The 72,089-nt window shown below is 44.6% G+C and overlaps 2 protein-coding genes across 10 annotated transcripts in view; both read left to right on the top strand.

The window, feature by feature from the left end:
- The window catches only part of irak1 (interleukin-1 receptor-associated kinase 1), a 32,882-nt gene extending 9,653 nt beyond the window's left edge, over positions 1 to 23,229 (top strand). For 2 of the 4 annotated variants that reach the window (XM_045692841.1, XM_014134273.2), the window contains 8 exons: positions 2,095 to 2,159; positions 11,470 to 11,584; positions 13,004 to 13,116; positions 18,171 to 18,381; positions 20,195 to 20,266; positions 20,708 to 21,013; positions 21,221 to 21,629; positions 22,740 to 23,229. In XM_045692841.1, the coding sequence (XP_045548797.1) occupies positions 2,095 to 2,159; positions 11,470 to 11,584; positions 13,004 to 13,116; positions 18,171 to 18,381; positions 20,195 to 20,266; positions 20,708 to 21,013; positions 21,221 to 21,629; positions 22,740 to 22,858 (1,410 nt within the window). In that variant the 3' untranslated portion in view covers positions 22,859 to 23,229. The remainder of the gene's footprint in view (positions 1 to 2,094; positions 2,160 to 11,469; positions 11,585 to 13,003; positions 13,117 to 18,170; positions 18,382 to 20,194; positions 20,267 to 20,707; positions 21,014 to 21,220; positions 21,630 to 22,739) is intronic. The other 2 variants (XM_045692842.1, XM_014134274.2) reach the window with 1 other exon arrangement.
- Positions 23,230 to 25,467: 2,238 nt separating this feature from the next.
- Positions 25,468 to 70,400, top strand: LOC106566343 (host cell factor 1). 6 transcript variants are annotated; one of them, XM_014134268.2, is made up of 30 exons: positions 25,468 to 25,636; positions 27,222 to 27,412; positions 28,351 to 28,499; positions 28,735 to 28,895; positions 31,161 to 31,357; positions 32,300 to 32,384; positions 33,121 to 33,227; positions 34,212 to 34,391; positions 34,881 to 35,177; positions 35,423 to 35,574; positions 35,815 to 35,991; positions 38,372 to 38,596; positions 38,951 to 39,010; positions 40,003 to 40,113; positions 42,890 to 43,097; positions 44,440 to 44,573; positions 48,532 to 48,670; positions 48,893 to 49,029; positions 50,525 to 51,626; positions 53,385 to 53,536; positions 55,017 to 55,202; positions 55,314 to 55,509; positions 56,236 to 56,429; positions 56,931 to 56,954; positions 58,396 to 58,611; positions 61,347 to 61,484; positions 66,593 to 66,778; positions 67,055 to 67,364; positions 69,110 to 69,173; positions 69,469 to 70,400. In XM_014134268.2, the coding sequence occupies exons 2-30, from the start codon at positions 27,244 to 27,246 to the stop codon at positions 69,506 to 69,508; spliced, it is 5,496 nt and encodes a 1,831-aa protein (XP_013989743.2). In that variant the 5' UTR covers positions 25,468 to 25,636; positions 27,222 to 27,243; the 3' UTR covers positions 69,509 to 70,400. The 6 variants fall into 6 exon arrangements, with proteins under 6 accessions (XP_013989743.2, XP_045548796.1, XP_013989745.2 ...); XM_045692840.1 differs by lacking the exon at positions 25,468 to 25,636 and adding an exon at positions 26,538 to 26,839 and having other exon boundaries at positions 35,459 to 35,574; XM_014134270.2 differs by lacking the exon at positions 25,468 to 25,636 and adding an exon at positions 26,538 to 26,839 and having other exon boundaries at positions 35,423 to 35,475.
- Positions 70,401 to 72,089: the final 1,689 nt, after the last annotated feature.

Here is a 72,089-nt window from a genome sequence, read left to right as displayed (position 1 = left end):
GAGGGCATACAATTTAACACCCACCACCTGACAAATGCGGGTATGTTTTGTCATTGGCTGTTAAGATGTCTATTTCATTAGCCACGTAGGCGGGTAGTCAGGTCTCCACAGTGTGAGCATTTAACTCGCATTTGTGAATATAAAAAAATGGTCAAGTATGATCACATTTATAGTAAAATAAATGCTACCGGTAGTTGTTTTCAAAGTATTTCTGCCATTTTGTTTCGTAGTTGGTCAAATTGATTGCACACAGTCAAAGAACTATCAATCCTATACAGTGCCTTTGGAAAGTGTTCAGAAACCCCTTGATTTTTTTTCCCACACATTTTGTTACAGCCTTGTTCTAAAATTGATTAAATCGTTTTCCCCCCTCAATCTACACACAATACCCCATAATGACATCACAATACCCCATAATGACATCACAATACCCCATCATGACAAGCAAAAACAGGTTGACATTTTTGCATATTGATTCAAAATAACTCATATTTACATAAGTATTCAGACCCTTTACTAAGTACTTTGTTGAAGCACCTTTGGCAGCGATTACAGTCTCGAGTCTTAGGTATGATGCTACAAGCTTGGCACACCTGTATTTGGGGAGTTTCTCCCATTCTTCTCTGCAGATCCTCTCAAGCTCTGTCAGGTTGGATGGGGAGCATCACTGCACAGCTATTTTCAGGTCTCTCCAGAGATGTTCGATCGGATTCAAGTGTGGGCTCTGGCTGGGCCACTCAAGGATGTTCAGACACTTGTCCCAAAGCCACTCCTGCATTGTCTTGGCTGTGTGCTTAAGGTCGTTGTCTTGTTGGAAGGTGAACCTTCATCCCATTTTGGGGTCCTGAGCGCTCTGGAGCAGGTTTTCATCAAGGAACTCTGTACTTGCTCTGTTCATCTTATCCTCGATCCTGACTAGTCTCCCAGTCCCTGCTGCTGAAAAACATCTCCACAGCATGATCCTGCCACCACCATGTTTCACAGTAGGGATGGTGCCAAGTTTCCTCCAGATGTGATGCTTGGCATTCAGGCCAAAGAGTTCAATCTGCCTTTTACTCTGGAGTGGCTTCCGTCTGGCCACTCTACCATAAAGGCCTGATTGGTGGTGTGCTGCAGAGATGGATGTCCTTCTGGAAGGTTCCCCAGATCTGTGCCTCGACACAATCCTGTCCCGGAGCTCTACGGACAATTCCTTAGATATCATGGCTTGGTTTTTGCTCTGACATGCACTGTTAACTGTGGGACCTTTATATAGACAGGCGTGTGCCTTTCCAAATCATGTCCAATCAATTGAATGTACCACAGGTGGACTCCAATCAAGTTGTAGAAACATCTCAAGGATGATCAATGGAAACAGGATGCACCTGAGCTCAATTTCGAGTCTCAAAGCAAAAGGCCTGAATAATTGTGTAAATAAGGTAGTTTTTTTTATTTGTAATAAATTTGCAAAAATGTCTTAACCTGTTTTCGCTTTGTCAGTATGGGGTATTGTGTGTAGATTGAGGAAACCATATATATTTTTAATCCATTTTAAAATAAGGCTTTAATGTAACAAAATGTGGAAAAAGGGAAGGGGTCTGAACTTTCCCAATGCACTGTATATTGTATGTACATGTAGGCAGGGGTAAAAGTGACTGGTCAGTAGGATAAATAATAATAAATATGAACATCACTGAGTGTGCGAGAGTAACATTGTGCTTGTGACTGTGAATAGAGACCTGAGATACCTGTGTAATCGTCAGTGCAGGTAGTCCGTGGATGAGGGTGAGCAGCCATCGGTTAGCTGTTCACCAGTCTTATTGCTCGGAGAGAGAACCTGTCTTGGAGCCTGTTGTTTCCGATAACTGATGCTCCGATACCGCTTGCAAGACCGTAATAGAGAGAATAGTACATGGCTGGTGTGGCTTTAGTCTTGTTGAATATTCCGGGCCTTTCTCAGACAATGTCAACTGATGATGACTTTCTTATTATTTCTGTTTAAACTGGTCAGTAAATGTCATTTGAATGTTATAAATATATATATATATATATAGAAAATAAAGCCAGTAAAATGGTTTTTGTTATATTGGATCTTGTTCTTGTATCCCTTTGTAGAACTCTCCACTAGACTGGAGCGTAGTGAAGGAGAGCTTCAAGACCGAGGTGGAGAAACTATCACAGTAAGCTGACAATCTTAGAAGCTCTCCGACTTTTATCTCTGGCATCTCACTTTAACCTCGTTCAATTCCTCTTGGTTGTCTTTCTTTTCTAAGAAGTTATCTGTGTAGGAAATAGAGCTGTCCCCCCCCCCCCCCCAAAAAAAATCTTTGGCAATCAGAGTCGTGTTCTTTCGACCAATCGACTGGTCAAAATTTTTAAATGTATATTTTTCCATATATAGACAGTGTTTTAATAAAATCAACTATATGTAGGCTACTGAGCTTGTTTGATGCTTTAAGCATACTGTGATGAAATAATTAAGACTCAAGAGGGAGCTAGAGATCAAGAACCTGTTCCCGAACCACCACATCCCATTGCTGCTGGCCTTTGTAGATTCTGCCATTACTTTCACGAAGTTGCCGGTAATAGGATACGCCAGGGGTCGGCCACCATTTTTCCATTTGGAGTGCCAATTTATCTTACCAATTCTACCGATCAGTTATAATTTTCATATGCACATATTCGTGGAACAATTTAATTTATTTTAGAATAAAGTCTTATCTCAATCATTGTCTTGTGGTTAATAAAAATTCTATCTAAATGAAAATTATACAAATCTAAAATTGCCGTTGCCAACTACAGTACCAGTCAAAAGTTTTGACACCTACTCATTCCAACGTTTTTTTCTTTATTTTTACTATTTTTTTATGCCAAGAGTGTGCAAAGCTGTCAAGGCAAAGTGTGGTTACACTTACACTGATTACTACATTATTTCATAGTTTTGATGTCTTCACTATTCTACAATGTAGAAATAAGTAAAAAATTATGTGTGATATATATTAAAAATAAAGAAAACCCCTTGAATGAGTAGGTGTGTCAACTTTTGACTGGTACTGTATATAAAAATAGCCTACATAAAACCAACCAATAAATATTGCAGCCTACAGGTAAAAAATAAATCACATTGGCTACGCATGGCCTGTCTGCAAGGAACTTGAAACCTTCTATCAACTTGGTCCAGCCCAAGCGCTAACAAACTTGAACACTCTATACAATATTCTGGACCTTCAGTTTTCTGCGCCATTAAGCTCCGGACAGACACAGCTGTATTTGCGCAAGGGATAAGAAGTAATCAGGTATGCCTATTTTATGACGTTTCCACCGGACCAGAGCATGACGGACCTTCTCCCCTTTCACGCTAAGTGATTATCGAAAGGGAGGTAGCTGGAAAGATTTTGCAAATAGGCTAAATTGAGGAACTGTCATTTTCAATCGATGTAAAAACAGACTTTAGCTGTGTTCGAATACTTATACTAACAGCTATTTGTTACGTGAATCGAGTATATAGTATGCTTATTAGTCATAGTATGGATATAGTTACTATGCCAAAAGTTCCCGGATGTCGTACTAAATTCGTCAAAATACGAAGTATACATGCAGTGGACACTATATTTTCGTACTTTTAGGGCCCATAATGCAATTCAGAAAATGGCCGTGGTTTCACAATGTTTTCAGAGTTGAATAAAATGGCGGAAAATATGCAGCCGAAGTCCGAGAGCGGATACAAATTCATTGCTTAACCTCTCTAGGGGTTGTGGGACGCTGCCGTCCCACCTGGCCAACATCCAGTGAAATTGCAGAGCGCCAAATTCAAAAACAGAAATACTCATAATAAAAATTCATCAAATATACAAGTGTTATACATCGGCTTAAAGATGAACTTCTTGTTAATCCAACCACGGTGTCAGATTTCAAAAAGGCTTTACGGCGAAAGCAAACCATGCGATTATCTGAGGACAGCGCCCAGCACACAGAACATTACATACAGTTACCAGCCAAGTAGATTAGTCACAAAAGTCAGAAATAGCAATAAAATGAATCACTTATCTTTGATCTTCGTATGGTTGCTCTCACAAGACTCCCAGTTACACAATGAATGTTTGTTTTGTTCGATAAAGTCCCTCTTTATATCCAAAAACCTCAGTTTTGTTGGCGCGTTTTGTTCAGTAATCCAATCATCAAAGGCAGTCACAACAGGCAGACAAATTCCAAATAGTACCGGTAAAGTTCGTAGAAACATGTCAAATGATGTTTATAATCAATCCTCAGGTTGTTTTTAGCCTAAATAATCGATAATATTTCAACCGGACAATAGCGTCGTCATTATAAAAGAAAAACAAGAAAGGTGCGCTCTCTGTCTCGCTCAGAAAAGAGTTCTGGGGACATCCCACTATCCACTCACTCAAAGTGGTCATTCTCCCTCATTTTTCAGAATAAAAGCCTGAAACAATGTCTAAAGACTGTTCACAACTAGTGGAAGCGATAGGGAACAGAATCTGGTGGTGGATAGGCTTTCATTGGAAAAACAGCCATTTCAAAATAATGGTACTTCCTGGATGGATTTTCCTCAGGTTTTTGCCTGCCATATCAGTTCTGTTATACTCACAGACATTATTTTAACAGTTTTGAAAACTTTTGTGTTTTCTATCCAAATCTACCAATTATATGCATATCCTAGCTTCTGGGCCTGAAAATAGTGCCCCCTACACTAGTGAGGTTAAACTAATTGACAAATGTTAAGAAATGTAATAAAGTAAGGACTTTTCAAATAAGTTACATGTTATGTTGGCTGACAATTTGTTAGCTACGCCGTCCTTAGCATTACAGCAGCATGTACCGGTATGCTAGCTAGTTGCTAACATACCGGTACATAACAGTTAGTTGGCTACTAATACATTGAACTTGCCAGGCAGTATATTAACTATCTGCTATCTAACTAACTATCCAATGTTTATTGACTTGATTATTTACATCATACTTAGCTAAGTGGTATAGTTGTTGTGCGTTTCAATAGCGGTAATGGCACTCTGGTCTGAGTGTCCCAGAGCGCCGAATAACTGATGAATTTAACGAACGCTCAACACCCGTTGAATATGGCCGGTGTCAGTAAACGTTGGCAAAAAAAAATGCGTAATTAAATTGTTGCTAGCAGCACAGTTACAGTCACAACGCTCTGGATAACATGAAAACAGCCTAACCAGCTATGCTAGGGTGAGAAAAAGATCAGAGTGAGGTGTTCTCTCATTTGTGTCTGGACTTAACTTAGCTAGACAGCCGTTGAACGCTTGGATCAACCCTACTCGTCGGGCAGAGCGTCCAGTGTGCGCTCTGAACGCTCCACAAAACGCTCTGAATTTACGAACGGATAATCTGACAACGCTCTGGGTTTACGAACACCCAGAGCGCACTCTGACAATCCGGATTGAATTTAATAACACACCAGAAATCGTAAAATGTCTAGCTAGTCATTTGTTATGCTAATTACAAGCTAGCAAGAGGTTGCATAGCAACAGCATCAACTTCCGGTAGACCTGCTAGTACACACAACTGAAAAGATACCGTTCATTTACAGTGTACTAAAATGAACTAATAGTATATAATATGTAGTATATACTCATTAAGAATGTAGTATACAGTATGTTAGTATGGGTATTTCGAACACAGCTTTTGTTTACTTGCTGTTTGAGGTGAAGAAAAATTACTTTGAGAAGCTCCACTGCTCATTAATGGTGGTGCTTTAAGACAAGTCAGAAATACTATCAGATCCCCAAATGGACACATTTATATGCCTACATTTGAGCGCAGGCCAGGTAGCCTATAGGCAGATTTCTATGTGGAATCAGGTGCGCATCCTTACTCCACATTGACAGTAGCGGTCCAAACAAAACACAATGAATAAATTGACAACTCCGTAAATGGAATGAAATAAACCAAAACGTATTTCTCACAAGTGTAGCCTAGGTTGTGCGCTCTGCAAACAGCGTGTCCACTCTGACAATGAGAACTGTAAAAGACTGTAATAATTAGTGATGCACCTTTTTGGCTGACACCGATATCCGATATTTTTCTTGCCAAAAAAAATTATACCGATAACCGATATTTTAAACATTCTAGTACAGTTAAATAGTTAACACACACACAAATGGAAGCAGTGGTCTAAGGCACTGCATCTCAGTGCAAGAGGCGTCACTACAGTCCCTGGATGGAATCCAGGCTGTATCACATCCGGCTGTGATTGGGAGTCCCATAAGGCGGTGCACAATTGGCCTAGTTAAATAAAGGTTGCACACACACGCCACACTGACCAAAAATGTATTTTGTTGGCATTTACGTATGGCCCCATTACCAGTAAAACATAATCAAAACCTATTTCTTTCACTTACTTGCTGTTTCGTTGTTCATTTGTTCAGTCGTTTCATTCTCAACCAGGATTTCTATGGAACGCCGTTTGGGTCTTTGTGTGTCAAAAAAGATACACATCAAATAACAATAATTGACGTATGAAATGACACTATTTGACATGTGAAATAAGCTTGTTGACCAATCAGGACCTGAATATGACTGCACGTCATATAATAATTTAACGCGTTCATAATTTTTTTGCCTTGTTATTACACATTGATTACACACTCATTCGTATTTCATATGTCACAACGATTCATCGACACGTATGCTATGATGCTGGTAAAGTTGTCTCGCGCACCTACAGTGCTGGTCATATAAATTAGGGTTATTTTAGATGATGACACCTAGCTATATAGTTAGTTAGCTAGCTAAATATAGCAACTGAAACAGATGTCGTTTTGCATCCATGAGCTAGCTAGCTTTTTTTTTAAAGATAATTCTTATTTGATTAATGGTGGTCAAACCCATCTATGTGAAGCTAGCCACAATAAGCTTTAGCCACAATAGTGGACTTTGCGGTCTGCCTTCAAGATAAAAGTATGGCATAATTCTACTATCTGTATTCATTTGCATCACTGTCAATGACACTTTTATTTTGAAGGCAAACCGCAAATTCCACTATTGTGCCTAATCCTTATTGTGGCTAGCTTCACAACACATAACCCGGTCCAGTTGAGCCTCACTAGCCAGATGAAGCTAGCTGGCTGCTTATAATGTTAGCTTTGGGCAACAGGGTTAATTAGCTGGCTAGCTATTTATTTTCATGAAATGAAGTTCAGTTTCAAAAGGCAACCTAGCTAATACTTACTCACAAGGATTCCTAAATCATTGCTAAGAATATTGAAAATTACTGCATTTTCTACTGGTCATTGTTTTCAGGCTGGTTGTATTGGTGCTAGCTAGGTACCAAGCTAAAGCTAGCTACCCCAAAAGTTGCGGTTGAACAAATGATGCTTTATTACCAACGCGGTATTGTAAACACATTGTTCGTGGCCGGTGTTAGCTTGTTTGCAGACTTTTTTGTACAGCTTTGACAATGCTACTGTATCTTTTTTGACACGCAAAGACCCAAATCGTGTTCCATAGTATGTATGTCATGAAGCTAATAGCAGTGACGCTATTACTGTGCAACTCCAGTAGGGCAACATCTGAAAAATAGCGCACTTGGTAGTGTGTACCGATGCTCGACCAGTCAGCGAAAGCCAACATCACCCACGACAGAGAGCAGTTGATTGTCAAGGGAAATGAATTCCATTATCTTGGCTTTAATGGATTTTGCCTTTGTTGTCTCGCTGAAATGACTTTCAAATGACTGCTTGACTTGTTGACTGCTTGACTTGTTGACTGCTCGACTTGTTGACTGCTCGATCCACACAGTAGACATTGTGGGCGTCATTACGTCATGTACCTACTTTATAGAGGTATGCACGGTAGATTTGACATTGGTTTTTAACATTGGTGTTAAACTAAACATCGGGACGATACCAATGTTAGCATTTTTAGCTAATATCAGCCGATTCCGATATGTTCACCAATATATTGTGCATCCCTAATAATAATTATATATTAAATGCATTAACAGAAATTACGGTAACCAAATACACATTGTAGATTAGAAATGATGGTAATTAACGGTAAATGTGATACTGGTGTGTCATCCCCGTGGCCTCCACAATGGATTAGTCCACTCAGACAGGCCTCTACAATGGATTAGTCCACTCTGACAGGCCTCTACAATGGATTAGTCCACTGAGACAGGCCTCTACAATGGATTAGTCCACTGAGACAGGCCTCTACAATGGATTAGTCCACTGAGACAGGCCTCTACAATGGATTAGTCCACTCTGACAGGCGTGAATCAATACATTTTGTTGTTGTTGCAACTGCTCGACTAAAACGTTCTTGCTCGACCAAACAATCGACCAGTGGACTAAATGGGGTCAGCCCCAGCCCTAGTCTCCCCTATTCCTCGTACATAAATCAGACTGTATACCGTGTCATCATACAGAAGCCTGACCAAGAAAAGCCCAGGTGGAGCAGGAACAAACAGGCCTAGAGAATCAGAAGTTCCCTTTATACTGTCCTCTTCAGGCTTCTGCTGGTCTACTGTGGTTAGTCTCTCTTCTGCCAAGCAGGTCATCTTTACATTTACATTACATTTACATTTAAGTCATTTAGCAGACGCTCTTATCCAGAGCGACTTACAAAATGGTGCATTCACCTTATGATATCCAGTGGAACAACCACTTTACAATAGTGCATCTAAATCTTTTAAGGGGGGGGTTAGAAGGATTACTTTATCCTATCCTAGGTATTCCTTAAAGAGGTGGGGTTTCAGGTGTCTCCGGAAGGTGGTGATTGACTCCGCTGTCCTGGCGTCGTGAGGGAGCTTGTTCCACCATTGGGGTGCCAGAGCAGCGAACAGTTTTGACTGGGCTGAGCGGGAACTGTGCTTCCTCAGAGGTATGGGGGCCAGCAGGCCAGAGGTGGATGAACGCAGTGCCCTTGTTTGGGTGTAGGGCCTGATCAGAGCCTGAAGGTATGGAGGTGCCGTTCCCTTCACAGCTCCGTAGGCATTCACCATGGTCTTGTAGCGGATGCGAGCTTCAACTGGAAGCCAATGGAGAGAGCGGAGGAGCGGGGTGACGTGAGAGAACTTGGGAAGGTTGAACACCAGACGGGCTGCGGCGTTCTGGATGAGTTGTAGGGGTTTAATGGCACAGGCAGGGAGCCCAGCCAACAGCGAGTTGCAGTAATCCAGACGGGAGATGACAAGTGCCTGGATTAGGACCTGCGCCGCTTCCTGTGTGAGGCAGGGTCGTACTCTGCGAATGTTGTAGAGCATGAACCTACAGGATCGGGTCACTGCCTTGATGTTAGTGGAGAACGACAGGGTGTTGTCCAGGATCACGCCAAGGTTCTTAGCACTCTGGGAGGAGGACACAAGGGAGTTGTCAACCGTGATGGCGAGATCATGGAACGGGCAGTCCTTCCCCGGGAGGAAGAGCAGCTCCGTCTTGCCGAGGTTCAGCTTGAGCTGGTGATCCGTCATCCACACTGATATGTCTGACAGACATGCAGAGATGCGATTCGCCGCCTGGTTATCAGAAGGGGGAAAGGAGAAGATTAATTGTGTGTCGTCTGCATAGCAATGATAGGAGAGACCATGTGAGGATATGACAGAACCAAGTGACTTGGTGTATAGCGAGAATAGGAGAGGGCCTAGAACAGAGCCCTGGGGGACACCAGTGGTGAGAGCGCATGGTGCGGAGACAGATTCTCGCCACGCCACCTGGTAGGAGCGACCTGTCAGGTAGGACGCAATCCAAGCGTGGGCCGCGCCGGAGATGCCCAACTCGGAGAGGGTGGAGAGGAGGATCTGATGGTTCACAGTATCAAAGGCAGCAGATAGGTCTAGAAGGATGAGAGCAGAGGAGAGAGAGTTAGATTTAGCAGTGCGGAGAGCCTCCGTGACACAGAGAAGAGCAGTCTCAGTTGAATGCCCAGTCTTGAAACCTGACTGATTAGGATCAAGAAGGTCATTCTGAGAGAGATAGCAGGAGAGCTGGCCAAGGACGGCACGTTCAAGAGTTTTGGAGAGAAAAGAAAGAAGGGATACTGGTCTGTAGTTGTTGACATCGGAGGGATCGAGTGTAGGTTTTTTCAGAAGGGGTGCAACTCTCGCTCTCTTGAAGACGGAAGGGACGTAGCCAGCGGTCAAGGATGAGTTGATGAGCGAGGTGAGGAAGGGGAGAAGGTCTCCGGAAATGGTCTGGAGAAGAGAGGAGGGGATAGGGTCAAGTGGGCAGGTTGTCGGGCGGCCGGCCGTCACAAGACGCGAGATTTCATCTGGAGAGAGAGGGGAGAAAGAGGTCAAAGCACAGGGTAGGGCAGTGTGAGCAGGACCAGCGGTGTCGTTTGACTTAGCAAACGAGGATCGGATATCGTCAACCTTCTTTTCAAAATGGTTGACGAAGTCATCCGCAGAGAGGGGGGGGAGGGGGAGGAGGATTCAGGAGGGAGGAGAAGGTAGCAAAGAGCTTCCTAGGGTTAGAGGCAGATGCTTGGAATTTAGAGTGGTAGAAAGTGGCTTTAGCAGCAGAGACAGAAGAGGAGAATGTAGAGAGGAGTGAGTGAAAGGATGCCAGGTCCGCAGGGAGGCGAGTTTTCCTCCATTTCCGCTCGGCTGCCCGGAGCCTTGTCGTGTGAGCTCGTAGTGAGTCGTCGAGCCACGGAGCAGGAGGGGAGGACCGAGCCGGCCTGGAGGATAGGGGACAGAGAAAATCAAAGGATGCAGAAAGGGAGGAGAGGAGGGTTGAGGAGGCAGAATCAGGAGATAGGTTGGAGAAGGTTTGAGCAGAGGGAAGAGATGATAGGATGGAAGAGGAGAGAGTAGCGGGAGAGAGAGAGCGAAGGTTGGGACGGCGCAATACCATCCGAGTAGGGGCAGAGTGAGAAGTGTTGGATGAGAGCAAGAGGGAAAAGGATACAAGGTAGTGGTCGGAGATTTGGAGGGGAGTTGCAATGAGATTAGTGGAAGAACAGCATCTAGTAAAGATGAGGTCAAGCGTATTGCCTGCCTTGTGAGTAGGGGGGGAAGGTGAGAGGGTGAGGTCAAAAGAGGAGAGGAGTGGAAAGAAGGAGGCAGAGAGGAATGAGTCAAAGGTAGACGTGGGGAGGTTAAAGTCACCCAGAACTGTGAGAGGTGAGCCATCCTCAGGAAAGGAACTTATCAAGGCGTCAAGCTCATTGATGAACTCTCCAAGGGAACCTGGAGGGCGATAAATGATAAGGATGTTAAGCTTGAAAGGGCTGGTAACTGTGACAGCATGGAATTCAAATGAGGAGATAGACAGATGGGTCAGGGGAGAAAGAGAGAATGTCCACTTGGGAGAGATGAGGATTCCAGTGCCACCACCCCATCTTTACTCTACCTATACGCTGTTTCTTCCTCCTGTTGTTGAATGAAGTGTGACTTCTCCCCTGAAAAAAAGACATCTGAAAAGTATTTTGTAAGATGCAGACAATAGACTCCTATTGTAGGTTTAGCAACAGACAACAAAAACTCTGCCTTTCCCCTCCCAGATACAGACATCCCAATATAGTGGACTTTGTGGGCTACAGTGTTGGACAAGGAACCTACTGTCTGCTCTATGTCTTCATGCCCAACGGTTCTCTGGAAGACCAGCTGCACAACCAGGTCAGTCTTTTAATCTTCATATCTTTAAAACTAAAGAACATTAACTGGGGACTGCTATCGAGACGTACAGGGACTGCTATGGAGACGGACGGGGACTGCTATGGAGACGGACGGGGACCGCTATGGAGACGGTCGGGGACCGCTATCGAGGCGGTCGGGGACTGCTATCGAGGCGGTCGCGGACTGCTATGGAGACGTACGGGGACTGCTATGGAGACGGTTCGGGGACTGCTATGGAGACGGTTCGGGGACTGCTATGGAGACGGTTCGGGGACTGCTATGGAGACGGTTCGGGGACTGCTATGGAGACGGTTCGGGGACTGCTATGGAGACGGTTCGGGGACTGCTATGGAGACGGTTCGGGGACTGCTATGGAGACGGTTCGGGGACTGCTATGGAGACGGTTCGGGGACTGCTATGGAGACGGTTCGGGGACTGCTATGGAGACGGTTCGGGGACTGCTATGGAGACGGTTCGGGGACTGCTATGGAGACGGTTCGGGGACTGCTATGGAGACGGTTCGGGGACTGTTCGGGGACGGCTATCGAGACGGCCGGGGACTGCTATATCGAGACGGCCGGGGACTGCTATGGAGACGGTTCGGGGACTGCTATGGAGACGGTTCGGGGACGGCTATCGAGACGGTTCGGGGACGGCTATCGAGACGGTTCGGGGACGGCTATCGAGACGGTTCGGGGACTGCTATGGAGACGTTCGGGGACTGCTATGGAGACGGTACGGGGACTGCTATGGAGACGGTTCGGGGACTGCTATGGAGACGGTTCGGGGACTGCTATGGAGACGGTTCGGGGACTGCTATGGAGACGGTTCGGGGACTGCTATGGAGACGGTTCGGGGACTGCTATGGAGACGGTTCGGGGACTGCTATGGAGACGGTTCGGGGACGGCTATCGAGACGGCCGGGGACTGCTATGGAGACGGTTCGGGGACTGCTATGGAGACGGTTCGGGGACTGCTATCGAGACGGTTCGGGGACTGCTATCGAGACGGTTCGGGGACTGCTATGGAGACGGTTCGGGGACTGCTATGGAGACGGTACGGGGACTGCTATGGAGACGGTACGGGGACTGCTATGGAGACGGTTCGGGGACTGCTATGGAGACGGTTCGGGGACTGCTATGGAGACGGTTCGGGGACTGCTATGGAGACGGTTCGGGGACTGCTATGGAGACGGTTCGGGGACGGTTCGGGGACGGCTATCGAGACGGTCGGGGACTGCTATATCGAGACGGCCGGGGACTGCTATCGAGACGGACGGGGACTGACGGCTTATCAAGACGGCTTATCAAGACGGCTTATTAAACAATGAGAAAGGAGGACATGACACGAGGAAAGAAACCTGGAATATATGTGTTGGTGTATGTTAACTGTGTGTGTGTGTGTGTGCCTCTCCCTCAGGCCAGTGCTGCCCTCTTCTGGCCACAGCGTGTCAGTGTGTTGCTGGGCACAGCCAGAGCCATTCAGTTCCTCCACTCTTCCTCTCCGCAGCTCATACATGGAGACATCAAGAGGTAGGCTTTTCCTGGCTACCCATCCACATCGCTCCGCAAACTGACCTTTTTCTTTTCCATCGTTCTTCTGGATTTGCCTTCCTCCCCGATGATTTTTAAAATGTGAACACATTCTGACCGTTCTTATTGGTCCCAGACACAGATGGGTTGGGCCAGAGACGGCCTACACGGTGTTATCAACTTTGATATTCTGATTGGTTAGATTTGTAAGAGATGATCCAATCGCTGATGAATTTTGGTACAACGCCCCTCCATTTTGAAGTCACACAAACGACTTCTAGGAGGGAGAGGCTATACAGAAACGCCTGGTGCCCAAATTTATGACATATGTCGAGCAGCTGAGAGTTGAGTGAAGGCGAATGGATTGGGTTCAGTCGTCCTGATGAGCCCTTCCCGGCTAGCCAGTTCAGTCAGCCGTCCTGACGAGCCCTTCCCGGCTAGCTAGTTCAGTCAGCCGTCCTGACGAGCCCTTCCCGGCTAGCTAGTTCAGTCAGCCGTCCTGACGAGCCCTTCCCGGCTAGCTAGTTCAGTCAGCCGTCCTGACGAGCCCTTCCCGGCTAGCTAGTTCAGTCAGCCGTCCTGACGAGCCCTTCCCGGCTAGCTAGTTCAGTCAGCCGTCCTGACGAGCCCTTCCCGGCTAGCTAGTTCAGTCAGCCGTCCTGACGAGCCCTTCCCGGCTAGCTAGTTCAGTCAGCCGTCCTGACGAGCCCTTCCCGGCTAGCTAGTTCAGTCAGCCGTCCTGACGAGCCCTTCCCGGCTAGCTAGTTCAGTCAGCCGTCCTGACGAGCCCTTCCCGGCTAGCTAGTTCAGTCAGCCGTCCTGACGAGCCCTTCCCGGCTAGCTAGTTCAGTCAGCCGTCCTGACGAGCCCTTCCCGGCTAGCTAGTTCAGTCAGCCGTCCTGACGAGCCCTTCCCGGCTAGCTAGTTCAGTCAGCCGTCCTGACGAGCCCTTCCCGGCTAGCTAGTTCAGTCAGCCGTCCTGACGAGCCCTTCCCGGCTAGCTAGTTCAGTCAGCCGTCCTGACGAGCCCTTCCCGGCTAGCTAGTTCAGTCAGCCGTCCTGACGAGCCCTTCCCGGCTAGCTAGTTCAGTCAGCCGTCCTGACGAGCCCTTCCCGGCTAGCTAGTTCAGTCAGCCGTCCTGACGAGCCCTTCCCGGCTAGCTAGTTCAGTCAGCCGTCCTGACGAGCCCTTCCCGGCTAGCTAGTTCAGTCAGCCGTCCTGACGAGCCCTTCCCGGCTAGCTAGTTCAGTCAGCCGCCCTTCCCGGCTAGCTAGTTCAGTCAGCCATCCTGACGAGCCCTTCCCAACTAGCTAGTTCAGTCAGCCGTCCTGACGAGCCCTTCCCAGCTAGCTAGTTCAGTCAGCCGCCCTTCCCAGCTAGCTAGTTCAGTCAGCCGCCCTGACGAGCCCTTCCCAGCTAGCTAGTTTATGCTGGCTAGCTGGCAACAGCAGCATGGTCTAGTTAAAACTTGTAAAATAAAGTGATGTTTATTTTGATGGGTGAGTGAGAAATAACTTGTAGTATTGGTCACCGTATTGATGTCACCGTGACATGTCAATCAGCGAGCGTAATGACAAGCCGGTGTGAATGACCAATGGTGTTGTATCGAGGGTGCTTGCTAGCCTCTCCGCTCCGGGCGACAGGTCTTCCGGAGCGAAGCAGTACGGTCTGGTGAAGAGGCTAGTGCTTACCGACGGGAGTTGCTTCCCACCAGGCAGCTGTATCACGTCGTTGGCGTTAGCTAACGTGGCCAGTTTTATTTTATTTTGAGTAGGATAACTTCCTACACGAGAAATAACTTGTAATATTGGTATTTAGACCTAGTAACTATCTGGATTTTACCGTGATGGTCTACTGCTCAATAGGGAGAGTTTGCACTGCTAGCTGGCCACACAACAACATGGGGCAAAGTGTCCTTCGCTCCCGCTTGCCATAGCAAGGAGAGGGAAGTAGCTAGATAGTGTAGTTAATATCAGGCCAGTGTCGTGTCTTTGGGGTACCATTAAACGGAAGACATGTTTATCAATTAACTCCCTGTAATTATTATCACGCGATTAAACTGATTAATCGTTTAATTGTAATTAACTAGGAGATCGGGGCACCAAGGAGAATATTCAGATTACAAAGTTATAATTTTCCTAACATAACTTTCCTATATTATTATATAGGCCGATTATCTTCTGGTTTAAATGGTGTATTTTACTTCTAGTCCAGTCTCATTCCAAACGTCGTAAATTGTTGTATCTGCACGAACCCAGTCTTTACTAAAATCATCCATACATCAATTGTCTTAAAATCATTTATTTACTACACTAAGTAATTAACAGAAAAACATACAAACAGTAATTATCGTCACAAAGGATTGGTAGAGGAATGTGCCCTTGTGGGCTAAACAGGCAGGTCGGCCTGTTGAACAATGGGTCATAAACGGTCAGCTGAGAAGTTGCACAGAGTTCATTAATATTAACAATTGACAATTGAAGGCTCACTCATTCGGGAACAATTGCAATCAATATATATTTACGCTCAGTGTGTCGTCGTGATCCTTGTTCGAGAGTTCTGTTCTGTTGGGGAGTTTTGTCCGCGTTCTCTCTCTCTCTCTCAGTTAGAATGGATCTTTCAGAGCGACATTCATTAATGTCGTCATAGAATGGTTGTTTCGTTGGTCTTCGCGTTCAATGATATAATTTACTTAGCTGCAGACTAATAATTAATATCAAAGACTTGTTCTTATTCTGTCGGTCTCGATAGTCTAAAAGTTAACCACGTGGTATAGTTCACTTTCAGTAGAGTACTTGGATGGTCAAACCTCTGGCCATAGAGTGTAGGCCTGGTCTGAAGAAATGTAAATCAGGGGGTGTTTTATAGTGCCCATAGAACAGGCTTGTCAAATGACGCCTGGTCCTGTATGGGTCCCTGGGGGCGTGCCTATGACTGAGTTAGAATTGTATTTCTGTAACCAAATCTATCACATTACATCAGTACATAGCATCTCAATGTCTTACAAAAGCTTTATCCTTATTAATACATTCTATACAACCATTATGATGCTATTATATAAACAGTTTTATGGTAATATGGCTATATTGTCTCTTCTGAGTATCACAAAATTGTATCAAGCGGATCAGTTCGTAGCTGGATTCTTCACCAATCTTCCATACCTTCTCCAGAACACAAAATGTTGCTTGGCTCTCCAATTCTATGAGTTGGAAGAATTTCCTGTGTCTCTCTATGGGCCATGTGGCCAGAGACTCTCCTGGAATTTTAGAGTTTTTACGACCCTTTACACACAGGGTGGATTGGGGGGGGGTGCAACAGGGAGGGGGTCAACTGTCCTCCCTGTACCAAAAGAGGCCAACGTCATGACACCAGTAAGGAGAGGGAAGTAGCTAGATAGTGTTGCCAATATCAGGCCAGTAAGGAGAGGGAAGTACTGTAGCTAGATAGTGTAGCCAGTATCAGGTCAGTAAGGAGAGGGAAGTACTGTGGCTAGATAGTGTAGTTAATATCAGGCCAGTAAGGAGAGGGAAGTAGCTAGATAGTGTAGCCAGTATCAGGCCAGTAGGAGAGGGAAGTAGCTAGATAGTGTTGCCAATATCAGGCCAGTAAGGAGAGGGAAGTAGCTAGATAGTGTAGCCAATATCAGGCCAGTAAGGAGAGGGAAGTACTGTAGCTAGATAGTGTAGCCAGTATCGGGCCAGTAAGGAGAGGGAAGTAGCTAGATAGTGTAGCCAGTATCAGGTCAGTAAGGAGAGGGAAGTACTATGGCTAGATAGTGTAGTTAATATCAGGCCAGTAAGGAGAGGGAAGTAGCTAGATAGTGTTGCCAATATCAGGCCAGTAAGGAGAGGGGAGTAGCTAGATAGTGTAGCCAGTATCAGGTCAGTAAGGAGAGGGAAGTACTATGGCTAGATAGTGTAGTTAATATCAGGCCAGTAAGGAGAGGGAAGTAGCTAGATAGTGTAGCCAGTATCAGGCCAGTAAGGAGAGGGAAGTAGCTAGATAGTGTAGCCAATATCAGGCCAGTAAGGAGAGGGAAGTACTGTAGCTAGATAGTGTAGTTAATATCAGGCCAGTAAGGAGAGGGAAGTACTGTAGCTAGATAGTGTAGCCAGTATCGGGCCAGTAAGGAGAGGGAAGTAGCTAGATAGTGTAGCCAATATCAGGTCAGTAAGGAGAGGGAAGTACTGTAGCTAGATAGTGTAGCCAGTATCGGGTCAGCAAGGAGAGGGAAGTAGCTAGATAGTGTAGTTAATATCAGGCCAGTAAGGAGAGGGAAGTAGCTAGATAGTGTAGTTAATATCAGACCAGGGTGATGGCTAAAGCACATTATAGTGATTTTCACAGAAAATGTACAACTACAGCATTAACGTCCTACATTTTAGTAAAATAAAACTTAAAAAAAATAGCAATAACTCAGATCGAAACAAAATGATTCTGAACATGATCCCAAGTCCCAACTTCGGCAGACAAGTTTCTAATTGTCACTGAAGTTTGTAGCCACATCTATAAACTAGCTAGCTGGCTAAGGCTCATCAGGTAGACTGACTGAACGAACCCATTCGTCTCCACTCGACTATCACTCCGCAACAGGCAAGAGGTAGGCTGCTCTGTTAAATTCAGGCTGAGTCACCAGGCAAGAGGTAGACTGAGTCACCGGGCAAGAGGTAGGCTGCTTTGTTATATTCAGGCTGAGTCACCAGGCAAGAGGTAGGCTGCTCTGTTAAATTCAGGCTGAGTCACCGGGCACGAGGTAGACTGCTCTGTTATATTCAGGGTGAGTCACCAGGCAAGAGGTCTGCTGCTCTGTTGACTGAATCATTCCTTTGTCCCCATCATTTCTTACTACCATATTAAGCCTCCATCTCATCTTTGAAATGAGAAATTAGCCTCTAGAAGAATAACCACATGGTAACAGATCTACAGCTGATGCTCTGACCTTTTTGTAGGAAAACTTGGCACAATAAATAACAGGAAGTTTGCATTGATCCTAAATGCTGTTTTTCTTTTTTGATCTATTCCGCTCCGACCATCTGTCTTCTTCTTCTTCCAGCTCTAACATCCTACTAGACGAGCACCTGGAGCCTAAGCTGGGGGACTTTGGCCTGGCCCGGTTCTGCTGTTGCTCCAGCAGTAGGTCAGCTGGTAGAACCACCACGGTAGCCTATACCAAGACTGTGAGGGGAACACAGGCGTACTTACCTGACGAATACCTCAAAACAGGAGCTTTGGGAGTAGCCATTGACATCTTCAGCTTTGGAGTGGTAGGAGGAAAACACACACTGTACTACGGTACTATACTACTGTACTACTCCTGTACTACTGTACTGTACTATACTGTTTTATACTATACTACTGTAGTATACTGTTTTATACTATACTACTGTACTATACTGTTTTATACTGTACTACAGTACTATACTACTGTACTACTACTGTACTATACTGTTTTATACTATACTACTGTACTATACTGTTTTATACTGTACTACTGTACTATACTACTATACTGTACTACTCCTGTACTACTGTACTGTACTATACTGTTTTATACTATATATACTACTGTACTATACTGTTTTATACTGTACTACACTACTGTACTATACTACTGTACTATACTGTACTACGGTACTATACTACTGTACTATACTGTTTTATACTGTACTACAGTGCTATACTAATGTACTATACTGTTTTATACTGTACTACGGTACTATACTGTACTATACTGTACAGTAGCCTAGTGCAGTAGCATAGTAGAGTAGTGTAGTAGTATATAATAGTATACTACTGTACTATACTACTGTACTACTGTACTATTATATACTACTGTACTAGGCTAAATTACTCTATTATACTACTGTACTATACTACTGTATTGTACTATGCTACTGTACTCTATTCATTTATTTTACCTTTATTTAACTAGGCAAGTCAGTTAAGAACAAATTCTTTTTTTCAATGAAGGCCTACCAGGGAACAGTGGGTTAACTGCCTTGTTCAGGGACAGAACGACAGATTTTTACCTTGTCAGCTCGGGGATTCGAGTCCAACGCTCTAACCACAAGGCTACCTGCCGCCCCTTGTACTACTAATGTACTACTGTACTATACTACTCTACTATATTACTGTACTATACTACTCTACTATGCTAATGTACTATACTAAAGTACTACTGTACTATACTACTCTACTATATTACTGTGCTATACTACTATACCAATGTACTACTGTACTATACTACTCTACTATATTACTGTACTATACTACTCTACAATACTAATGTACCACTGTACTATACTACTCTACTATATTACTGTACTATACTGCTCTACTATACCAATGTACTATACTACTCTACTATATTACTGTACTGTACTGCTCTACTATACCAATGTACTATACTACTCTACTATACTACTGTACTGTCATAAGGTGAATGCACCAATTTGTAAGTCGCTCTGGATAAGACGTAAATGTACTACTGTACTATACTACTCTACTATATTACTGTACTATACTAAACTATACTAATGTACTACTGTACTATACTACTCTACTAGATTACTGAACTATAATACTCTACTATACTAATGTACTACTCTACTATATTACTGTACTATACTATACTAATGTGCTACTGTACTATACTACTCTACTATACTAATGTACTACTCTACTATATTACTGTACTATACTAGTCTACTATATTAATGCACTATACTACTCGTGTATACTACTCTACTATACTAATGTACTACTGTACTATACTACTCTACTATACTAATGTACTACTGTACTATATTACTGTACTATACTACTCTACTATACTAATGTACTACTGTACTATACTACTGTACTATACTCATGTACTACTGCACTATACTACTCTACTATACTAATGTACTACTGTACTATACTCATGTACTACTGTACTATACTACTGTACTATACTACTGTACTATACTATACTCAGACCTACAGATACACACAACATAGATGACCACCAAAACTACTGTTTCAATGACCTGGTAGATGTGATGTCACACAATCACCTTGTCTTCTCTTCCTCAGGTGCTGCTGGAGGCGCTGACTGGCCGTAGAGCTTTAGAAGTGGACCACAGCCAATCCAAAGCCGTCTACCTGGTGAGGGCGACTCAGTCGATACTCTCATCTCTGTCCTTGCCAGAGAAATAAAGGCCCATGAACCACTAGTCACATTGACACGCTGATCAGATGTGTATAATGCTGTATAATGATGTAATGTCAGGCAGTTTAAAGCTGTATAATGCTGTAATGTCAGGCAGTTTAAAGCTGTATAATGCTGTAATGTCAGGCAGTTTAAAGCTGTATAATGCTGTAATGTCAGGCAGTTTAAAGCTGTATAATGCTGTAATGTCAGGCAGTTTAAAGCTGTATAATGCTGTAATGTCAGGCAGTTTAAAGCTGTATAATGATGTAATGTCAGGCAGTTTAAAGCTGTATAATGCTGTAATGTCAGGCAGTTTAAAGCTGTATAATGATGTAATGTCAGGCAGTTAAAACAAAACAAAAAACCCTAAGGTCTTGTATAATTCTCCTCTTCAGAAAGACCTGGTGAAGGGGGCCGAAGATGACGGAGGTCATCAGGCCAGAGGGAGGTCAAAGAGGAGTTCAGAGAGAGTAACCCAGGAACAGTCTAGTATTCCTCCAGCCGCAACACATATCTGGCAGAAGCACCTGGACCCTAGACTGATGGTGACAGGGATGGGAGGCTCTCTTTCTAGCCTATCCAGGGTGTGTACGGCAGGGCCAGGCTCCCCTTCTCCGGCCCCACACGGCTCCCTGGATCTGACTACTCTGGCATGTCGCTGTCTGGAGGCCCGGGGGAAGAAAAGGCCCCCCATGACCGAGGTAGTACTTGTCACCGTGTGAATTTAAACAAGTGTGGAACGTATTGTGACCAGGCTCAATTTAAATTTAAATTCCAGTCAATTCAGAAAGTAAAACCCGAATTCCAATTTCCCCTCATTGAAAAGCATTGAAGAGAATTGTAATTTCAGTGTACTTCCTGAGTTGAAATGGACTTGACTCCAACCCTAATTGTGACATGACTCCTAGGTATTCCAGGTGCTTCAAGACATCCATACCAGTTTGAAGGCCTCAGACGTATCCTCATCTTCTCCTTCTCACCAGTCCTTCCCTAAACCTCCTCAATCATCCATAGACTCGTGTATAGACTGCCTAACAGACGTTCTGTCAAAAGTGGGTCCACTGGAAGACACGTACCAATGCCTTCCTCACCCCTCCTCGGTCCTCCCTCCCTCCTCTTCCTCGGTCCTCCCTCCCTTCTCCTCCTCCTTCCTTGGTCCATGTGAATCAGATGAGAGCCAAGGTTATTCCCAGTACTGTGCTCCTCCCTCTCAGCTCCCACATAGTGACACCAGATCAGACCCCAAGACCTCCATGCCGTATGGTTGGTCTTCACCAGCCAGACGGTTACGCTCCGGTTCACCGTGCTCATCGTCAGGTAAGAGGATTAGTTGTCTCAGGAGTCCAGGGGCAGAGCGGTAAAGCTCAACTCCGTGAGGGCTGCGGTCATTGGGGATTTTAGTTTTACTCCGTCAGTGCCTGTTGAAACACACCTTCTGGGTCATGTTCATCAGCAGGGATAGAAAGAGTACTCAAATAGCCTTCTCTAGTAGCAGTGCTGTTATTTCAGTGATAGTTTACTTCAGTAACAGTGCTGTTATTTCAGTGATAGTTTACTTCAGTAACAGTGCTGTTATTTCAGTGATAGTTTACTTCAGTAACAGTACTGTTATTTCAGTGATAGTTTACTTCAGTAACAGTGCTGTTATTTCAGTGATAGTTTACTCCAGTAGCAAAACTGTTACATTAATGACATTTTACTCAAGTAAAATGACTCACTTAGAAAAATACTCAAAGTAGAAGTACTCAGAAAGCTACTCGGTAACAGTAAGGACAGTGTAAATGCATTTCTAATTGGTTATTAGGCACAAAAGGGAAGAAAGTGGAATGAAACAGGGAGAGACTACCTAGACTTATCCATTCATATCTTCTTTTCTTTTGCAAAACTGATGTGCCCTTCTGAAGTAACACATCCCTGGTTTCCCAGGTCTAAATTAGTCACTGATTTTAAATGGCAGCAACTAAAAACAACACTGACTGCATCCCTCGCGGCCTGGAGTTGTGGACCTCTGCCCTTACCCAACACTGTCCATCTTATCTGTTAGGAAACATAGTCTCTCTCTCTGCCAGGCTTGCCCTGCCATGGACTAGTTGTTAATGCATGCAAAGAGCGTTTCCTCCACAAGATGGCGCTCTATGACGAAGGCAGAATACAGACCGAGGAGCTTTTTTCCTCAGATATTTGTAAGCTGCTCTTTCTTTCCATGATCTGAGCTTTCCCTACATTCAACTCCCTAACTGTGTTTGTAATAGTGCAAATAGCTTATTTTTGACTACAAGTCAAAGTATGTATTATTGTCAGTATGCTCAATAGCTGTTGTTTTTCTATCTGGTGTATGTGACAACATCACTTTATAAAAAAATATATTTTTTAATAAATTAATATATATATTTTTTTATAAATAATATATATATATTGATCTTCCAGATGCTGAGATGAACCCACAATGCCGAGGACCAGAAGAGAGTGATGAGCCTGAATACCTTTCCGGGGAGGCCAGTGAGAGTCAAGCCAACACACCCAGACAGACCAACGCTCACAACTAACAACCCAGCCTACCATTACACACTGCAGTACCTAGACAAACAAAGCCATGTGGATACAATCTGTGTATCATACATTGGCCCAACAGTCAATATTGGCTGTTATGCAAGTCAGTTTGGGAAGAGCAAAGCAAATGTTGAGTTACTCCAATCCTGCTTTTTTTGGTTTGTATGTTCCACTTTTATTTCAAAAACTGAAGCATGCGGTTTGGTATCGTGAAATGTAAACAACCCCAAATCCAGTCATTTCTTTCACACATCACTAGTTCTGTTTACAATTTGTACAATGTATCTTTCTGATAATTCAGACAACTGTTATGATTTTTATTTGTACAATGAATGTCAAGGTTTTCATTAAATTAACTTGAACTGGACTGACCACCTGCTCTGATTCTTCGCACCTTAGTACACATGCACTCACCCATACACACATATATACACTAATGCTACGTTCACATCACAACTGTTGCTACCAAACTCTTATTATACTACTCCGTTTATTCACTACCCTCGTCCCGACCTTCCCCAAAACATGTAAATATTGGACTAAATTATGCCTTCCTGTGTTATACTTCTGCTCAAATGTATTATTCTACTGACATTTCCTTTAGGTTCCTATTATTATTATTGTGTTATTGTTGCATTGTCGAGAAGGAACCCGCAACTAAGCGTTTCATTGGACGATATATACCATGCCTATCCCGTACATACAACTAATATGTACTTGAAATATGCCAGTTACAAATAAGATACATTTTTACACAATAGGCCTATCAATCATGATTTAGAAGTCTGCTGAACATGTATTGTCTTCTCTCGTAAAGAAAGTAGAATTATTTGGATATTAATGTTTCAAGTTTTGGTAGTCATATGTACGAGATACACATAGTATACATCATCCAATGAAAGACTTACGTGCAGGTTCCTTCTTGACAATGCAACAACAATGTGAATTATTTAATTGTCTGGTATGTTGAGTTTGTTATCAAGAGATGTAATTGTGACATTGTATTTTAATCCAATGTATACAACATGTCCCACAATGTACTTGGGTCATTCCACCAATTCGGTGCCTTTTTGAAAAGTGTAACTTGGTCCAATTTTGTATTTTATTTCACCTCATTTTAACATTATGTCATAAAGAATACATGTTGAACTTCATAAAAACACGTTTTCACATTTCAAGAGGTTAAATAATAAAAATGACGATAGTAAATAACTATTAAACGAAAACACCACGCAAAAAACTATATTTTTGGTATTTGTTTCATTAGTCCATTGTTGACATAGTCCCAAAATGTTTTGCTTGTTAGCACTCATAGTTTCAAGATATGCAACTTTCAAAATACATAAATCAACCCTGTATGATGCAAAACGCAGCATCATATGATGAAAAATGCATCATATGGGATTAATCTGTGAAGAGCACACTTCTCCAGTGGGCCAGTGGCCATTGAAGGTGAACATTTGCCCACTGAAGTCGGTTACGACACTGAACTGCAGTCAAATCAAGACCCTGGTGAGGATGACGAGCACGTAGATGTGCTTCCCAGAGACTGCTTCTGACAGTTTGTACAGACCCACAGTTTCATCAGCTGTCCGGGTGGCTGGTTTCAGACGATCCCGCAGGTGAAGAAGCAGGATGTGGAGGTCCTGGGCTGGTTACACGTGGTCTGTGGTTGTGAGGCCAGTTGGCCATACTACCAAATTCTCTAAAACGACAGAGGTGGCTTATGGTAGAGAAATGAACATTAAATTCTCTGGCAACAGCTCTGGTGGACATTCCTGCAGTCAGCATGCCAATTGCACACTCCCTCAAAACTTGAGACATCTGTGGCATTGTGTTGTGATGAAACTGCACATTTTAGAGTGGCCTTTTATTGTTCCTAGCACAATGCATCTGTGTAATGATCATTCTGTTTAATCAGCTTCTTGATATGCCACACCTGTCAGATGGATGGATTATCTTGGCAAAGGAGAAATGCTCACTAACAGGGATGTAAACATACTTGTGCACAACATTTGAGAGAAATAAGCTTTTTATGCCATTATATGTACCATTTCTGGGATCTTTTATTTCAGCTCATGAAACATGGGACCAACAGTTTACATTTTTGTTCGGTGTAGATGTTCCTTTAGATGTTTGTTTTTAAAGGAATAGTGTCACCATATTAAAATTACAGTTCAGTTCACGTAACAGGATTGACCTTAAAATGAGGGACAGATGTAAATGAATCACTAATCACACATGAAATAAAAAATTATCTTCAGAAATTACTTTGTCAAAGCAACAAAATAACTAGGACTTTACAATGATGGTGAAACTTGGAGAAATGTTAAAACTGCGTTCATATGGATGATTTCGCCATAGTCTAGGACCCGATAGGAATGTTGACTAAATAATCTGCTTTGTACTACACTGAACAACAAAAAATACATTGAGTTCTATCAGTGAAGTTATTTTTTGAACCATTTACATGCAGCCTGGTCTAGGCCAGTTGATGCCATGTAGTGTCCTGCCAACCTTTGCCCCTGTTGTTAAGAGTGGTGAGACAGCTATACTGATGTCAGCAAGCCACTGTGCCTGCCATCTCCACTATGGGCTTCTGGATAGTGGTGTTTGTTAGAGGCAGATGAGAAAATGGCGGCTTCCTGGGCGGCATGAGAAGTAGCCAAAAGACAGTACTAGCATCTTCTCATTTTAACTAATATAATTATCTGGGTGCAATTTTTTTTAATTGAGTCCCGCTCTCGAGACTTTTGATTAGTTACAATTAACGTGTAAGTATAATGTGGTAATGATAATTCAACTTTTTTGTTGTTGTTGTTGCTTTTGTTGTGACGGTATCTCCGCCATTTTTCTTGAGGGAAGTTGGCTAACTTGCTAGCAAGGCTAATAAGGAAAGTAATTTATAACTTGTTAATGCTTCAATGAAAGATACGTTAATAAAGAAGTTCAACTTAATTTCCCCAAATTATTCTACCATGTTAGGTTTTACTAAGTTTGCTCGTCATAACTAGCTGTACTTGGTCAAGAAGGATATTAACTTTAGCTTCTAAGCTGGAAACTAACGAGAGAGCTAGCTAAGAAGCTAGCTCTCTTGTTAGCTAAATAGCTATATGCTATCTGGGTTGTTCTATTGTAATGCCATGTATAATCTGGCAGTAATGTTTATTTTGAATCTTGATTTGCAGCATTAGCTAGCTAGCGGACTATCAAAGATGCTTCACTAGTGTTAACTAGCTAGCTGTTAGCTAAACCAGCGCCTTTTTGACATCTAGTTTAGCTAGCTTTTTGTGTAGAAATGCCGACACCCAGAAAAAAAAAAAAGCATGACTTTTTTGTTGTTGTTGTCAGGTACCATCACAGTGCAACAAAACAACACCAATGAACATTGCCTGCCTGCAACTTTAGCAACAATTACTAGAGATGACAATTGGGAGTGATACTGAAGGAAACAAGTTCACTATTAAAATCTACATATCTACTGAATAACATTAAATATGCATTTCTGCTCACGATAAAGCATGAAAAATAAACAGCTGTGTGGCTATCTTCCCGGGGACAATAATGTCCAAAACATTTAAAAAAAAAATTGTAGATCGCAAGTTATATATACGTGACACAAATTACGCAAAAAAAAAATATATATATATCTGTAACGAGCTAGCTAGTAAAACATTCAGTCGTAAGTAGCAAGTTGGGTTCAGCGCCTGATTTGTTCTCGGCCATTTTTTTCCTAGTCAGGCTGGTTGGTTTGTTTAGTTTGTTAGCGCCAAGATGGCGGCACCCATTGAATCGTACCGTCTTGCTTATGTGAAACTATAACTGCAACTCAGGAAAATTATTGAGTCAATTTTGAAGAGATGTACAAAGTTGTCTACGAGTTACACCATTTTGATGGCGGTTTATTTATAGTGTTACGGATCTATGTTGTTTTGACCTGCCGGCTTTTTCAAATTTTCTGCAAAGCGTCTAGCTAGGTAAAATGGCGGCTCCCATAGATTTTTATTTTAGCTTCTTCTTGGCTAAATACGCTTGCTTGCTACTGTTAGTTAGTAAGGTAGAACCACAACCGCCTGGACATAATTCTCAATACAGCTATCTCTACAATTGGACTTGAACTGGGATCAAAACAAACACATCTTGATTTTATATTTTATTTTTATGTGCAGTATTTTAGCAGGTTATTAATCCTGTTAGCTTAGCGTTAGCCAGCTAGCTGGCTATTCCTGACAGGAGCTAACTAGCAAGCTAGTTAACTTAGCATTGTTATACGTTTAGCTATTTAGCTCAATTTTCAAGTAATATTGAAAAGCGTTTCAATTTTGATTTTTTTGTTTTTTCTTCTTCTCCCCCTCAAAGAGGAACTTCATCTCCCGGCACAATGGCATCTGGCTCAGTTCTGCAGCCACGGTGGAAGCGGGTTTTGGGTTGGTCCGGTCCTGTCCCTCGGCCCCGACATGGGCACCGTGCGGTTGCAATCAAAGAATTGATGGTCGTTTTCGGGGGGGGCAATGAAGGAATTGTGGATGAGTTGCACGTTTATAACACAGGTAAGGTTTAACGTCCAGTGGTTCATGCATACATTTAGTACATATTGTTAAATCTTAGCTAGCTAACGTTAACATTTTTTAGCAATTGGATTCTAGTTACCGCTTCCGCTAAATTAAATCAGTTATTGGACCGTAGTAGCGCTAACGCATTAGTCAACTAGAAATGTTGGACACTTAGAATTATAATGTATGATTGGCTAACTACCTATACATATTATTTTTTTAACCAAGTACTTAATCCGCTTATGCATTGTCGTTCAAACATAGTGAATTAGTAATGCACCTCTGTGTTTGACAGTGGATAGATGGTTAAAATGTGACTTCTGTATTAGCTCCTATTTTGCAAGGTAAGCAAGCGCCAGTGTTTTGACGTGCCGTGAAATGTAATGGGATCAGTAGTTAGCTGGCTGGCTATGTGGGTAATGGCCTCGCCTTGGGTGCTGATTGGAGAGAAAATCCAGAGAAAAATGGCGGGTTAATAGAAAACAGCAACATCATAATATCAACAAAGATCAATTATTATTAAACGCCCTCGAGTCTGTCTTTAAAAAAAAAAGAAATTGAAGACTAATCCATGATGAATCTATTATGTTGTGCTATTTTATAAGCATACCTGAGCACTATCAAAATGGCATATCAAATAGTGGGCCGCCAACAAAAATGCAAAACCCCCCCCCAAAAAAACTATGCGATGATAAACACAACACATCCCATTTACATGCAATAGCGCTGTATTTCCATGGTCTGTCAGTGGTGCAGCATCAGGAATGACTTTCCATATTGGCATATCTGGTACGCTATATTATTAATTGAAATCACTGGAATTCTCAGACTGTGGCTTTTGACATTTTGTAGTTAAGCAGGTTATTACTACAGTAACGTTGGTAGATAGATAGCATGGGGGGTTGTCATTCATCTAAGAGTTAATTGTGTTTCAGCGACCAACCAGTGGTTCATTCCTGCTGTCCGTGGTGATATCCCACCTGGCTGTGCTGCGTATGGGTTTGTGTGTGACGGCACCAGGCTGCTGGTGTTCGGAGGGATGGTGGAGTATGGCAAATACAGTAACGACCTGTACGAACTGCAGGTACGCGCTCAGCCCACAGAATACAGCTCTGATAGGTATTTAGTGAGATATTGGGTCGTAAACACTAAACTGTTTTGAACAAACATCTGTATATTATATTCTTGTCAATTTAAAACAAATGTTCTATGTTTTGCATCAGATGTCTTCCTAGGCTAGTTAAGAGATCGTAGGGCCACACCCAAGCTTGTTAGTGAGTTATTATCTGCATGATGTTATTTTCTCCGGCTGTCCCCAGGCCAGCCGCTGGGAGTGGAAGCGTCTGAAGGCCAAGTCTCCTAAGAACGGCCCCCCTCCATGTCCCCGTTTGGGCCACAGCTTCTCCCTGGTAGGGAACAAATGTTACCTGTTCGGAGGACTGGCTAACGACAGCGAGGACCCCAAGAACAACATCCCCAGGTACACTACATCCAATATATACTGAACAAAATAAATTACGGTTCATATAAGGAAATCAGTCAATTTAAATGTTCATTAGGCCCTAGTCTATGGATTTCACATGACTGGGAATACAGATATGCATCTGTTGGTCACAGATACCTTTAATAAAAATAAAAAAATTGGGTCGTGGATCACAAAACCAGTCAGTATCTGGTGTAACCACCATTTGCCTCATGCAGTGCGACACATCTTCTTCACATAGAGTTGATCAGGCTGTTGATTGTGGCCTGTAGAATGTTATCCCACTCCTGTTCAATGGCTCTGCGATGTTGCTGTATATTGGTGGGGACTGGAACACCCTGTCGAACACATCGATCCAGAGCATCCCAAACATGAACAATGGGTGACATGTCTGGTGACTATGCATATCATGTTGAAACATGAGGTGATGGCGGCGGATGAATGGAAGAGCACACTTCTCCAGCGTGCCAGTGGCCGTCGAAGGTGAGCATTTTCCCACTGAAGTTGGTTACAACGCCGAACTGCAGTCAGGTCAAGACCCTGGTGAGGACGACGAGCACGCAGATGAGCTTCCCTGAGACGGTTTCTGACAGTTTGTGCAGAAAATCTTCAGTTGGGCAAACCCACAGTTTCATCAGCTGTCTGTGTCTGGTCTCAGGCTATCCCGCATTTGAAGAAGCCAGATGTGGAGGTCCTGGGCTGGCGTGGTTGCTCGTGGTCTACGGTTGTGAGGCCAGTTGGACGTACTGCCAAATTCTTTAAAACCATATTTGTAACTGTTTTGCAACACAAGGGGTGGGGGGAGCATGTTCCCAGTGACGTACTGGGCTGTCTTCACCACCCGCTGGGAGGGGCCTTGCGATTCTTCATGCAATTGCGGGAAAACAATTGAAAGCAGTTTGGGCCTTTTGTTAAAAAAATAAAAAAGAGAGAGAAAAAAAGAAGAGGAATCCCAGTTTTCCATTGCTACCACATTTATTTCTCTACTCCTTAAATTGTGTGAGTGGCATTGTTTTACACATGCAGTTACAACTGGAGTATCAAGCATGTAGGTGCAGCAATAGAACTCTTAAAGGGCCAGTGGTGTCTTAAAATGTTAATGACATAAGTCTACTTTGTAATAGAAACCACAAAATATTTTGAGTGAATAATTATTTTATTTACAGTGCATTTGGAAAGTATTCAGACCCCTTGACTTTTTACACATTTTGTTACGTTACAGCCTTATTCTGAAATGTATTAAATACATTTATTTCCTCATCAACCTACACACAATACCCCATAATGACGTCATGAAAGTGAACAGGCTTTTATTTACATAAGTATTCACACCCTTTGCTTTGAGCTCAGGTGTATCCTGTTTCCATTTAAATTCAATTGATTGGACATGATTTGGAAAGGCACACACCTGCCTATATAAAGGTCTCACAGTTGACAGTGCATGTCAGAGCAAAAACCAAGCCATGAGGTTGAAGGAATTTTCCGTAGAGCTCTGAGACAGGATTGTGACGAGATTTCTTAAGTCATGCCATAGCCCAGGGGGATTTCTTAAGTCATGTAGCAGCACAGGGGGATTTCTTAAGTCATGTCATAGCACAGGGGAGTTTCTTAAGTCATGACGTAGCCCAGGGGGATTTCTTAAGTCGTGTCGTAGCACAGGGGGATTTCTTAAGTCAGCTTTCTTCTTTTGTTCTCTAATGCTCCTCTGTTCCTCAAGAAGGGGGAGGCCGTTGACATCACGACTTCCCATCAAACCAACTCCTTGAATGCCCTTCTTGAAGTTTGCAGTTGTGTGTACAAAAAAAAAACTATTTTGCTCAAAACATATATTTTTGTACCCTTTAGTGTGTACTTTACTGTGTTTTATACCTGGGATATCGCTTTTCAACAGGAAATCGTTAAACTCACTGGAGAACGTTGTCTACGTTTCAGTTAGTGGATTGGTTGATACTTTAACCCCTGTCCAATAGATTACTGACTCAAAAGTACACAGTGATCCCTGTTGGGATTGAACCCATAACCTTGCCAAACACTATAGATATAACCAGATGGAGGGAGGCTGTAATCGTCATGAGACAGAGGAACATCAGGACCTGCAGCTAACTCTGAGGATCGGCCATCCAGTGTGGTGTTTGGATGGTGTTAATGTAGGCCTTGTCAAAACATAGCAACATATAACACAATCTTGTCTTTTTTTTTCCTTTTACAGCAGAACGATAGAACAGAATAATAATGTAGCTGTGTTTCCTTCCCTTCACCCAGATACCTTAATGATCTGTATACGTTGGAGCTGCGTGCTGGCTCCAGTGTGGTGGGCTGGGACATCCCCATCACCTACGGGGTGTTGCCACCGCCCAGAGAGAGCCACACTGCCGTCGTCTACACAGAGAAGTCCCGTCTGGTCATCTATGGAGGCATGAGTGGTTGTCGTCTGGGAGATCTGTGGATCTTAGACATAGGTGAGTGACGGCTCGAGTTTTTTGCCCGACCTAGGAAATCCAATCAAGTTTATTTGTTCTAGACAGGATACACATGGTGTTTACAGTACAGTGACACGCTGACTGGCAAGTTGCGTTGCATCAACCAATGGCTGCGTGCTACGTCATCGACTGTGCAGTTGGGCATCCGGTTGTTATATCATGTTATGTGGTTAGATGATATGTTAAACACCTATCCAGGCGTTGTACACTCTGACATGAGTATTCAGTCTAGGTCGGGCAGAATTTCTGACCGAATCGCGGACCATTAGGCTGTGTTTACACAGGTTATCCAATTATGGTCAAAAGAGCTCATCTGATTTGGTCAACAGACCAAATAGTGTAAAAATAATCCAAATAGAGCTGCCTGTGTAAACTTAGCCTATGTTGCATGATCTAGGTTTATTCTTCTTCTTATTATTATATTAGTAGTATTATTATTATTTAGTAGTATTATTATATTAGTAGTATTATTATTATATTAGTAATAGTATTACTGTTATTATAATTAGTATTATGATTAGTATAATTAGTATTATTATGATTAGTATAATTAGTATTATTATAAATATTATTATTTGTAATATTATTATAATAATTTGTATTATAATAATAATAATTATTATAAATAGTATTATTATTATAATTTTTAAGACACCCAAAGTCACTTTACACAGCAGGATCAAAAGCACTAAAATCCCACGTTAAAACAAGTACCGTTACGCTGAACCACAGGACAGGAGGAAAGCTACGACTGCACACAATCCGGGCAGTACACTATGAAGTGGTATAGTGTATTGTGATCTTTCTAGCAGGTTTTCTGGACCCAGATTAACCCTACGTCCTGGGCTGAAATAATTTAAAATGGAGACGTTTTTTTTTTTTAGTACAGGAGCTGGATGAGTTATTTGCTTTCCTCTACAGACACCCTCACATGGAGTAAACCGTCTATCAACGGAACAGCTCCTCTTCCTCGCAGTCTCCACTCTGCCACAACCATCACCAACAAGTGAGTTAAATGTCATGTTTTAAAATGTGCATATGTGATCCCTGTGGGAGTTGAACCCACCGAGTTGGCATTGCTGGCTTTATTGCTCACAAACACACCTGTCCCACCTCTCTCTCTCTCTCTCTCCCTACTTGTCCCACCTCACTCTCTCTGTCCTGCCTCTCCTGCCTCTCTCTCTCCCATCCTGTCCCACCTCTCTCTCTCTCCTCTCTCTCTCCACCTGTCTCACCTCACATCTCTCTCTCTCTCTCTCTCTCTCTCCTGGCTCTTGCCTCTCCTGCCTCTCTCTCTCCACCTGTCCCACCTTACATCTCTCTCTCTCTCTCTCCTGGCTCTTGCCTCTCCTGCCTCTCTCTCTCCACCTGTCCCACCTTACATCTCTCTCTCTCTCTCTCCTGCCTCTCACCTCTCCTGCCTCTCTCTCCCCACCTGTCCCACCTCTCTCTCTCTCTCTCACCTGTCTTACCTCTCTCTCTCTCTCTCTCTCTCTCTCTCTCTCTCTCTCTCCACCTGTCTCACCTCATATCTCTGGCCTCTCTCTCCTGCCTCTCTCTCTCTCTCCACCTGTCTCACCTCACATCTCTCCTCTCTCTCTCTCTCGCCTCTCCTGCCTCTCTCTAACCTGTCCCACCTCTCCTCTCTCTCGCTCTCCTGCCTCACCTGTCTCTCTCTCTCTCCACCTGTCTCATCTCACATCTCTCTCCTCTCTCTCTCTCACCTGTCTGTCCTCTAACAGGATGTACGTGTTCGGAGGCTGGGTTCCCCTGGTGATGGATGACGTCAAAGTAGCGACACACGAGAAGGAGTGGAAGTGCACCAACACACTGGCCTGTCTCAACCTAGGTATGTCAGGCTGATCAACACACTGGCCTGTCTCAACCTAGGTATGTCAGGCTGACCCAACACACTGGCCTGTCTCAACCTAGGTATGTCAGGCTGACCCAACACACTGGCCTGTCTCAACCTAGGTATGTCAGGCTGATCAACACACTGGCCTGTCTCAACCTAGGTATGTCAGGCTGATCAACACACTGGCCTGTCTCAACCTAGGTATGTCAGGCTGATCAACACACTGGCCTGTCTCAACCTAGGTATGTCAGGCTGATCAACACACTGGCCTGTCTCACCCTAGGTATGTCAGGCTGACCCAACACACTGGCCTGTCTCAACCTAGGTATGTCAGGCTGATTAACACACTGGCCTGTCTCAACCTAGGTATGTCAGGCTGATCAACACACTGGCCTGTCTCAACCTAGGTATGTCAGGCTGACCCAACACACTGGCCTGTCTCAACCTAGGTATGTCAGGCTGACCCAACACACTGGCCTGTCTCATCCTAGGTATGTCAGGCTGACCCAACACACTGGCCTGTCTCAACCTAGGTATGTCAGGCTGATCAACACACTGGCCCGTCTCAACCTAGGTATGTCAGGCTGACCCAACACACTGGCCTGTCTCATCCTAGGTATGTCAGGCTGACCCAACACACTGGCCTGTCTCATCCTAGGTATGTCAGGCTGATCAACACACTGGCCTGTCTCATCCTAGGTATGTCAGGCTGACCCAACACACCACTCTCTTAGATAAAATGGCCTACAAATTATCACATTTGACGCCCAGTTTTTATAAAACTTTGAGCACAAACACAGTCAGCAATGAAGCACAAAAATGCAACAACAACAAAAAATAATCCCCTAAAAAAAAAAAAAAAAACATTCCGACTGACAGACGTACCTCGGTAACAATGTACCACTCAACTGATCCATGTAAAATGCTATCCCTTCTGTCCCTACTGTTTCCATTCACATTTACATCATATTTTACCAGACTCGATGGTGTGGGAGTCAGTTCTGCTGGACTCTCTAGAGGATAATATCCCTAGGGCCCGGGCCGGTCACTGCTCCGTGGCCATCAACACACGTCTCTACGTGTGGAGCGGACGGGACGGCTACCGCAAAGCCTGGAACAACCAGGTGTGCTGTAAGGACCTCTGGTACCTGGAGACAGGTGAGTCTGCTTCCACCTGTAACTTCATCAGTCGGTATGATGCTGGTTATTCACCCGTCACGTCATCAGTCTGTATGATGCTGGTTTTTCACCCGTCACGTCATCAGTCAGTATGATGCTGGTTTTTCACCCGTCACGTCATCAGTCAGTATGATGCTGGTTTTTCACCCGTCACGTCATCAGTCAGTATGATGCTGTTTTTTTCACCTGTAACTTTATCAGTCAGTATGATGCTGGTTTTTCACCCGTCACTTCATCACTCAGTATGATGCTGGTTTTTTCACCTGTAACTTCATCAGTCAGTATGATGCTGGTTTTTCACCCGTCACTTCATCAGTCACTATGATGCTGTTTTTTTCACAAAAATGCTTGTGTGCGTTAATTGAAAATGTGTTTTTTTATTTGATTTTAAACATAAAATGTGAATTATTTAGTCAGGTTGTTATTTAAATCCTAACTGCTTCTCTGTTTTTATTCGTCTCCCCACAGAGAAGCCCCGCCCCCCGTCACGGGTGCAGCTGGTGAGAGCCAATACCAGTAGTCTGGAGGTGAGCTGGGGGGCGGTACCGACTGCGGACACCTACCTGCTGCAGCTGCAGAAGTACGATATCCCCCCTGCCGCGGCTGCCACTTCCCCCGGCGTTAGCCCCGCGACGTCACTGCCGGTCAATTCTTCCCCCAAGAGCCCCGTCACAACCTCGGCAGTGTCCGTCCAGGGCCACCCTCTCCAGGGCATCACCCTGGTCCCTTCAATGCCTGGGAGTCCAGTTCCTGCTCGCGGACCAGGTAACCACTATTTACTGACAGTTTAGGCTATTACTGTAATTATTTTAAATGCTATAGTTTCATTTCTCGGTAACTTTTCAAAACTAAGTTGATTTTAAAGGCTATGGTGAAGGACAAGACGTGCAGTCTAAACTATCTGTTTTTTTTTAATGTTTTATAATAATCTTTTTTTACATCAAAATCAAATGGTTTCTTTCCAGATCAGCAACCTTCTAAACATGTTTTTTGTTGTTTCTCCTCTCCAGCTATTCTTAAGGTGTCTGCTCCCCATTCCACTACAGGCACCTCCATCGTCACGGTGAGACAGGCCAACCAGGGCGGGAAATCCCCTGTCATGGTTACATCACTTCCTGCTGGGGTCCGCATGGTGGTGCCGGCCCAGGTCGCACAGGGAACCGTATGAATAAATAATGAATTTATGGTCTGCATATGAGTTCTGGTCAAATGTAGTGCACTGTGTAGGGTTCCGTCTGGACTTAGACATTTAACCCGTCAAATAATGGATTAAGACTGAAGAATTGGCACAAAATAGCCTCGTTTTTGTAAAAAAAAAATTATATATATATATTGGTTATTTGGGTGTCCTCACTGTATGTTGTCTCTGTCGGTCTATTCCTATCTGCTTCCTCCTTCTCAGCCAATGGGCAGCAGCCCTCAGATGAGTGGCATGGCTGCGTTGGCTGCAGCAGCTGCGGCTACCCAGAAGATCCCGCCCTCCACGGCCACCATGCAGCTTCCAGCCGGTGCCACTATAGTCAAGACCGTGGCCATGAGCCCCGGAGCACAGACTGCTAAAGTAGCTTCGCCTGTTATGGTAAGAGATCCCTGTACGAATAGTAACACACACACTCTCTCTTTCCATGTAAACTTCTGTCTGCTGTCAATTATAAAGTCCGCTGGCTGTCTCGCTAGAGCGATTTGTAGTGTGTGATTGTTTTGTAGTAGGGATGTGTATATTTGACCAATAGCCATACTACCTACCGTACCACTTGGAATGAAGCAATGTATCAACCATGCTATAGGAATGTATTCTGAAGGAAAATATAAAACGCAACATGTAAAGTGTTGGTCACATGTTTCATGAGTTGAAATAAAAGATCCCAGAAATGTTCCATTATGAAACAAAAAGCTTATTTCTCTCAAATTTTGAGCACAAATGTGTATACATCCCTGTTAGTGAGCATTTCTCATTTGCCAAGATAATCCACCCACCTGACAGGTGTGGCATATCAAGAAGCTGATTAAACAGAATGATCATTACACAGGTGCACCTTGTGCTTGGGACAATAAAAGGCCACTCTAAAATGTGCAGTTTTGTCACACAACACAGTGCCACAGATGTCTCAAGTTTTGAGGGAGCGTGTAATTGACATGCTGACTGCAGGAATGTCCACCAGAGCTGTTGCCAGAGAATTTAATGTTAATTTCTCTACCATAAGCCGCCTCCAATGTCAGTTTAGTGAATTTGGAAGTACGTCCAACCGGCCTCACAACCGCAGACCACATGTAACCAGCCCAGGACCTCAACATTCGGCTTCTTCACCTGTGGGATCGTCTGAAACCAGCCACACAAGCAGCTGATGAAACATGGGACCAACACTTTACATGTTGCATTTGAATTTCTTTGTGTTTACAGTGCATTCGGAAAGTATTCAGACCCCTTCACTTTTTCCACATTTTGTTACGTTACAGCCTTATTCTAAAATTGATAAAAAATTGTTTTTTAAATCCTCACAATACCCAACAATGACAAAGCAAAAAAACATTTATTTTTTTAGCCAATTTATAAAAAATGTTTTTAAACATAACATTTACACAAATATTCAGACCCTTTACTCAGTACTTTGTTGAAGCACCTTTGGCAGCGATTACAGCCTCGAGTCTTCTTAGGTATGACGCTACAAGCTTGTCACACCTGTATTTGGGGAGTTTTTCCCATTCTTCTCTGCAGATCCTCTCAAGCTCTGTCAGGTTGGATGGGGAGCGTCGCTGCACAGCTATTTTCAGGTCACTCCAGAGATGTTCAAGTCCGGGCTTTGGCTGGGCCACTCAAGAACATTCAGAGAATTGTCCCGAAGCCACTCCTGCGTTGTCTTGGCTGTGTGCTTAAGGTCGTTGTCCTGTTGGAAGGTGAACCTTTGCCCCAGTCTGAGGTTCTGAGCGCTCTGGAGCAGGTTTTCATCAAGGATCTCTGTTCCAGAGAATCTTGTTTCTCATGGTCTGAGAGTCCTTTAGGTGCCTTTTGGCAAACTCCAAGTGGGCTGTCATGTGCCTCTTCCTGAAGAGTGGCTTCCGTCTGGTCACTCTACCATAAAGGCCTGATTGGTGGAGTGCTGCAGAGATGGTTGTCCTTCTGGAAGGTTCTCCCATCTCCACAGAGGAACTCTAGAGCTCTGTCACAGTGACCATTGGGTTCTTGGTTACCTCCGTGACCAAGGCCCTTCTCCCCTGATTGTTCAGTTTGGCTGGGCGGCCCGCTTTAGGAAGAGTCTTGGTGGTTCCAGACGTCTTCCATTTAAGAATGATGGAGGCCACTGTGTTCTTGGGGACCTTCAATGCTGCAGAAATGTTTTGGTACCCTTCCCCAGATCTGTGCCTCAACACAATCCTGTCTCTTAGCTCTACGGACAAGTCCTTTTTGCTCTGACATGCACTGTCGACTGTGGGACCTTAGATAGACAGGTGTGTGCCTTTCCAAATCATGTCCAATCAATTTAATTTACCCCAGGTGGACTCCAATCAAGTTGTAGAAACATCTCAAGGATGATCAATGGAAACAGGATGCACCTGAGCTCAATTTAGAGTCTCATAGCAAAGGGTCTGAATACATATGTAAATAAGGTATTCCAGTTTATTTATAATACATTTGCAAAATAAAACTGTTTTTGCTTTGTCATTATGGGGTATTGTGTGTAGATTGATGAGGGGAAAAAAATATTATATAGTTTAGAATAAGGCTGTAACTTAATAAAATGTGGATGAAGTTTAGGGGTCTGAATACTTTCCGAATACACTGCATATACGAACTGTGTTGTGAGCATAATATTAGAGTACTTTGGGAAAAAATATATTCAGTATTTGAAACAAGTGTCCAGCCCATATGGGCTTTAAAGGCACTACTTATATTAAAAACAAAAAAGAATAGTAGATATTTGAAACCTGACCCCCAATCCATGTCTCGTTCCTTCTCTCAGATCAGTAACCCAGCTACTCGCATGCTGAAGACTGCTGCGGCTCAGGTGGGCACGTCAGGTGTCGCCACGCCCGGAACGCCCAATCGGCCAATCATCACCGTGCACAAGTCTGGCACGGTGACGGTTGCCCAGCAACACCAGGTGGTTACCACGGTAGTGGGAGGAGTCACCAAGACAATCACTCTGGTTAAGAGTCCCCTCACTCTGGGAGGAGGTGGCACGCTGGTAAGATCACACCTGACAGAGGCCTTAACAGGATCTCTAAGTTAGCCAGTGAACTCTGATTTAAATATTTATAACATAATAATAACTTTTTATAATTCAGTAGTAATTTAAGATTTTCTGGTTCCGTTTCTGTAATTGTTCGTTCGACTTTATTGAAATAATCAATGCCCATTTTCAAAAAAAAAAAGTATTTTAAAACAAACAAGGTTTTAAGCAAGTCAGCTGACCAGCTTATTGACCCCTGGTTTAGCAGGATCGCTAAGTTAGCCAGTGAACTCTGATTTAAATATTATTATTTATTGACCCCTGGTTTAGCAGTGACTCACTGCATCTGTTTTGTCCCCCCGTTCTAAGCTGACTGCGGCCAACCAGGGTCAAAACAAAGTGATGTCTGGCAAGGACGTGCAGCATTGGGTTAGTTTAGGATACCTTCTGTTGTCTTTTACATGAACAGTAGAACAGTCCATTCACATATTAAACATGTACAGTAGAACAGTCCATTCCTCCCCATGGGGGGGTCACATACTAAACATGTACAGTAGAACAGTCCATTCCGCCCCATGGGGAGGTCACATATTAAACATGTACAGTAGAACAGTCCATTCCTCCCCATGGGGGGTCACATATTAAACATGTACAGTAGAACAGTCCATTCCTCCCCATGGGGGGGTCACATATTAAACATGTACAGTAGAACAGTCCATTCCTCCCCATGGGGGGGTCACATACTAAACATGTACAGTAGAACAGTCCATTCTCCCCAATGGGGGGTCACATATTAAACATGTACAGTAGAACAGTCCATTCCTCCCAATGGGGGGTCACATATTAAACATGTACAGTAGAACAGTCCATTCCTCCCCATGGGGGGGTCACATATTAAACATGTACAGTAGAACAGTCCATTCCTCCCCATGGGGGGGGTCACATATTAAACATGTACAGTAGAACAGTCCATTCCCCCCCATGGGGGGGTCACATATTAAACATGTACAGTAGAACAGTCCATTCCCTCCCATGGGGGGGTCACATATTGAACATGTACTGTGGAACAGTCCATTCCCCCCAATGGGGGGGTCACATTAAACATGCATTGTACTGTATACACTCAGTGTATTGTAAGCAACTGCTAACTGGCATGAATGAATAAATGAATGAATTAACTTTTATTATGTGACCAATTTCAAATGATATAGTTTCCTCAGCCATGTAAGTACAACAATACACAAAGATATATGGTGTTAAATAAACCTGTTTTTAATAAGTCGCGTGGAAACGTCATAGTGTCATATGCTCTAATACATTAAATAGATATAGACCTGTGTTGATAGTTTAAAGTCCTGTTGCGTTAGATCAGTCTTTCCTCTGTGATCTGACGATCTCTAACCCTACTTCCTGTTCTCTAGCTGTCTAACCTGTCCAACCTGGGGAAGGTGATGTCAGTGGTCCAGACGAAGCCCGGTCAGACCGGAGCGGTGACGGGACAGGCTGGCTCCAGCCTACAGCACATCCTACAGGTCAGGAATACATTTAGTTATTCAATACAGGTCAGTAATACATTTAGTTATACAATACAGGTCAGTAATACATTTAGTTATTCAATACAGGCCAGTAATACATTTAGTTATACAATACAGGTCAGGAATACATTTAGTTATTCAATACAGGTCAGGAATACATTTAGTTATACAATACAGGTCAGGAATACATTTAGTTATACAGGACAGGAATACATTTAGTTATACTATACAGGTCAGGAATACATTTAGTTATTCAATACAGGACAGTAATACATTTAGTTATACAGGTCAGTAATACATTTTGTTATTCAATACAGGACAGTAATACATTTAGTTATACAATACAGGTCAGTAATACATTTAGTTATACAATACAGGTCAGTAATACATTTAGTTATTCAATACAGGTCAGTAATACATTTAGTTATTCAATACAGGTCAGTAATACATTTAGTTATTCAATACAGGACAGTAATACATTTAGTTATACAATACAGGTCAGTAATACATTTAGTTATACAATACAGGTCAGTAATACATTTAGTTATACAATACAGGTCAGTAATACATTTAGTTATTCAATACAGGACAGTAATACATTTAGTTATACAATACAGGTCAGTAATACATTTAGTTATACAATACAGGTCAGTAATACATTTAGTTATACAATACAGGTCAGTAATACATCTAGTTATTGAAATCAGGTCAGTAATACATTTAGTTATTCAATACAGGACAGTAATACATTTAGTTATACAATACAGGTCAGTAATACATTTAGTTATACAATACAGGTCAGTAATACATTTAGTTATACAATACAGGTCAGTAATACATTTAGTTATACAATACAGGTCAGGAATACATTTAGTTATTCAATACAGGTCAGTAATACATTTAGTTATTCAATACAGGCCAGTAATACATTTAGTTATTCAATACAGGTCAGGAATACATTTAGTTATACAATACAGGTCAGGAATACATTTAGTTATACAATACAGGTCAGGAATACATTTAGTTATACAGGACAGGAATACATTTAGTTATACTATACAGGTCAGGAATACATTTAGTTATTCAATACAGGACAGTAATACATTTAGTTATACAGGTCAGTAATACATTTAGTTATTCAATACAGGTCAGTAATACATTTAGTTATTCAATACAGGACAGTAATACATTTAGTTATACAATACAGGTCAGTAATACATTTAGTTATACAATACAGGTCAGTAATACATTTAGTTATACAATACAGGTCAGTAATACATTTAGTTATTCAATACAGGTCAGGAATACATTTAGTTATTCAATACAGGTCAGGAATACATTTAGTTATTCACATTTAGTTGTGTAATTACAGGGCGGTGTTACCTGTAGTTGTGTAATTACAGGACGGTACACAACGATCAACTTATTGGTGAATTCACATCGACAGCTGAATCTTATCCATAGTCCCTGTGAGATCCTGTGGAAACAGATCTCGAATGTGTTCTGACGTATAGAGAATGAGTCTCCCAACTGTCTACCAAGCTGAAATGTATTTATTTCACGTTTATTTAACCGGGTAGGCCAGTTGAGAACAAGTTCTCATTTACAACTGCGACTTCAAATTTATTTATATAGCCTTTCTTACATCAGCTGATATCTCAAAGTGCTGTACAGAAACCCAGCCTAAAACCACAAACAGCAAGTAATGCAGGTGTAGAAGCACGGTGGCTAGGAAAAACTCCCTAGAAAGGCCAGAACCTAGGAAGAAACCTAGAGAGGAACCAGGCTATGAGAGGTGGCCAGTCCTCTTCTGGCTGTGCCGGGTGGAGATTATAACAGAACATGGCCAAGATGTTCAAATGTTCATAGATGACCACAGGGTCAAATAATAACAATCACAGTAGTTGTCAAGGGCCAGACTACACTCAATCATAGGACCTACTGAAGAGATGTGTCTTCAATAAAGACTTAAAGGTTGAGACCGAGTCTGCGTCTCTCACATGGGTAGGCAGACCATTCCATATAGGAGAAAGCCCTGCCTCCAGCTGTTTGCTTAGAAATTCTAGGGACAGTAGGGAGGCCTGCGTCTTGTGACCGTAGCGTACGTGTAGGTATGTACGGCAGGACCAAATCGGAAAGATATGTAGGAGCAAGCCCATGTAATGCTTTGTAGGTTAGCTGTAAAACCTTGAAATCAGCCCTTGCCTTAACAGGAAGCCAGTGTAGGGAGGCTAGCACTGGAGTAATATGATCACATTTTTTGGTTCTAGTCAGGATTCTATCAGCCGTATTTAGCACTAACTGAAGTTTATTTAGTGCTTTATCCGGGTAGCCGGAAAGTAGAGCATTGGCCAAGATAAAGCAAAGCAGTGCGACAAAAAACAACAACACAAGAGTTACACATGGGATAAACAAAAGTACAGTCGATAACACAATAGAAACATCTATATACAGTGTGTGCAAATGGACTAAGGTGGTAAGGCAATACATAGGCCAAAAGTAGCGGAGTAATTACAATTGAGCAAATTAACACTGGAGTGATAGATGTGCAGATGAGGATGATGTGCGAGTAGAGATACTGGTGTGCTAAAGAATGGTCAGTGCTTGTTAGTTTTTATGCATAGAACAACAGGCGGTAAAATCCATCTCGACGGATATTACACCAACTACAAGGCGGGGCTCTATTTCACAATGTGTAGCTAGCATGATGTACGACAGCCTCCACCTCTCGTCTTCACCTCTGACCCCTGTCTCTTCTTCCTGTCCCCACCAGACGAAGGGTCCTCTCCCGGCGGGTACTATCCTGAAGCTGGTGACATCAGCCGACGGCACGCCCACCACCATCATCACCACTTCCAAGGCCGGGGGCACCGCGGGGGGCAAGCCCACCATCTTGTCCTACAGCAGCATGCCCACCTCCACCTCTAAACCGGGCACCCACATTATCAAGACCATACCCATGTCGACCATCGGACAAACGGGTCCGTCTACTTCCTATCGATCATTCCAATCAATTAATCTGTCAAATCTAATGTATTTGTCCGCTGCAGGTCTGGAACCTTTTTTTTTCTTCTTTTTTTTTCACGCACTGGTGAAAATTTCGGGGCGGTCTCTGGGGGAAAAAGTCTCTTGTCATGCACCAGTACATGGATTTGACAGTCGAACTATCACTTAAATAGCAGCCAGCCGTTATCACTGCTGATATTCTATGGTCACGTCGTGATTCGTTTAAGTTAACTAACAGGAAAAAGTGGTCTGTTCCCATTTCCTGTGACGGCAGTCTCCCGAACATCAACATAACGACATTCCAAAATATAGATATTTGTCTTGACTTGAATCAAAATTAAACATGTGTAGCTCATGTTGATTTTATAAGATATTTATTTTTATCCAGATATCTTCTACCTGCAAGCTACAATGTTTTTATTTGTTGGCTTTATGTATTTTTTTTTTTTTTTTTTACATAGTTTGCAATATAACTTACTTTTTAGGTTTTTATAATTTATTTCGAATTTTGATTAACTACAAGATAATAATTTTGAGATATGAAGACGTTTTTTTTTAATTTTTTTTATTACATTTAAACTGTTCCATGAAAAGGTGCATATAGAAACCATAACTGGCACACAGATTGGTAGAAATTTAAGATGCATTCGCCTGTACATTTCTGTAGGCTTTGGTGCACGCCACTCGCATGTGGAAGGGGATTAAAATTGAATGAGTGACAAGTAACGGAGGGGGAAAAAGGATCACTTTTTTTGTTGTTGTTGTGAGCTGCTTTAATACACATAACAAATGGAAGGAACACTGGAGTCTATGTGAATTAAAGTTTGTCTTTGGGACAATTTCACCTGCCACAAAACAGACTCCAGATGCCTTAACCAACTGTATGACTGTAGTAGAACTTTATTGGGCCCCCTAGTAATCATAGGATTTTACTTGGAATTTTGTGAAAAATGTCTTAATGTTTAAACTGCTTTTTTTGAAAGGGGGTGTTTAAAACTATAAGAAGGGGGGAAAAAATGCAATTTGTCACATCCCTATTGGGAACAGAAAACTATTGAGGTCGGGATTTTCTTCCGTGAGCAGAACGTTGGCCCAGTTTCATCTCTTCCCGGTGCCGGCCACTGGGCTTCTTGTCATCACCATATTTGGTAGTGAGTGGAAATTCCAACTGGATTCTTCAGGTTTATACATCTGGTGAAACGTCTGGCTCCTTGTTCTAGCTATGGCATAATTTTATTTAGTTGATATACCAGAAATGGGTTTCCCTTGCTTTCTACATATAACTGTACTAATATATTTCATCTGTTTTCTGGTCAGGAGTGACAGGAAGTGGTATGAAGTCCCCCATTACCATCATTACCACTAAGATGATGACACCAGGCACTGGGACACCAGGCAAGATCATCAGCGCAATGCCCAGAGCTGGGGCTGGCCAGCAGGGACTCACACAGGTACACCTATCCCCTCTCTAACCTTTAACCCTGGTACAGTAAGATCATCAGCGCAATGCCCAGAGCTGGGACTGGCCAGCAGGGACTCACACAGGTATACCAACCCCCTCTCTAACCTTTAACCCTGGTACAGTAACACCAGACAAGACCATCAGCACTATGCCCACACCTGGGGCTGGCCAGCAGGGACTCACACAGGTACCCTCCTCTATCCCCTCTCTAACCTTTAACCCTGGTACAGTAACACCAGACAAGACCATCAGCACTATGCCCACACCTGGGGCTGGCCAGCAGCGACTCACGCAAGCCCCATGTCAAACACCCCGAGCACCCTGCTACTCCCTGCTGCAGCAGCAAGCCCCATGTCAAACACCCCGAGCCCCCTGCTACTCCCTGCTGCAGCAGCAAGCCCCATGTCAAACACCCCGAGCTCCCTGCTGCAGCAGCAAGCCCCATGTCAAACACCCCGAGCCCCCTGCTACTCCCTGCTGCAGCAGCAAGCCCCATGTCAAACACCCCGAGCCCCATGCTACTCCCTGCTGCAGCAGCAAGCCCCATGTCAAACACCCCGAGCCCCCTGCTACTCCCTGCCGCAGCAGCAAGCCCCATGTCAAACACCCCGAGCCCCCTGCTACTCCCTGCCGCAGCAGCAAGCCCCATGTCAAACACCCCGAGCCCCCTGCTACTCCCTGCCGCAGCAGCAAGCCCCATGTCAAACACCCCGAGCCCCATGCTACTCCCTGCCGCAGCAGCAAGCCCCATGTCAAACACCCCGAGCGCCCTGCTACTTCCTGCCGCAGCAGTAAGCAGAGCTGCACCGTCTCCTCTCTCTCTCTCTCTCTCTCTCTCGTTACTCTCGTTACTCAGGCTGTAAAGCAAAGTGCCCAAGTTAGTCAAAAATCCTATAAAAACATTTTTTTATTATGATTTCAAATGCCCATCCCTAAAAAATACTTCCCTGAGAGACGTTAAGACCAGGCACCACACCCTCATAGCTACATGTTTCCCCTGAGAGACGTTAAGACCAGGCACCACACCCTCATAGCTACATGTTTCCCCTGAGAGACGTTAAGACCAGGCACCACACCCTCATAGCTACATGTTTCCCCTGAGAGACGTTAAGGCCAGGCACCACACCCTCATAGCTACATGTTTCCCCTGAGAGACGTTAAGACCAGGCACCACACGCTCATAGCTACATGTTTCCCCTGAGAGACGTTAAGACCAGGCACCACACCCTCATAGCTACATGTTTCCCCTGAGAGACGTTAAGGCCAGGCACCACACCCTCATAGCTACATGTTTCCCCTGAGAGACGTTAAGGCCAGGCACCACACCCTCATAGCTACATGTTTCCCCTGAGAGACGTTAAGGCCAGGCACCATACCCTCATAGCTACATGTTTCCCCTGAGAGACGTTAAGGCCAGGCACCACACCCTCATAGCTACATGTTTCCCCTGAGAGACGTTAAGGCCAGGCACCACACCCTCATAGCTACATGTTTCCCCTGAGAGACGTTAAGGCCAGGCACCACACCCTCATAGCTACATGTTTCCCCTGAGAGACGTTAAGGCCAGGCACCACACCCTCATAGCTACATGTTTCCCCTGAGAGACGTTAAGGCCAGGCACCACACCCTCATAGCTACATGTTTCCCCTGAGAGACGTTAAGACCAGGCACCACACGCTCATAGCTACATGTTTCCCCTGAGAGACGTTAAGACCAGGCACCACACCCTCATAGCTACATGTTTCCCCTGAGAGACGTTAAGGCCAGGCACCACACCCTCATAGCTACATGTTTCCCCTGAGAGACGTTAAGGCCAGGCACCACACCCTCATAGCTACATGTTTCCCCTGAGAGACGTTAAGGCCAGGCACCACACCCTCATAGCTACATGTTTCCCCTGAGAGACGTTAAGGCCAGGCACCACACCCTCATAGCTACATGTTTCCCCTGAGAGACGTTAAGGCCAGGCACCACACCCTCATAGCTACATGTTTCCCCTGAGAGACGTTAAGGCCAGGCACCACACCCTCATAGCTACATGTTTCCCCTGAGAGACGTTAAGACCAGGCACCACACCCTCATAGCTACATGTTCCCTTTAATCATATCACAATCAACTTTTACCAGTTGAATGTAAACCAGTTCTTCGTGTAAACAAATAAATCTGCAAATGAGGTTATACCTCTAGGCCTTCAGAAAGTGTTTATGCCTCTTGACTTATTCCACATTGTGTTGTTAAGAATTCAACACGGATTAAATAGAGCTGCACACAACAGCCCATAATGACCAAGTGAAAACAGGGTTTTTATACATTTTGGCAAATTTGATTGAAAAATGAAATACAGAAATATCTCATTTACATAAGTATTCACACCCTTGAGTCAATACATGTTAGAATCACCTTTGGCAGCGATTACAGCTGTGAGCTTTCCGCTCCTAGATTGTGCAACATTTGCTTATTATTATTATAAAAAAAATTATTCAATCTCTGTAAAATTGGTTGTTGGCCATTTGCTCTTTTAAAGTCTCTGAGGGGTTTACTTCCTCCTCTGGCAACTTGGTGTATTACAAAAACCATCCGTAGTGTAATTAATAACTTCACCATGCTTCAAGGGATATTCAATGTCTGCTTTAAAAATGTTATTTTTTTAATTACCCACCGCCCTTTGCCAGGCATTGGAAAACCTCCCTGGTCTTTGTTGTGGAATCTGTGTTTTGAAATTCACTGCTCGACTGAGGGACCTTTACAATTATCTGTATGTGTGTTGGGTACAGAGATGAGGTAGTCATTTAAAAAATCATGTTAAACACTTTTTACACAGAGTGAGTCCATGCCACTTGTGACTTGTTAAGCAAATTGTTTGGGCTTGCCGTAACAAAGTTGTTGAATATTTATTGATTCAAGACATTTCAGCTTTTCATTTGTAATTAATTAGTTACAAATTTCTAAAAACATTATTCCACTTTTACATTATGGGGTTGTGTGTGTGTGTGTGTGTGTGTGTGTGTGTGTGTGTGTGTGTGTGTGTGTGTGTGTGTGTGTGTGTGTGTGTGTGTGTGTGTGTGTGTGTGTGTGTGTGTGTGTGTGTGTGTGTGTGTGTGTGTGTGTAGACCAGTGACGACAAATCTCAATGTAATCCATTTTAAATTCAAGCTGCAGCACAACAAAATGTTGGGAAAGTCAAAGGGTTTAAATAGCCTACTTTCTGAAGGCACTGTAATCTCATTAAATATACACATATTTGCATATCAATGCATTTTTCCGGACACTGGATGAAGTCAGCCTAAATATTTTGGTTTCATTTTGTTTATACACTCCGGGACCGGACTTGTCCAGAGCAAATTGTGGAGAAACTGTCTTTTTATTATTTTTTTTATTATTATTTTCTATCTGTAAAATACTCGAGATGATAAAATGTACAACATATCAACAATTCCCGCTGAGTAAGTCTGTAATTATATATCAAAGGATAACCACAGACTCTTCTAAAGCTGAGAAAAATGACTTGGCGTGTGGGAAGAGTCTAAAATGTCAGTTAACCCTTTCCCTCCTAATTAACATTTAATAAAACAATCCCCATTAAAAATCCGTCTTGTTTTTAAGCTAGAGATATCTTTATTTTGTTGTTGCATGGGCTGAGTCTCAATTCAGCGATTTTTTTTTTTTTTTTTTTTTTTTTTTTAATTTTTTTTTTTTATATTTTTAATTTTAATTTTTTCAATTTTTTATTTGTTATTATATTTTTTTTTAATCGTACATCTGCAGTGAATGGAGTCAGCTAGAGCGGGGTTTATCTTCTCACACCAAAACGTCTGAACGGTTTCACCCTACAAAAACTATTATGACCCCTCTGTGGAAAAATGAGACTCTCACGAACATGCTGGTTTTGCTCTAACTTTGTGTATATTTCCTATTTTGCGCATTTATACATTCTCTGTTTCTACCAGGTGGTGCTGAAGGGTGCCCCCGGACAGCCTGGAACTATTTTACGGACCGTCCCCATGGGAGGTGTACGTCTCGTCTCCCCGGTAACGGTTTCCGGTGTCAAACCTAACGTCACCACCCTGGTCGTCAAGGGAACCACAGGTAAGGAGCTCCGGTGATAATCACATCTTTGCTAGTCATGTCTAGTTATGCTACTAAATATGATTTAGTTAGTGACACATTGAATCATCAACAGTCACTGTCATGCTTTAGCTTGTGCCGTTTTGTAGCGTCAGTCCCATTTACACTAGCCTGGGTACCGGTCTGTTAGCGTTACCAATGGCCGTCAATCAATTCACAAATCAATGTTCTCCCTCTGAACAGGTGTGACTACGTTGGGTACGGTGACTGGCACAGTGTCAACCAGCCTGGCAGGAGGAAGTGTTGCCACTGCTGCTCCTATCACTACCTTGGGCACCATGACGACCCTGCCTGGACAGGTCACCGTCTCCACAGCACAGGTACAGTTTTTGTAGGATGATGTAGGATGCGTTTACACAGGTAGCCCAATTCTGATCTTTTGCCCAATTATTGGCAAAAGAGCTGATCTAATTGGTCAAGAGTCCAATTAGTGAATAAAAAGATCAGAATTGCAGCCTTAGTGTCTTATCTACCACAGTTGCTATGTCAGTCCAGTTTGGTACAGGTGAATACTGTCGTCATTAATACTTAGAATGGATTGACTCCCATTTAAATTTGCTGCTAAGCTTTTCCTGGTGGCATACACCTGGGAGACACCAAGCTGACGTCGATACGTCTCGAGAGGCACCGAGCTGACGTCGATACATCCGGAGAGACGCCGAGCTGACGTCGATACGTCTTGAGAGACGCCGAGCTGACGTCCATACGTCTTGAGAGACGCCGAGCTGACGTCCATACGTCTTGAGAGACGCCGAGCTGACGTCCATACGTCTTGAGAGACGCCGAGCTGACGTCGATACGTCTTGAGAGACGCCGAGCTGACGTCGATACGTCTTGAGAGACGCCGAGCTGACGTCGATACGTCTTGAGAGACGCCGAGCTGACGTCGATACGTCTTGAGAGACGCCGAGCTGACGTCGATACGTCTTGAGAGACGCCGAGCTGACGTCGGTACGTCTTGAGAGACGCCGAGCTGACGTCGGTACGTCTTGAGAGACGCCGAGCTGACGTCGGTACGTCTTGAGAGACGCCGAGCTGACGTCGGTACGTCTTGAGAGACGCCGAGCTGACGTCGGTACGTCCCGAGAGACGCCGAGCTGACGTCGGTACGTCCCGAGAGACGCCGAGCTGACGTCGGTACGTCCCGAGAGACGCCGAGCTGACGTCGGTACGTCCCGAGAGACGCCGAGCTGACGTCGGTACGTCCCGAGAGACGCCGAGCTGACGTCGATACGTCCCGAGAGACGCCGAGCTGACGTCGGTACGTCTCGAGAGACGCCGAGCTGACGTCGGTACGTCTCGAGAGACGCCGAGCTGACGTCGGTACGTCTTGAGAGACGCCGAAGCTGACGCGTCGGTACGTCCCCGAGAGACGCCGAGCTGACGTCGGTACGTCCCCGAGAGACGCCGAGCTGACGCTCGGTACGCCCCGAGAGACGCCGAGCTGACGTCGGTACGTCCCGGGAGACGCCGAGCTGACGTCGGTACGTCCCGGGAGACGCCGAGCTGACGTCGGTACGTCCCGGGAGACGCCGAGCTGACGTCGGTACGTCCCGGGAGACGCCGAGCTGACGTCGGTACGTCCCGGGAGACGCCGAGCTGACGTCGATACGTCCCGGGAGACGCCGAGCTGACGTCCCGGGAGACATTGCAGTGCTTCTGTAGCAATTTTCTTTCTGTTCCGACTTGCCACCATGAAAACATAACACTCGGAATGATTGAATTCCATTTTATATAATTTTTTTTCTTAATTTTATTGGCTAGATTGAATTGTATTAAGTTGTTTTATTGACCTCTTGTGTCTCTGTCCTCCAGGCAGGAGGCCAGGCCACCCAAGTGACCTTAATCACTACCCCTAGCGGTGTAGAGGCTCAGCCTGTCCATGACCTTCCTGTCTCCATCCTGTCCTCCCCCACCTCCGCCGACCCCTCCTCCACTCAGCCCGAGGCAGGCGACCCAGGAACCGTGACCCTGGTCTGCTCAAACCCACCCTGCGAGACCCACGAGACCGGCACTACCAATACCGCTACCACGGCCTCCGCTAACATGACTGGTAATGGTGGGGTAGAGAGGGTGTGTACAAACCCGCCGTGTGAAACTCACGAGACCGGCACCACCAATACTCAAACGACGGCGTCCTCCAACATGGGCCAGGTACAGCAGGTGTGCACCAACCCGCCGTCAGAGACCCACGATACAGGTACCACCAACACCCAGACTACCGCCAGCTGTAACATGGGATCCAACCAGCAACAACAAGGCTCTTGCGTAAGCGACAACACCAGCGGGTCTGATCCCCCGTCCTCTCCGTGCCCCTCCTCCGGAGCCGTCTCCCCCTCGTCTGTCTCTGGTACCAGCTCTGTGCCCGGGGTGCTACGACCGGAGACTCTGAGAACGGGGACCACCTACACCTCGACCACCGCACGCTCTAACATGGGTTCTGACAAGATGGGCATGACGCTTAGCTCCTCGTCCTCAGATAACCAGAGCAAGTCATCCAGCGGTGGAGGAGGAGGAGGATGCCCCCTCACCTCTCCTGTCTGCTCCAGTCCACCTTGTGAAACACACCAGACTGGCACTACCACTACGTCGACGCAGGACAACTCCAGTACGGGCAGCGGGCAGACTACAGGGACAGTGCAAAAGGTGTGTTCCAATCCGCCGTGTGAAACACATGAAACAGGGACGACCAACACCCCATCTCAGACTACGTCCAACCTGGCGGGGACGGGGACAGGGACAGGCACGGTCCAGAGAGTGTGTTCCAATCCGCCGTGTGAAACACACGAGACCGGGACGACCAACACCCCATCTCAGACTACGTCCAACCTGGCAGGGACGGGGACGGTCCAGAGAGTGTGTTCCAATCCGCCGTGTGAAACACATGAAACAGGGACGACCAACACGGCTACCACAGGTAGGTCCTACTGTTATCTATCCACTGAGCATATGACTGTGTCTGTAAACCCGTCGCTTTCTTCAAGTTGACAGATTCCGGTTCGTACGGTCAGGGTTTTTACAGGTATGAAAAATCCTGGAAAAGTCATTGTATTTATATTTTTTTCTCCCAGGCTTGTAAAAGTTTTGGAAAATTATCAAATCGGAAAAGTCATGGAAATTAATTTAATGTAATTCTTGTTAATGTCATTTATTTAGGCACAGTTTTTAAATATTTTATTAATCAAATAAAAATCAACATACTATTGGTCATGTAGTGTATGTGGACAGATGCTTGTCCAACTTCTCATTCCAAAATCATGGGCATTAATATGGAGGTGGTTCCCCCCTTTGCTGCTATAACAGCCTCCATCCACTCTTCTGGGAAGGCTTTCCACTAGATGTTGGAACATTGCTGATGGGACTTGCTTCTATTCAGCCAACTGACTCACAGTCGGCGTTCCAATTCATCCCAAAAGGTGTTCGATGGGGTTGAAGTCAGGGCTCTGTGCAGGCCAGTCAAGTTCTTCCACACTGATCTCGACAAACCATTTCTGTATGGACCTCGCTTTGTGCACAGGGGCATTGTCATGCTGAAACAGTAAAGGGCCTTTGTTGCCACAAAGTTGGAAGCACAGAATCGTTTAGAACGTCATTGTATGCTGTAGCATTAAGATTTCCCTTCACAGGAACTAAGAGGCCTGAACAATGAAAAACAGCCCCAGACCATTATTCCTCCTCCACCAAACTTTACAGTTGGCACTATGCATTGGGGCAGGTAGCGTTCTCCTGACATACGCCAAACCCAGATTCGTCCATCGGACTGCCAGATGGTGAAGCGTGATTCATCACTCTAGAGAACGCGTTTCCACTGCTCCAGATTCCGATGGCCGCGAGCTTTACACCACTCCAGCCGACGCTTGGCATTGCCCATGGTGATCTTAGGCTTGTGTGCGGCTGCTCGCCCATGGAAACCCATTTCATGAAGCTACCAACAAGCAGTTCTTGTGCTGATGTTGGTTCCAGGGGCAATTTGGGACTCAGTATGGAGTGTTGTAACCGAGGACTACCACTTGTGTGGACTACCACTTCGCAACTGAGCCGTTGTTGCTTCTAGATGTTTCCACTTCACAATAACAACGCTGTAGGGCTGACCCCAATTAGTCGATTGTTTGGTCGTTAGGCTGTTGATCGACTGAGATTGTTTTAGTGGAGCAGTAACACAAACATACAGTACCAGTCCAGTTTGGGGACACCTACTCATTCAAGCATTTTTTTCTTTATTTTTACTATTTTGGGGGACCGTTTTGGTCCTACTGTTGGGGGGACCGTTTTGGTCCTACTGTTGGGGGGACCGCTTTGGTCCTACTGTTGGGGGGACCGCTTTGGTCCTACTGTTTCGGGGGACCGCTTTGGTCCTACTGTTTCGGGGGACCGCTTTGGTCCTACTGTTGGGGGGACCGCTTTGGTCCTGCTGTTGGGGGGACCGCTTTGGTCCTGCTGTTGGCAGGGGGGACCGCTTTGGTCCTGCTGTTGGCAGGGGGGACCGCTTTGGTCCTGCTGTTGGCAGGGGGGACCGCTTTGGTCCTGCTGTTGGCAGGGGGGACCGCTTTGGTCCTGCTGTTGGCAGGGGGGACCGCTTTGGTCCTGCTGTTGGCAGGGGGGACCGCTTTGGTCCTGCTGTTGGCAGGGGGGACCGTTTTTATTCATAATGTTGGGACGTTTCTCCTCCCTCCAGCTCAGCCTGGTGACTCGACACAAGGAGACAATGGAACTACAGAGGCTCCCTCGTCGTCCTCGGCAACCACCGAGACCAGCGCATCAACGACATCTGGCAGAGCCGTCACCACGGTTACTCAGTCCACGCCCACACCTGGGCCCTGCGTACCTGTAAGGACATTATTACACCAATGCTTTCATATGGTCAACTCTTTTCTTTTTTTTAGGGGCTTGTGGTTACTGTACTTGTCCTTTGGGTGTTAGGGCATCCCTGGTTTGAGCCCCACCGCCGTTCTCTGCACTATAGACTGTTAAAGACATTTATTTTGGACATTATGGTGGGTAGCAGCCACATGGGTTAACTATTAAACTGGTTAAATCAAGGTTTTATCTATTAATCAAACTTTAAACCAAGCTTTTAATTAATCCTAGTATTAATTTAACCTTAATCTAAAAATAATTGAAACAATGTTGGTGCAAACCACCCAGTAAGTTTTGAGAATTTGACAATTCAGCCCTTTTCTTTTATTTTTACTTCATCGCTGACTCCTCTCGCTCTCCTTCTCTCGCTCGCTGTCCTTCTCTCTCTCGCTCTCCTTCTTGCTCTCCTTGCTCGCTCTCCTCTCTTGCTCTCCTCTCTTGCTCACCTTCTCTCGCTCGCTCTCTCTCGCTCTCCTTCTTGCTCTCCTTGCTTGCTCTCCTTCTCTATTTCTCTCCTCTCTTGCTCTCGCTCGCTCTCTTGCTTTCCTCTCTTGCTCTCCTTCTCTATTTCTCTCCTCTCTTGCTCTCGCTCGCTCTCTTGCTTTCCTCTCTTGCTCTCCTTCTCTCGCTCGCTCTCTCGCTCTCCTTCTTGCTCTCCTTGCTTGCTCTCCTTCTCTATTTCTCTCCTCTCTTGCTCTCGCTCGCTCTCTTGCTTTCCTCTCTTGCTCTCCTTCTCTATTTCTCTCCTCTCTTGCTCTCGCTCGCTCTCTTGCTTTCCTCTCTTGCTCTCCTTCTCTCGCTCGCTCTCTCGCTCTCCTTCTTGCTCTCCTTGCTTGCTCTCCTTCTCTCTTTCGCTCCTCTCGCTCTCTCTCTCTTGCTCTCCTCTCTTGCTCTCCTTCGCTCGCTCTCCTTCGCTCGCTCTCCTTCTTGCTCTCCTTCTTGCTCTCCTTCTTGCTCTCCTCTCTTTCTCTCCTCTCTTGCTCTCCTCTCGCTCGCTCTCTCTTGCTCTCCTTCTCTCTTGCTCTCCTCTTGCTCTCCTTCTCTCGCTCGCTCTCCTTGCTCTCCTTGCTTGCTCTCCTTGCTCGCTCTCCTTGCTCGCTCTCCTTGCTCGCTCTCCTTCTCTCTTGCTCTCCTCTTGCTCTCCTCTTGCTCTCACTCGCTCTCTCTCGCTCTCCTCTCTTTCTCTCCTCTCTTGCTCTCCTCTCGCTCGCTGTCTCTTGCTCTCCTTCTTGCTCTCCTTGCTCGCTCTCCTTCTCTCTTGCTCTCCTCTCTTGCTCTCCTCTCGCTCGCTCTCCTTGCTCTCCTTGCTTGCTCTCCTTGCTTGCTCTCCTCTCTCGCTCCTCTCTTGCTCTCCTCTCGCTTGCTCTCCTTGCTCGCTCTCCTCTTGCTCTCCTTCTCTCGCTCGCGCTCTCTCTTCTCTCCTTGACTCTTTCTCTTCTATATCCTCCAGGAGATCTCATCAATGTCTGGGTCGTCTGAGGCGGTGGCATCGGGGGCTGAAGAGGAAGAGGAGGCCATGCAGACCGACTCTCTCCCAGAGGGCACGGTGAGGGTCGTGACCCTGGAGGAGGCTGCTGCAGCTGGGATACATGTCCATGTGGAGGGCATGGAAGAACAGAACCAGGGGGAGCAGGAGGTACAATTAATTTCTGAGCAAACTAGTTGTTTCGTTGTCAAGATGTATGAATATATTGAATTGTCCTCAACAAATTCCCCACTCCCCCCTTCTCTGCATCCTGTTGTCTAGGGCCTGCCTGCAGAGCTGATGTCTGAAGGTGGCTCGGGGGGCCAGCAGACCCTGATGGTGACGGGTTTAACCCCCGAGGAGCTGGCTGTTACTGCTGCTGCCGAGGAGGCGGCACAACACGCTGCTACTGAGGAGGCTAACGCCCAGGCCAAGGCCATACAGGCTGTCCTGCAGGCCGCACAGCACGCTGTCATGAGTGAGTAGACATACGGGTGGGCAGATGGGCGGGCGGAAGGGCGGGCAGAGAGCCGGACAGCCAGCCAGACAGAGAGTGAGCCAGACAGACCCTGGCCATACAGACCCTGGCCATACAGGCTGTCATGAGGAAGTAGAGAAAGACAGACTGGGGACTAGGGCCTACTGCTCCACTAGGGCCTACTGCTCCACTAGGGCCCTACTGCTCCAGCACCAGGGCCCTACTGCTCCAGCACCAGGGCCCTACTGCTCCAGCACCAGGGCCCTACCGCTCCAGCACCAGGGCCCCTACCGCTCCAGCACCAGGGCCCCTACCGCTCCAGCACCAGGGCCCCTACCGCTCCAGCACCAGGGCCCCTACCGCTCCAGCACCAGGGCCCCTACCGCTCCAGCACCAGGGCCCCTACCGCTCCAGCACCAGGGCCCCTACCGCTCCAGCACCAGGGCCCCTACCGCTCCAGCACCAGGGCCCCTACCGCTCCAGCACCAGGGCCCCTACCGCTCCACTAGGCCCCTACTGCTCCGCTACTCTGAGACGCTATGAATACGGGCCCCTGATGTAGAACCAGCAGGGGGTCGTTACTGATTTGTTAAATTCCAACGCTAGCAAGTCCCTGGAAGGCTAACAGATTGGCTGTTTTAACCAGATGTGTGGTTAGGACTGGAGAGAGAATCGTTAGCGTTTAGCATTTAGCATTCTCATCTCTCCTGTCCCCCCCCCTTCCAGATGAAGGAGACGGTGGCCATCACACCACCACCATCCCCATTGTGTTGACTCAGGCTGAGCTGGCAGCCCTGGTACAACAACAACAGCAGCTGCAGGAGGCCCAGGCTCAGGCCCAGGCTCTTGCTCAGGCCCAGGCTCTTGCTCAGGCTCAGGCTCAGGCCCAGGCCCAGGCAGCAGCAGCACAACAAAACCAGGTCAGTCAGCCCAACCACTGTTTTACTGCCTGTCGTTAACTGTTTGTCTGCCTGCCTGTCTGTCGCTGACTCCCTGCCTGCCTGTCGCTGCCTGTCTGTCGCTAACTTTCTGCCTGCCTGCCTGTCGCTGCCTGCCTGTCGCTAACTTTCTACCTGCTTGCCTGTCTGTCGCTAACTTTCTGCCTGCCTGTCTGTCGCTAACTTTCTGCCTGCTTGCCTGTCTGTCGCTAACTTTCTGCCTGCCTGTCTGTCCTTAACTTTCTGCCTGCCTGTCTGTCCTTAACTTTCTGCCTGCCTGTCTGTCACTAACTTTCTGCCTGCTTGCCTGTCTGTAGCTAACTTTCTGCCTGCTTGCCTGTCTGTCGTTAACTTTCTGCCTGTCTGTCGCTAACTTTCTGCCTGCCTGTCTGTCGCTAACTGTCTGCCTGCCTGCCTGTCGCCGTCTCTCTGTCTGCCTGTCTTCCTCTAACTGCCTGTCTCCAACTGTCTCCTACTGCCCAGGCAGCAGCAGCACAACACAACCAGGTCAGTCAGCCCAGCCACTGTTTTACTCTAACGGTCTGCCTGCCTCTGTCTCTGCCTGCCTCTGTCTCTGCCTGCCTCTGTCTCTGCCTGCCTCTGTCTCTGCCTGCCTCTGTCTCTGCCTGTCTCTGCCTGTCTCTGCCTGTCTCTGCCTGCCCCTGTCTCTAACGGTCTGCCTGCCCCTGTCTCTAACGGTCTGCCTGCCCCTGTCTCTAACGGTCTGCCTGCCCCTGTCTCTAACGGTCTGCCTGCCCCTGTCTCTAACGGTCTGCCTGCCCCTGTCTCTAACGGTCTGCCTGCCCCTGTCTCTAACGGTCTGCCTGCCCCTGTCTCTAACGGTCTGCCTGCCCCTGTCTCTGCCTGCGTCTAAGTGTCTCTGTCTGTCTGTATCTTTCGTTCTGTCTAGTCTCATTATATTTTACTGGTCATATAGATCACAATACTTGAACTGTTGGAATCCATTTAAACAGTGTGATTGATGTTATGGAAGAAAGCGACAACATTCTTGTTTGGAACCATTTGTTGACCTAACAGAATGACTTTATAGTGTATCTGACGGCGACGAGGATGACCTGGACTGCTCTAACAGAATGACTTTATAGTGAATCTGACGGCGACGAGGATGACCTGGACTGCTCTAACAGAATGACTTTATAGTGTATCTGACGGCGACGAGGATGACCTGGACTGCTCTAACAGAATGACTTTATAGTGAATCTGACGGCGACGAGGATGATGACCTGGGCTGCTTTAACAGAATGACTTTATAGTGAATCTGACGGCGACGAGGATGATGACCTGGGCTGCTTTAACAGAATGACTTTATAGTGAATCTGACGGCGACGAGGATGATGACCTGGGCTGCTTTAACAGAATGACTTTATAGTGAATCTGACGGCGACGAGGATGACCTGGACTGCTCTAACAGAATGACTTTATAGTGAATCTGACGGCGACGAGGATGACCTGGACTGCTCTAACAGAATGACTTTATAGTGAATCTGACGGCGACGAGGATGACCTGGACTGCTCTAACAGAATGACTTTATAGTGAATCTGACGGCGACGAGGATGACCTGGACTGCTCTAACAGAATGACTTTATAGTGAATCTGACGGCGACGAGGATGATGACCTGGGCTGCTTGATTGACAGGGTGCGGGGCTTGGTGTGTGTGGGGGGGAGTAGTCACGAGTTGAGGAGGGAGACGACAGAATTAACTAGAATTAAAAACGTACGTTGGGCTTTAGTGGCGTTTTCAAAATATTGCGTGTGATATGCATCTCTTTTGCCATATTGTGCAGCCCTACTGTCTTGTCTTGTCTGTCTGTCTTTTTTTGGGGCGATCTGAATGTGTTGTTTGTATTTGTTAAATAAGCACTTTGAACTGCATTTTTAATTATTTACGAAATTCTGTATAAATAAACTTTTATGATTTGATCCAGCCCACCGAGGGCCTGGCCCCAGCAGACAGCCTGAACGACCCAGCGTCAGAGAGTAACGCTGATGAGCTGGCTGCTGCAGTGACCCAGGCTGTGGCCCGGTTAGCCCCGTCCTGCACCTTAACACCAACTCAGACAATGATGGCGACCAGTCCGGCTAAGATACAGGCAGCTACGCCCATGGCAGAGGGGGTCAATGGAATAGAGTCTGCCGCAGGGGTGAGTGGATTGGATGACCTCTGACCTCTGTTTACCTGATTTTAAAAATAAAAAACATAATCATTGAAGTAACTCAAAATGGCTGTTACTTAGTCAGTTCACTATGAGATGGTTTTATAATACTTTATAAAAGGGGGTCATACATGCTCATGACAAGTCTTATAATGCATTATAGCTTCAGGTAAAGTGTTACCAAACGGGGTTTATTTCTGGATAAAAATGGGGTTTAGGTGGTGGGCTTGGCGAATTTCCTGCTAAGAACATTTCCTGCAATTCTACACATCTTGCCGTGACTTACAGTTGAAGTCGGAAGTTTACATACACCTTAGCCAAATACATTTAAATTCAGTTTTTCACAATTCCTGACATTTAATCCTAGTAAAAATTCCTTGTTTTAGGTCAGTTAGGATCACCACTTTATTTTAAGAATGTGAAACGTCAGAATAATAGTAGAGAGAATGATTTATTTCAGCTTTAATTTCTTTCATTACATTCCCAGTGGGTCAGAAGTTTACATACACTCAATTAGTATTTGGTAGCATTGCCTTTTAAATTGTTTAACTTGGGTCAAATGTTTCGGGTAGCCTTGCACAAGCTTCCCACAATAAGTTGGGTGAATTTTGGCCCATTCCTCCTGACAGAGCTGGTGTAACTGAGTCAGGATTGAAGGCCTCCTTGCTCGCACACACTTTTTCAGTTCTGCCCACAAATGTTCTATAGAGTTGAGGTCAGGGCTTTGTGATGGCCACTCCAATACCTTGACTTTGTTGTCCTTAAGCCATTGTGCCACAACTTTGGAGGTATGCTTTGGGTCATTGTCCATTTGGAAGACCCATTTGTGACCAAGCTTTAACTTCCTGACTGATGTCTTGAGATGTTGCTTCAATATATCCACATAATTTTCCTCCCTCATGATGCAATCTATTTTGTGAAGTGCACCAGTCCCTCCTGTAGCAAGGCACCCCCACAACATGATGCTGCCACCCCGTGCTTCACGGTTGGGATGGTGTTCTTCGGCTTGCAAGCCTCCCCCTTTTTCCTCCAAACATAACGATGGTCATTATGGCCAAACAGTTATATATTTGTTTCATCAGACCAGAGGACATTTTTCCAAAAAGTACGATCTTTGTCCCTATGTGCAGTTGCAAACCTTAGTCTGGCTTTTTTATGGCGGTTTTGGAGCAGTGGCTTCTTCCTTGCTGAGCGGCCTTTCAGGTTATGTCGATATAGGACTCGTTTTACTGTGCATATAGATAATTTTGTACCTGTTTCCTTGTTCTGGGATTGATTTGCACTTTTCGCACCAAAGTACGTTCATCTCTAGGAGACAGAACGCGTCTCCTTCCTGAGCGGCATGATGGCTGCGTGGTCCCATGGTGTTTATACTTGCATACTATTGTTTGTACAGATGAACGTGGTACCATCAGGCGTTTGGAAATTGCTCCCAAGGATGAACCAGACTTGTGGAGGTCTAGAATTTTTTTTTTTTTTCTGAGGTCTTGGCTGATTTCTTTTGATGTTCCCATGATGTCAAGCAAAGAGACACTGAGTTTGAAGGTAGGCCTTGAAATACATCCACAAGTACACCTCCAATTGACTCAAATTATGTAAATTAGCCTTTCAGAAGCTTCTAAAGCCATGACATCATTTTCTGGAATTTTCCAAGCTGTTTAAAGGCCCAGTCAACATAGTGTATGCAAACTTCTGACCCACTGGAATTGTGATACAGTGAATTATAAATGAAATAATCTGTCTGTAAACAATTGTTGGAAAAATAACTTGTCATGCACAAAGTAGATGTCCTAACCAACTTGCCAAAACTATAGTTCGTTAACAAGAAATTTGTGGAGTGGTTGAAAAACGAGTTTTAATGACTCCAACCTAAGTGTATGTAAACTTCCGACTTCAACTGTATGCTATCTGAGTGACTCAAACATAACATTAATGGAGGCCCCATGCAATGACAAAAATCCTCCGTAATGCGTAGTTTTTGGAATTTAAGATTCTCCGTCTAAATTTTTATTTTGGTGATTGTTGGGTCTCAAAGATGATCTTATTTTAAATGTATATATATTAGCTCTATTATCTTTTCTACATATTTTGTATCTGGTTTTAATCATTTTAAGTTTACAATGAAGATATTTTTCCGTTCTGAAAATTATTCTTAAAAAAATCTGTTTGAACATAGGCGGCCCCGAAAAAAAAATACCCAATACTTTTTTTTATGCTGAAAAACACCCTGCCAAAGAATGATGCGTACAAGTACGTTTTCAAACCATCATGTGTTGCCCAGAGGCTGATTTCTGTTCACCTCTTTGACAAACCACCTCATTATATATATATATATATATATATATATATATATATATATATTTTTTTTTTGTATACATGTATGTCATTTAAAAAAAAAATATATATTTTTTTTAATTAATAAATAAAACATTTTAAACATTTATATTTTTAGAAATAATTTTTATATATATATTTTTTTTAAATGGTTTTAAAAAATATATATATATTTTTTATTTTAAATTAAAAAAAAATATATATATATTTTTTTTTTAATGACTTATCTGGCTGAATAAAGGTTCCTAAAGAAATGATAAATAACAACACATTAATGTAGATCCATTGTAATTATTACGTTATTTTTCTGTCTTATCTATTCCTCTAATGAATAAATGTGAGAACTGTTATTCATATTGTGTACGTTCTAACCGCCATGTCTTCTCCAGAGGCCAGGACCGTCTACTGCGGTGGCCAAAGCCCCGCTGAAGAAAGACAACCAGTGGTTTGATGTTGGCATCGTCAAGGTTACCAACACCGTGGTCACGCACTACTACCTACCCGACGAAGACGCGGCTGCTGTCGATGTAAGACACTAAGGCGACGATCAACGTGGCTACTGTTGTTCTGAAGTCACTAATGCTATCGACGATAATGGGTTTATATAGAGATTTTTTTTAGTGGTTTCACACATTCTGATTTGATTTTTGTTTTCTTCAATTTCTCACACGCTCGCTCATAGTCTCATTCTCAAAATGTATTGGAGGAGAACCTCCCCAAGGTCCATCCCTCTGAACTTCTCCTCCAGTGTTTTTTGAGGAGGAAGGCGCGGAGACGATGCGACGAATCAAGGAGAGACTTGAGATCTACGGCTTCCTCCTACTAGGGCTGTTTGGGTGACCGTATTACCGCCACACCTGGCAGTCATGAGTCATGGCCTCAGTAAAATTCTACATGACCATTGAGTCACGGTGATCTCCTTTTATGCATTCTAAACATGCTTTGGTTGTACCTCACATGTACCTCACATGTACCCAACTTGCTAACGACCATCAGGTCCTAATGGACTGGTACTCAGGGCTCTGTTGTCCCTCCATCAGGTCCTAATGGCCTGGTACTCAGGGCTCTGTTGTCCCTCCATCGGGTCCTAATGGCCTGGTACTCAGGGCTCTGTTGTCCCTCCATCAGGTCCTAATGGCCTGGTACTCAGGGCTCTATTGTCCCTCTAGTAGGTCCTAATGGCCTGGTACTCAGGGCTCTGTTGTCCCTCCATCGGGTCCTAATGGCCTGGTACTCAGGGCTCTGTTGTCCCTCCATCGGGTCCTAATGGCCTGGTACTCAGGGCTCTGTTGTCCCTCCATCAGGTCCTAATGGCCTGGTACTCAGGGCTCTGTTGTCCCTCCATCGGGTCCTAATGGCCTGGTACTCAGGGCTCTGTTGTCCCTCCATCGGGTCCTAATGGCCTGGTACTCAGGGCTCTGTTGTCCCTCCATCGGGTCCTAATGGCCTGGTACTCAGGGCTCTGTTGTCCCTCCATCGGGTCCTAATGGCCTGGTACTCAGGGCTCTGTTGTCCCTCCATCGGGTCCTAATGGCCTGGTACTCAGGGCTCTGTTGTCCCTCCATCGGGTCCTAATGGCCTGGTACTCAGGGCTCTATTGTCCCTCTAGTAGGTCCTAATGGCCTGGTACTCAGGGCTCTGTTGTCCCTCCATCAGGTCCTAATGGCCTGGTACTCAGGGCTCTATTGTCCCTCTAGTAGGTCCTAATGGCCTGGTACTCAGGGCTCTGTTGTCCCTCCATCAGGTCCTAATGGCCTGGTACTCAGGGCTCTGTTGTCCCTCCATCAGGTCCTAATGGCCTGGTACTCAGGGCTCTGTTGTCCCTCCATCGGGTCCTAATGGCCTGGTACTCAGGGCTCTGTTGTCCCTCCATCAGGTCCTAATGGCCTGGTACTCAGGGCTCTGTTGTCCCTCCATCAGGTCCTAATGGCCTGGTACTCAGGGCTCTGTTGTCCCTCCATCGGGTCCTAATGGCCTGGTACTCAGGGCTCTGTTGTCCCTCCATCAGGTCCTAATGGCCTGGTACTCAGGGCTCTGTTGTCCCTCCATCAGGTCCTAATGGCCTGGTACTCAGGGCTCTATTGTCCCTCCATCAGGTCCTAATGGCCTCGTACTCAGGGCTCTATTGTCCCTCCATCAGGTCCTAATGGCCTGGTTCTCAGGGCTCTATTGTCCCTCCATCAGGTCCTAATGGCCGGGTACTCAGGGCTCTATTGTCCCTCCATCAGGTCCTAATGGCCTGGTACTCAGGGCTCTAATGTCCCTGTAACCACTCTGACATCAATGCAATCTAAAATCACATCCAACACTGATCATCAAAACAATACGCAGCTTTTAAAACTCCCCTCACTGTGATGATCAGTATTGAAGAAACAAGTTCAACAGCAGGTTGAAATAGTGGAAAACATGGTTGTTTTTGATGTTGTTATAAAGCCTAACACAACAAAATGGACAGCGCTTTCTGAGGTGATTATTATTTCAAAACACCCATAATTATATTACAGCCTTTGAGCCCAAGCTTGAAAAAAAAAAAAAACTGAATTAAAATAATGATTGTGCCCTTATAAGATACATAGGTCACCGCATATGGCAGAAAAAAAAACCAAAAAAAACATGGCAGAAAAAACCCCATAAAACAGCCTTTTCTACATAATTGGTCTAGCCTTTTTGAGTGTGAACTGTTATTTATGCATACTGAATGGACTGGTTACCTAATGCTACGCTCTAATGTTTATTCATGAGTCTGGGAGAGAACCTATGACCCCTTGGCGATGCTGTTGGTTCAATGATTGCGCCCGGCGGCTTCAATTATAGTGAATTTTATATTTTGATTTTGAATAGCCTAGTAAACGGGATTTTTTTTAATATCAAATCAATCAAATCAAATGTATTTATATAGCCCTTACATCAGCTGATATCTCAAAAGTGCTGTACAGAAACCCAGCCTAAAACCCCAAACAGCAAGTAATGCAGGTGTAGAAGCACGGTGGCTAGGAAAAACTCCCTAGAAAGGCCCAGAACCTAGGAAGAAACCTAGAGAGGAACCAGGCTATGAGGGGTGGCCAGTCCTCTTCTGGCTGTGCCGGGTGGAGATTATAACAGAACATGGCCAAGATGTTCAAATGTTCATAGATGACCAGCAGGGTCAAATAATAATAATAATAATCATAGTAGTTGTCGAGGGTGCAATAAGTCAGCACCTCAGGAGTAAATGTCAGTTGGCTTTTCATAGCCGATCATTGAGAGTATCTCTACCGCTCCTGCTGTCTCTAGAGAGTTGAAGACAGCAGGTCTGGGACAGGTAGCACGTCCAGTGAACAGGTCAGTGTTCCAGCAGGTCTAGGACAGCAGGTCTGGGACAGGTAGCACGTCCGGGTTCCATAGCCGCAGGCAGAACAGTTGAAACTGGAGCAGCAGCCACGACCAGGTGGACTGGGGACAGCAAGGAGTCATCATGCCAGGTAGTCCTGAGGCATGGTCCTAGGGCTCAGGTCCTCCGAAAGAAAGAGAGAAAGAGAGAATTAGAGAGAGCATACTTAAATTCACACAGGACACCGGATAAGACAGGAAAAATACTCCAGATATAACAGACTGACCCTAGCCCCCGACACATAAACTACTGCAGCATAAATACTGGAGGCTGAGACAGCAGGGGTCAGGAGACACTGTGGCCCCATCCGACGATACCCCCGGACAGGGCCAAACAGGAATATATATATATATATATTTTCATAATTAATTGGGTGACACGTTAACCTTTTAGCTATACAGAATATCTCCCCACCAGTGTCCTGTCTCACTTTTTATTCCTTACTAGAGCGCGCAGAAAGGCTGTCAACAGTTTAGTGGCACTATCTTTCGTTGCGAAAACATGGTACAATCGATGTTAAATGAAGCACTGGGTAGCTGCAGGAACAAGGTTGGAGAGTCCCATGACGTTACAGCCTTATTCTAAAATGTATTAAATCGTTTTTTTCCCTCTCATCAATTTACACACAATACCCCATAATGACAAAGCAAAAACATGTTTAAAAAAATGTAATTAAATAGTACATTTACATAAGTATTCAGACCTTTTACTCAGTACTTTGTTGAAGTGCCTTTGGCAGCGATTACAGCCTTGAGTCTTCTTGGGTATGAAGCTACAAGCTTGGCACACCTGTATTTGGGGAGTTTCTCCCATTCTTCTCTGCAGATCCTCTCAAGCTCTGTCAGGTTGGATGGGGAGTGTCGCTGCAAAGCTATTTCCAGATCTCTCCAGAGATGTTCGATCGGGTTCAAGTCCGGGCTCTGGCTGGGCCACTCAAGGACATTGAGACTTGTCCCGAAGCCACTCCTGCGTTGTTTTGGCTGTGTGCTTAGGGTCGTTGTCCTGTTGGAAGGTGAACCTTCGCCCTAGTCTGAGGCCCTGAGCGCTCTGGAGCAGGTTTTCATCAAGGATCTCTACTTTTTTCCCGTTCATCTTTCCCTCAATCCTGATTTAGTCTCCAAGTCCCTGCCTCTGAAAAATATCCCCACAGCATGATGCTGCCACCACCATGCTTCACCGTAGGGATGGTGCCAGGTTTCCTCCAGATGTGACGCTTGGCATTCAGGCCAAAGAGTTCAATCTTGGTTTCATCAGAGATGGTTGTCCTTCTGGAAGGTTCTCCCATCTCTACAGAGGAATTCTGGAGCTCTGTCAGAGTGACCATCGGGTTCTTGGTGACCTCCCTGACCAAGGTCCTTCTCACCCGATTGCTCAGTTTGGTCGGGCGGCCAGCTTTAAGAAGAGTCTTGGTGGTTCCAAACTTCTTCTATTTAAGAATGATGGAGGCCACTCTGTTGTTGGGGACCTTCAATGCTGCAGAAATGTTTTGGTACCCTTCCCCAGATCTGTGCCAAGGACACTTCCTTTGACCTCATGGCTTGGTTTTTGCTCTGACATACACTGTCAACTGTGGGACCTTATAAAGACAGGTGTGTGCCTTTCCAAATCATGTCCAATCCAATTGAATTTACCACAGGTGGACTCCAAGTTGTAGAAACATCTCAAAGATGATCAATGGAAACAGGATGCACCTGAGCTCAATTTCGAGTCTCATAGCAAAGGGTCTGAATACTTATGTAAATAAGGTATTTCAGTTTTTTATTTGTAATAAATTTGCAAAAATGACAAACCTGTTTTACCTTTGTCATTGAGGTATTGTGTGTAGATTTATGAGGAAAAACAGTTGTTTAAATACATTTTACAATAAGGCTGTAACGTAACAAAAAAGTGAAAGGCTCTGAATACTTTCCAAATGCACTGAATGTTTTGATTTCTAATACATTGTAAGGTTTGTATCATTCACAACTAAAGTTACCAAATAACGCTAAATGTAGCATATAGGACCTGTTTCACGTAATCGCTATTACCTCAATATAGCCACATCATATACACACTTACTCCGTAATGGGGAAAAATATCCTTAAGAAATATTTTCAGCTAAGTTCAATTATATTGTTCTTACTATTAAAATCGTATAATGTAAAATAATGGCATGGGACTTATAAACATATTTTGTCAGCTAAATGAACAAGCCTACAGCCTATGTCATGGAGCATAGCCAGATAAGATATCAAGGAAAACATGTTGTTTTTCTGCGTGTTGTAGGATGACTCTGGGACGATCCCGGACTACAGTCAGATGAGGAAGATCGATCTCCAGCCAGGGACGGCCTATAAATTCAGAGTGGCCGGGATCAACACTTGTGGCCGGGGGAACTTCTCAGAGGTCTCAGCCTTCAAGACCTGTCTACCAGGCTTCCCTGGAGCTCCCTGTGCTATCAAGATCAGCAAGGTTAACATTTTATTTTATTAAATTACATTTTTAGTATTTAACCAGTTAAGTCAGTAAAGAACACATTCTTAAACATATTTTACCCAGGAAGTGTTATTTTATCAAACATATTTTACCCAGGGAGTGTTATTTTATCAAACATATTTTACCCAGGGAGTTATTTTATCAAACATATTTTACCCAGGAAGTGTTATTTTATTTCACCTTGTTTATATGATTCTGTGTTTTATAGCTCATATCACGCTTTCTTCCCCTCTCTTCCTCCTCCCCACTCAGAGCCCAGACGGTGCCCACCTGACCTGGGAGCCTCCGTCGGTTACATCTGGTAAGATCATCGAGTACTCGGTGTACCTGGCCATCCAGAGTGCCCAGAGCGGGGAGCAGGCCAAGCCCACTACCACCACCACCCCAGCCCAGCTGGCTTTCATGCGGGTGTTCTGTGGGCCCAACCCTTCCTGCCTGGTGCAGTCGTCCAGCCTCTCCAACGCACACATAGACTACACCACGAAGCCTGCCATCATCTTTCGTATCGCAGCCCGCAACGAGAAAGGTTACGGCCCTGCCACGCAGGTCAGGTGGCTCCAAGGTACGGAACGTTACGTTAAACTCGATTCACTTGTCAGTTGTCAATGTTACATTGAACAAAAATATAAAAGCAACATGTAAAGTGTTGATCGCATGTTTCATGAGCTGAAATAAAATATCCCAGAAATGTTCCATTATGAAACAAAAAGCTAATTTCTCTTCTTTTTTACATCCCTGTTAGTGAGCATTTCTCCTTTTCCAAGATATATATATCCACCTAACAGGTGTGGAATATCAATAAGCTGGTTAAACAGCATGATCATTACACAGGTGCACCTTGTGCTGGGGACAATAAAAGGCCACTCTAAAATGTGCAGTTTTGTCACACAACACAGTGCCACAGATGTCTCAAGTTTTTAGGGAGCGTGTAATTGACATGCTGACTGCAGGAATGTCCACCAGAGCTGTTGCCAGAGAATTTGAATGTTCATTTCTCTACCATAAGCCGCCTCTAACGTCATTTTAGAGAATTTGGCAGTACGTTCAACTGGCCTCACAACCGCAGACCACGTGTAACCACGCCAACCGAGGACCTCCACATCCGGCTTCTTCGCCAGCGGGATCGTCTGAGACCAGCCACGCGGACAGCTGATGAAACTGTGGGTTTTGCACAACCGAAGAATTTCTGCACAAACTGTCAGAAACCGTCTCAAGGAAGTTGACCTGCGTGCTCTTCGTCCTCACCAGGGTCTTGACCTGACTGCAGTTCGGCATCGTAACCGACTTCAGTGGGCAACATGCTCACCTTTGATGGCCACTGGGGAAGTGTGTTCTTCACGGATGAATCCTGGTTTCAACTGTACCAGGCAGATGGCAGAAAGCGTGTATGGCGTCCCGTGTGGCTCAGTTGGTAGAGCATGGTGTTTGCAACGCCAGGGTTGTGGGTTCGATTCCCACGGGGGACCAGTACGGAGAAAAAATGTATGAAATGTATGCATTCACTACTGTAAGTCGCTCTGGATAAGAGCATCTGCTAAATGACTAAAATGTAAATGTAAAAAATGTGTGGGTGAGCGGTTTGCTGACGTCAACATTGTGAACAGAGTGGCCCCATGGTGGCGGTGGGGTTATGGTATGGGGCAGGCATAAGCTACGGACAACATACACAATTGCAATTTGAATGCACAGAGATACTATGACGAGATCCTGGTATATGATCTGAGGTCCAATGTCGTGCCATTCATCCACCGCCATCACCTCATGTTTCAACATAATAACACACGACCCCATTTCACAAGGATCTGTACACAATTCCTGGAAGCTGAGAATTTCCCAGTTTTTCCATGGTCTGCAAAATCACCAGACGTCACCACACCCGTTGAGCATGTTTGGGATGCTCTGGATCGACGTGTATGATGGCGTATTCCAGTTCCCGTCGATATCCAGCATCGTCACACGACCATTTGAAGAGGAGTGGGACAACATTCCATAATCAACAGTCTGATCAACTCTCTGTGAAGATGTCACGCGGCATAAGGCAAATGGTGGTCACACCAGACACTGACTGGTTTTCTGATCTATGCCCATAGCTTTCTTTTTTTTCCTTTTTTTTTTTCAAGATATCTGTGACCAACTGTAATCCCAGTTATGTGAAATCCATAGATTAGGGCCTAATAGAATTTTTCAGTTGACTGATTTCCTCATATGAACTGTAACTCCAGTAAAATCTTTGAAATTGTTGCGTATTGCGTTTTTATATTTTTTGTTCAGTGCAATCCTAACAGTTTCCCTTCCTCCTCCCTGTAGAGATTAGTAAAGATGGCCTTGCAGGTAAACCTACTGTTAAGAGACCAGGCTCCTCGCCTGACATGTGAGTACTAGGATTCATCCTCCTCTCTCTTTTTAGTATCCACAGAACGATTAAATAAAAAGTAGAATTCATGAATTCAGGTATTTTAACTTCAAATAAAATACAGTCCTTTTAAAATACTATGTATTCATTTATTTATTTGGAAATGCAAAAAGTGTTTGAATAAAGTTTTTCAGTAGTCGGTTGTGGCCAAGCCTGTCACCCCTCAGTTAAGTTAAGAGTTATGACAATCTGTCTGAACTCTGCAGCCTTATCCATGTTCATCTGTTGAATCATGTTTTCTCTCCTCTTGTAGGAAAGCTGCTGGTCCGAAGAAGGCCAGATCAGACCAGTGAGGGGGTTCATTCCTCTCCCCTTGTTGTCCATGATGACTGAACTGAATACAACACCTTCCTACTGAATACAATACCCCAGGCTCCACCTAGACCCCGGACCCCAACCTCTACCAGAACCCCATCTAACCCTACAACAGCACATCCTGAACCTTGACCAGGCCCCATCCTGAACCTTGACCAGGCCCCATCCTGAACCTTGACCAGGCCCCATCCTGAACCTTGACCAGGCCCCATCCTGAACCTTGACCAGGCCCCATCCTGAACCTTGACCAGGCCCCATCCTGAACCTTGACCAGGCCCCATCCTGAACCTTGACCAGGCCCCATCCTGAACCTTGACCAGGCCCCATCCTGAACCTAGACCAGGCCCCATCCTGAACCTAGACCAGGCCCCATCCTGAACCTTGACCAGGCCCCATCCTGAACCTTGACCAGGCCCCATCCTGAACGTTGACCAGGCTCAACATCCCATCAGTCACAAAATGGCTGCAAAATAGATAAAGCTGAGAAACAGCAGATCCCCTGCCCTCATCACTGGACGTTGTGGTACCGTGGACGCCTTATTTCATTCTTCTGTATTTCTTATTGTATTATTATTATTATCGATATTATTATTGATATTTGTTTAAACCATGGAAAGCACATAATTAACTTTTTATTTTCCTATGATATGATTTTCTGTGGAATCAAAATACAAAAAAACAGTTCAGTCTCTGGTTTAACTGTAGTTTCTAGATAGTTCTCTAGTCTCTTTCATGCGTTTCCTCTCCCCTGTTTTATCTACACAAGCAATAGACAACACAAATATCTGCTCATAATACAATCTAGTATATCTCATTATGTCACTGGAGAGGTGTGTGTGTGTGTGTGTGTGTGTGTGTGTGTGTGTGTGTGTGTGTGTGTGTGTGTGTGTGTGTGTGTGTGTGTGTGTGTGTGTGGGCATCAGGAGAAATCAGACGGTTTGCTATAGGAGACAGTTGGAACATAAGAAGATCGTCACAGAGATTTAATAAATACACCGAACGGACCAGCAGGACGTTGGGAGAGGACAGATCCTCATCGACCAATCAATACTCTGTATCTGTCCTGGCTGTCATCTTGCTTTGTGACATCACTGTGTTTTTAATGTGTAGCTATGTCAGAGAGGAAACGAGTTAAAGGATTAGCTTGAGAAAGAACAAAAAAAAATTACCTGTGGTTCATGTAGGTTTAGGAGACTGCTTTTATTTGTTCTCTAGTTGACTATCTACTCCGGTAGTTTCTCTGCTTTCATTGGAGGAATTTGTTGACGGTGATTGGCTGACTGCCAGGGTGACGGTGATTGGCTGACTGCCAGGGTGACGGTGATTGGCTGACTGCCAGGGTGAAACAACCCCAATAATTATTTTATAACCTGATTTGACAGTTTCAGAATTGGTGGTGTAACGAACGATTTACGTTAACAAGGACTTTTTGTACTTGCTCTGCAGCAGAACATAAGATTTGTCAGAAAAAGGAGGAGTGGATTGTTTTATTTTTGTTTACTTAATTTTTTTTATTAAAGGAATTAATTTGCTGGGGAAAATATATTTATTTTCACCTTTCCCCCCCTCTCAATCTGTTGATAGTCCATAGTAGAATTAATTTGTTGGACTATGGAATTCAAAAGGTTATTTTTATTTTCCCAAGGCTTGTTTTCTTTTTTTTCTTCTTTTTTTTTAAAAGATAAATTCCCGTTTATTCTCAGCAATGTCCTGCCCCAAAATTGTGGAGAAACTTTTCGTATTGATAACCATTGACATTTTTGTTTTTGGTGTATTATGTGTTAAGGTATTGCAAGTGTGTAACGTGACTAGTGTTTTCCACGTAGTCTTTTTGAACGGAGCGGTTTTTAGTTACCTAATGGTGGGATATGATGGCAGGAAGAGCGGTTGATTGGCGCAGCTAGTATGGGTTCAGTTGTAAATAAGTTCCTTCGCGTAGCAAGAAGTAAAAAAATAAAATAAAAATAAGTTAAAAAAATACGGCTTTTTATATAATTATCTGTAACAAAAATGTTTTTACATGTTTGTCATCTCAGTTGCTTTGTCTAGATTAAAAGAAAAATTAAAAAGGAAATGTCTTCCTGCTTTTGTCTTGTTCTCGCTTCTGTTTTTCCTCATTGACTATAATGCAGAACCCTTCTTGATATCGTTGTTATGGTTATAATGCTCAAGTTGTGTTGGCAGGCAGGGACATCAAGATGTTGTATTAAGAACCAAACATAGAAATAGAATCTAGAATAGATTGTTGAATAGATTATATTTCTATGGAAGCAACAGCTAGCTGATGGAGATTTGAGCTTTGTTCAATCTGATCTGACAGATGTTTGAGTATTAAACTGTTTGTGAATATTACTATGGAAAATAAAACTTTTTAGTGCATCCTTTTCTTACCATTTCTGGAGATGTGATTTATTTTGTGTGAATGTTGTGTTGGTATTGAAGGGTGAGACATCTTTTCCTTAACTTGGGACAGTGGTTGAGTTCACCACCACGTCTACTTATGTGTAATTGTTAATCCTTGTGTAAATGTAAAATATAAAATACAATACTGTTCGCTTC

This window comes from Salmo salar, chromosome ssa13 (assembly GCF_905237065.1).
Source record: "Salmo salar chromosome ssa13, Ssal_v3.1, whole genome shotgun sequence".
NCBI lineage: Eukaryota > Metazoa > Chordata > Actinopteri > Salmoniformes > Salmonidae > Salmo > Salmo salar.
This window is presented reverse-complemented; position numbering and strand designations above follow the sequence as displayed.

What these genes read in the sequence shown, in the direction of transcription:
- LOC106566343 (XM_014134268.2), top strand. Translation starts at nt 27,244, where the DNA reads ATGGCATCTGGCTCAGTTCTGCAGCCACGGTGGAAGCGGGTTTTGGGT. An exon ending in CCTCTGGTACCTGGAGACAG is followed by an intron (nt 34,392 to 34,880) that starts GTGAGTCTGCTT and finishes GTCTCCCCACAG; the next exon opens with AGAAGCCCCGCCCCCCGTCA. An exon ending in CGCACAGCACGCTGTCATGA is followed by an intron (nt 55,510 to 56,235) that starts GTGAGTAGACAT and finishes CCCCCCTTCCAG; the next exon opens with ATGAAGGAGACGGTGGCCAT.